The following is a 72,089-nucleotide window of genomic DNA, read 5'->3' on the forward strand; positions in this document are numbered from 1 at the left end:
ATGGTTTAGACTTATCTTTCAGAGAACATATGAGGCCCTAAGATACTAAAACCTAAATCCCATGACAAAACTTATAAAAGGAAGAGAAAAACAGCAAATCATAAATCTGGCCTTCTGCTAGACAGCAGGAGGAACCATACCAACTTAATCTGTTTGAGCTACAAAAAATCAAGAATGTAATGTCTAACTCACAGTTCTGTAATGTAGATTGAGTTTAGTTCCGTTCAAATAAAGAATTTTATATGGATTTTTTTCAATAAGTTTTGTAGTGATTATAGGTCATTGTTTTAAAGGTTAATATTTTAAAAATAATCTCTGAGCTTTACTATATTTTAAAATATATTAAATTTGCCTCAGAAACATAGCTGATTTCTTACATAAACCACCATCCATTAGTATCCTTTATAGCATTTTCTTCTGGCCACACATTGCATTTAGTTATCTTGATTCTTTAATCTCTTATAAACTTGGATAATTCCTGAGGGGTCATTTGTCTTTCAGGACACTGATATTTTTGAAGATTTCAAGCCAGTATTTTTCTGTAGAATGCTCCTAAACTTATGTTTTCTGATGTCTCCCCATTAATAAATTTTGATTATACATTTTTGGCATTAGTATTGTGTAAGTAACATTGTTTTCTTTTTCAGCAGAGCATGTTGGGAGGGATGTGTTGTCAGTGAAATCAAATCTTGTTGATATTAAGTATACTTATATTTTTTTCCCATTCTAGAACTTCAAATAAATTGAACCAAGCAATGTATCTTTTGTGCTTGGCTTCTTTTGACCAACTTAATGTTTATTCGGTATATTGACATTGCTTCATGTTTCATTAAATTATGGTTATTGATGAGTAATTATCCTCTAATTCAAAGATCATTGATGTTTTGTTCTGTAAAAAGCCATATAGTAAATATGTTAGGTTTTGCTGGCCACTCACTGGTCTCTGCTACATAATCATTTTAAACATTTTATACTATGCAAAATTATGAAGACCATTAATGCTCTCGTGTTGCATCAGCACAATCAAGGCTCTGGCCAGACTTGCCCATTTGGCAATAACTTGACAAATCTTACTCTAAATGAATTCATGTCAATGTCTTCTGTCTTTCACCTTTTAGAGGACATTCTGATTGTTTCTAATTTTGAGACATTAGGAACAAAATTGATACAGTAGGCAGCCACTTGTTCTATAACCTGCCCAGACTTACTATGGCAGCCCAGAAAAGCTGGAAAAACACAGGAATGCTGGTAGGTATAGCCGATTGTGGGAGGAATCAGAAATGGGGATGCAGAAGAAGATTTGCGTGGGAATTTATACCCAGGCCCAGTAGCCACTCAGGTCAGAACCACAGGGTTTTGGTGAGGGTTGCAACAACGCAGCTTTGGGTGCTCCTTTTGCTACATGGCTTAAGAAGTGGGAGAGACCTTGTAGGGAAGGAAACAGGTGAAAGGACTCTTGCTGGTGGGCTATGAAAAGGTACCATGTGGTTTTGGATTAAGACCTGGAGAGTATGTTGGTGACACAGCTGATGGTGCTGGGAACCATGGGGGGCCTGCCAGCTGAGCACGGATTGCTAGGAAGAACTAGGGGCTACCTGAGCCACAGACTTCTATTTCTTTTCCTGACATATTAGACCCCGGACTGGGCAAAAGGGGGAAGGAGGAACTGTGTGCATTTGTGGGTGTTTTAAGGGAGTTTGTGATTTTAATGAAGACATTAAGTTATTACTCTAAGTCTGTATAACTTTTGAATAAATAGTTCCTTTCCTTTTCACTAATCTCTGGCATTGAGAGCTATAATTCCCTGGCAGCAGGCAAAGTGAACCTAGTACAGAGGGACCCCGGGAGAAGGGGGAATCCATTCAGTAATAGTATATCTTCCCCCACTCCCCAGGTCCGTTCTATAACAGTACTATTCATTTAAAAGCAAAAAAGAATGAATGATTTGATATATTTTATACATTTGCATAATCCAAGATGATACTATCTCCTTACAATCTAAAAATATTGAACAACAAAAAAATAAATAATAAAAAAAGAAAAGAGAAAGAAAAGAAAAATTAACTCTGTGTTATTTTTGAATAATAAAAAAGTAGTGCTAGCGGGGAACTTCAGCCAGACTCCAGCAGGTAATAATTATCTTCTCCACGAGGTTCTGAAATGGGCAATTATATTCTTTTCCTTGGACATTTTTGAGTATCTGGAACCAAATTTCTTGTTTGGCAGCCATCCCACTTTTATGCAGCTCCAACTGACAGCAAGTGAATTTTTAAAATTGGGCCAAATATTTATAATAATTTCATATGTATTATTGTCAAATGAGATTTTTATTAACTTTTTTAGTTAATACTAATTTCTCATTTGCACTTTTGAAATGACTTAGAATTTGGTGAGTTGTTTTGTACTTTGTAAAAATTATCTTGGAGTATTTTCAATTTATAAAATTGTCATGTTGTTATCTTGATTTAAATGACACTAGCAAATAAAAATATTTACATTTGACAATAGTTTCCTAGGTGTTAGATTTTTCCATAATATATCCTATTATATAAACTATTATAGTGAAGTAAAGTTTAGTGAAAGTAATGGTTACTTAACCAAAATCAAATGCACAATATTTTCCTTTAAAGTAAATCACATTTGAATGCTGCATTAAACATTTCAGGTATCTGGGATAATATTCGATCAATAAATGTATCGTTGAAAGTCTCTGCATAAGACCTTAGAAGATTAAATGTGGTAAACTAATTACTTAATTTACAAACAGTATAAAACTTATACATTCCATTGAGGCCTTTGTTAGATTTGAGGGTGTATGTAAATTTTTGATTCCAACAAAAAAATCTTTCATTCCCTCCATAATACACAGCCTGCTTTGGTGAACTACTTTAACGACATTGCCAAGTTGGTTAAAATAGAACACAGTTCATAGGTCTAGAAACTTGCTTCCAGAATTCCAGGAGTTTTTAGAAAAACGTGTGCAGGGCCCACATTGTTCTCTGTTGAGTTTGTTATATATTTTAGTAATCAGAGGTTAGTTTCTGTATAATAAAATGTGGATTTAATCATGTGTATTACTACCAAAAATAATTTTGTTCTGTGTTTTATAGTATTTGGTACTCTAGAAATAATCTCCCCATATTCTCCATATTACAGGATTGTGAGTTACCTGAGGACCCACTGCTCGCAATTGGCACTGAATTTCATGGGACTGAGTTCTTAACCTGTGGGTTCCGTGTTTACTGCAGTTAGTGTTAGAATTGAATGAAATTGTAGAACTCAGCTGGTGTTGTAGAGTTGCTTAGTGTGGAAGAACCTGCACATCTGGTGTCAGAATCTTGTGAGTGTGGTGATAGCGTGAGGGGAACGGAGAAACACACAGAAGTGAGTTTTTCCAACATACCACCTTAGTCAACAAATGCTTACGAAGGATCAACTTTAGCATGCTTACTTGTGCTATGCTAGCAACTCTTCTACACCATATTCTTTTATTTTATCTCCTTAATCATATTAATAATCATTAGCCCCTTAATCAGTGCATTGCTTATTAGCTCTTCTGCAGAATGACTCTGGAAATATCTCAATGTCTATCAGAATACTGTGCGTAACAGGACTTCAAATAAATATGACATGACTGAATGAAATTTAACAGTAGATAGAAAAAATATAACAAAGTATACATATACACATACAGATTTTAAAAATGTGCTTATTTATCAACCCCCAAGTGGATTGTAGATGGAAGTTGACCAGTTCTTCAGTGCTCACCTCTTTCCGATTATATTCTTCTGAGCCTTCCTAAGGATTGCTGGACACATTTCTGTATTTACTGAAGTCTCTCAGATTCCTTGAGTTGTCTGAAAATATATTAATAATTATTTTTATTACAAATAATTATTAACTGTAAATGCTAACACATATGTCTATAGTTAGAAGAATTGGAGTAAAACTGTATTTTATCCAATTCACCTTTATTGTGTTGCTTTTCTCTGGATAAAGTGGCAAATTATACATTGAATTTTCCAATCTCAGTTTCAAGAGAATATTTTCCTAATTTAAAATGTTTCAACTGTAAGCAGAATATTACATTATGCTTCTCAATTTATTTAGAAAATTATATTCAAATTCTTAATTGTTTTATTAACCTATTAGTACAGAGATGATCCTGGTAACAAAAAATAACAGAAGGCAGAAAGTTTTAACTGTGGGGGACATTTATCAAGTCAGTGTGGAAAGGGCCTGTGCATGTAAATTATTATCATTGTCAAGTAAGTCAGATCATGTGAACAAAAGATGGTGTAATGAAAGTAAACTTCCTTTCAGCTGGTGAAATGTTTTCTTTCATCTGTAGGGCTAAGGTAGCCACTCTTTTGCTTTTTGTTATTTTTTGTTATTTAGGGGCTGCACTGAGATACTCAGGCTTGCTCTTAGTCCTTTACTTCAATATGGCAATTTGCTTTCAAGACTAGCAGATAAATTTATCAGCTTTCCACCTGTCTTTTCAAGAATGATCCAGTCCATTTCAAGGATTCATCTCAAGTCAAGCCCACCCTGGATAATCACACTTCAGTTAACTTAAATAAAACTGATTTGAAATTTTGATTATGTCTGCACACCATTTTAGCTTTGTCATATAATGTGACCTAATCACAGGAGTGAAATCCATCATATTCTCAGTCCTGCCCATGTCCAACGCAGGTTATACAAGGCACATACACCAGAGGGTGGAAATCTTGGGGATGCCCAGAAATTAAATACAGAGTCCATGAAATATCTTTAGATTTTTATTTTCGTACAGACTCAGAACCTTACTAAAGTGCATAGAGTCACAGTAATTTAAGTATATTTACCAATGTTGCCCTTTTTAAAAGCAGAATTATTAAATGCTAGAATTATTCCATGGAACTCTTAATTGAAAACTTCTTGTTCAGAACAATCCGGAGCATCAAAAAGCAATTATAAATTTAGTTTCTGTAAAATTTTCTATTAATAATTTTTATATGGCTGAAGTGTTTTTTCATCACATTGCTTTAACAGTTTTAAGTTTTTAACTAGTTGACAGTCAGTATTATGTTTTAGTTGTACAGCATAATGGTTGGACATTTATATAACTTATGAGTGATGCCCCTGATACGTTCAGCACCCACCTTGTTACAGAACCCCAGCCTATGCTGTTCTGGAACAGCCGTGTGGTCCAATTGCCTGCCACCAAGAAGTGTGACTCCTAAGGCCAGAGTTTGGGGGAAAGGAAAGGCATTGTTTATTTAAAAGTCATACAGATTAAGAATAATGGTGGAATTCTGCCGGTAAGTCCCACTCTCTTTAAAACACCCACAAACACACAGTCCTGCCTCCCTTGCCAAATCAGGCCAGTTTCAGAGTATGCCAGTCAGAGTATTGTCTTTTAGCAAAACAGAAGTTTGTGGGTCAGCACTGGTGGTCATAGTTGAGCATTCCAGGCATCTCCCACCAATCCATGCTTGCCCAGGCAGATCCTCGATTCCCAGCATCGGCAGCCCTGTTCTCCCGCTCTTAATCCAAAAGTGCATGGCAACGCCTTCCACCCCAGCCTTATGGCCTGCTGGTGAGGGGCCTCCTACACCCTTTCAAACTGCATGGCAAAAGGCCCCTCATGGCTACGGCACCTAGTTTAAATCTTGACCTGGAGCTTCCAGCCTGACCCGATTTCTGACTCTTCCCATGAGGGGCTACATCTGCCAGTTTTTTGTACAGCTCACACTCTCTCCCCTGCTATTATCAGTCTGGGGAGGTGTAGCCTGGTGACACAGGGCGAACCGCCTTCCTGCCTCGTACCCGGGCACTGTGTCAGGGGAACTGCCTCCCTGCTTTGCGGAGGTGCTGTAAGCTCCCAGGATGCATCCAGAAAGTCACACCCATCTCTCTTGCCCCTGGTGCAAGCACAGCTTGTAACATAACTGTTAAACTAGCCAAGTTGCCATAAATATGCAAAGTACCTCTCAATCACTGTCCTCTGTTTCCGCCATCCTCCAAACCATGGCTGTGGAGGTTTTGGGGGGACTTTTACCTTAATACCCCATTATAATCTGACATCATACATAATACATAGTTATTACAATATTATTACTATGTTCCTCATGCTGCACTTTACATTCCTGTGACTGTTTTGTAATGGCTAATTGATACTTTTTTAATCCTTTTTTACTCACCCCTCCAACATCCCTCCTATTGGCAAGCATCAGTTTGTTCTGTGTATCTGTGAGTTTGTTTATACTTTGTTCATTTATTTTGTTTTTTAGATTCCATAATAAGTGAAATCATATGGTGTTTCCCACTTCTGGGTATTTATCCAAAGAAATCCAAAACAGTAATTCTAAACTATGTCATTGCAGCATTATCTAAGTGCCCATCAAGACATGATAGGATAAAAAAACTTTAGTACATAACTTTAGTACATATATTTAATGGAATAGTATAGGCCATAAAAAGAATGAAATCTTACCATTTATACCAGCATGGATGGACCTAGAGGGTATTATGCTAAGTGAAAGAAGTCATACAAACAAATATTTTTGTCATATAGTTTAATTGTAGTTTTCTGAGTCAGATTTTTTCTGCCATTTTAGTATCCTTAAGAGTATATTTAGATGAAAATTTGCACCTAATTTAAAATAATGACAAGTCTCAAACCAATTAACTGACCTGTGTAAGGAAATCTAGCTTCATTCCTGTATCTAAAACATCATAAAATAAAGCAAAATGAATAAAATAGATTATGTCCCCCAAAATTCTACTAATTAAAAAAAAATCCAAATATGGCACAGCAGGAATATACTAAGTTAGACTAAATGAGAATGAAACCTGGAGCATTATATGATTATCAAATGAATAAAGTATTACTGAAAATATTCCTTAAAGTGATTACCTAAAATACTACCATTTTAGTTATTTGTTACAATTCTATTAAAAGTCCATTAGAGACCAGGAAACACTGCAGTTTGATGTGTTATTTTTGACAGGCCAAGGTAAAGTTTTGAAATATATAATAGTGTGTCTAGAAATTGGAAAAAGAAATATGAGGTCAAGAAAATTATTATGTCTAGCATCAGCCTTAATTATGATGCTCTAACTACAATGCCAAAATACACTAGATAACTTTTTATTGTCAATTCCTCATATAAGAATGCAATCTGATATTGCTTCTTCCTTTTAGAATGTTATTGCTGTAAGATTTCTAACCATGTGAATATATATAAATATATCTATATATTAAAACCATGCAACTATATATATTCATTTATTTGTTATATTAAAAATAAAGGGCAATATCAAAATTTTAATGTGTATTATATATAACACTTTACTTAATTACTGATGCTTAAAACTTATTTGAGATTTTCATTTTAATTCCACAAACCTTCATGGACCACCAAGTGTATCTGGTACAAGAGGGACAGTGATAAATTCATAGCCTTCATGTCAGTGTAGTTCTTAAATCTGTCTAATACATTGTTAGAGAGGACAGTAAAGCTGAGTTTTATAGTTACATGGTAGTCAAATTCCACTCTCATGTTCCTTGAAGCAAGTTACTGTAGTAAATGGTTATAAAACCATAGATGGGCAGTCCTAAATCATCAGTCTTTTACCTTAAAAGCAAAGTTCACAACAGTTATCCCTGACTTGTGTGGCTCAGTTGGTTGGGCATGGAAAAATGAAAGGTCTCTGCTTTGATTCTGCCTGGGCACATGCCTGGTTGTGAGTCGCGTCCCCAGTCCCGGCACACGCCAGGGGCTACTGATCTACGTTTCCGTATCACGCTGATGTTTCCCTCTCGTTCTCTCTCCCTTTCCCTCCCTCTGGAGTCAATAAAAGAAAAAAGAATTTGAAAAGCTAAGTTCACAATAACTAAATAAAGACTATTAATAAAGCTTAAGATTGAGGTTCTGGTAGATACCGCAAACAAACAAACAAAAAAGATCACCTGTTTTGTTTGATAGACTAGTTATTAGAAGGGAAAGGATTTATAAAGCAATTCCTTGCAAGCATGAAATACTGTTTTGCATAGTGTTAAATGTTGGCTTTATTTTTGCATATTTTAAGGTTCCATTAAAAAGGCCAGTTTTAGATTAATAAAACAATAGTAGTGTTATGTTATTCTTTCCTCCCTTTCTTGAAAATTAGGAAGTTTTGGACTGGCAAATGAGGCTCTAGATTAATCTAGATTTATTTTTATTTTTGTTTTTTCTAACATAATTATGTCATCTATATCATGAAAGAGATATCTGTCAAATAACTTACAAAATTTAGTTTTGTGGTTTTGTTTTAATAAATTAAAACAATTTACCTTTTAAAGAAAAATTTTATATTGATGTTAAAGGAAATGTGCATGAAATTACATGAGGAAGACACTAAGACATCTTATTTTGTTGTAAAACCTACTGTCACGGCTTGTTCATTTTACAGATATACTATTGTCAACATATGAAATGTCCAAACCTGTATAGAATTTCTATGAGTTTATTTGAGTCAAACTGACAATCACCAGGAAGCAAAATCTTAATGAACTGTGAAAATGCTCCAAAGAATGGTAGTTTCACAGTTTATTTTATACATTTTAATCAGAGGAGACATAAGAGGAGTTATGAAATGTGTTGGTAGATTAGAGAGGTGGGAGAAAGCAAAGCTGGGAAATGTCTGAGATTAGATAAGGAGAAAAATGAAGAGACAAATACCTCTTTTACTTGGGTGCGCTAGGATAGTTAATTAACATTTACAGCACATAGAGATGGTATTCAGGGAGCAAGATGACAATGAGGGGTTGTCCTCTCCTGCTGCTGTCGGAGACTGTGCCCTGAGGGTTCTCGGGGCAAAATGGGATTGCCCTGTCATTCCAAGCCTTTCTGTTATCTTAGATGCAAAAATACAACAGATAGACTCCACTAAGCTAAAGATGACCTTTTGCAAGGAAGTTCTGGCCTAGGACCTAACTATCCACCAGGACTAGCTTTTAGTTAGGAAGTTTAATTTCAGACCATCTGATGTGGTCACTTTAGGTCTCTGAGTTTGTATGGCCCACCATGCAGGACTCCCCTGAGCTTGGCAGGTTCAGTATTTGACCACTTTTACGTCCACCCTATCTTTCAAAGTGTGATTTTAACACATTCTTTGAGCAGCCAGGCAGAGAATTTTCATTCAGCCATGAAAACCTGCCATAACTGACACTTACTTTTTACTTTTAACTGAGTTTGGACTAAATATCTACATATGTATTTTGATGCAGGGTCTTTTGAATAGTATCTGTTTTTGACAACTTCCCTATAACGGAAAGTAGCTAGGAATTTTAAAATGTTATTTTTGTCAACAAAAACACCAATGATATGCTGTTGCCAAACATTTCTCCCAAGCTATGAACTACTATGTATTTCTGAGATGTTAATGCAATTGATGTGGATAGGCAAAAAATGCAGACCACCTCCGATCTCCTAATCTTGTTTACCAACACTTTCCTGTCCTTAAGATTCCTGCGGTTTAACATGAGTGCATTGCAACTGCTTCTGTGAGGCCACTGGGTTGCATAGAACAACTCAATCAGAAGCACTAAAGCGAAGATCCACAGGAGCCAAAGGACTTTTTGAGTTTACATAATGGCCTGGCAGTGACTTTTAGGTAGAGGTTCTTCCATAAGGAATACAAGTGACAGTGAAGCAGGGTGCAGCTAAGAGGAGGGCCCCAAGAAGGGATTTGTAATGGGATCCAGAACTCAAGGTATCCAGAAAATATTAGAAATATATATATATATATAGGATGTCCTCACCCCCACGAGCCTGAGCTGGGGGGTGGGGGGTGGTGTGTGATGGGACACATGGAACAGGGCCATTCAGAGCTGTTTTGGGTAGCAAGAGCTTTGCAGCTAACCCCTGGCATGGTCATTTAACATATCTATAACCTTTAACTGGATTTATGGATGTGTTAAATACCTGTGCCCATGCTTTGAGCCAGGGGGATGGGAGTGAATTCCACCCAAGATGGGACTGGGAAGCAACTCTCCCTGGTTACAGGGCCTGCGTGAGAGCTTGGAGATGATTGGCTCCATGCCATGGGGCCACACCTGCCAGGACTGACTATGGCAGCCCTGTCAAGCTGGAAGAATACCGGGATGCTGACAGGTGTAATTGATTGTAGGAGGAGTCGGAAATGAGACTGCAGAGGAAGATGGGCGCTGGGATTTAACCCCAGGCGCAGCAGCCATAGAGGGAGAGGGCCACGTGGTTCTGAAATGGGGAAGGGGACCAAGTGGTTGTGAAGGAGAGTAGAGAGGACCACGTGGTTTTGTGGTGCTTCTTTTTGCCACGTGGCTTAGGCAGCAGGAGAGACTTTGCCAGGGAGAAAAGGGGAGAAAGCACTCTTGCTGGTGGGCCATGAGAAGGTGCCGCATGGCTTTGGATTAACTGGAGATTGCAGCAGCCACACAGCTGATGGTGCCGGGAGCCTGAATCATGGACTTCTACTTCTTTTCCTGAGACACGGTACCCCGGACTGGGCACAGGGAGAGGGAAGGACTGTGCATCTGTGGGTGTTCTAGAGGACTTTAGTATCTTATTGAAGACATTAAGTCATTACTCTAAGTCTGTGTAACTTTTAAATAAATAATTCCTTTCCTTTTCACCAGTCTCTGGCATTGAGAGACGTCTTTCCTCTGGCGGCGGGCATTGCGAACCTAGCAGGTATGCGTGGGGTGGGGGGAACTTACAGAGACAGAAAAGGGGGATCCTTTCTGTAATAATTTATCATGAACCACCCCCCCTGACCTTGCTCTGTAACAGTAGTATTCTGGGCATATCCATGTGTGAAGTTTAAATTCAGTTGACCATTATTTATTTTAAAATGCAAGCACCAACTCTAAGAAATAACTCATAAAACCTCACTTCACTCCTCCATGGTAATGCCAATCAGAACTCGTGACCGGACATATGCATTTGAAACATCTCAAAATATATTTCTCTGCTGTAGACTTTAAGACATAATTCTTTCAGACAGAAAGATAGATAAAAGACAGAAAGACAGAAACAGAAAGAAAGACAAGCTCAGACAACACCACGTGTGTATGACTAGGAGCACGTTTACTTCACTTCCTGTACTGACCGCTTTGGAAGGAACATCAATTTGCCATAAGCTCACTATCTATTACATAGTTCTTTTGTAACGAGAACAAATGTCACAACGAAAACAAGTTAAAAGAACACTGTCACCACTTTTATCAATAAAAAGAAAACTTTTAACTTGGTAGGATGGGAAGAGAAAAGATTAGAGGTGTGTTAATGAACTTAAAACATTGAGTAAACAACATATGTAATTATTCTGTGAGGAAATGCTGCTTAATTAAAACGCAGAGTCATTCTATTAGCATACACACCTGCTGTTTACAGAGCTCATTTCTTCCTAAACTAACTCGGTTCCTGAGCAAGGTCCTCCCTCTAGTTCACCTCCTTGAGGAATTTCCATCTCAATTCTCTGCCTTAGTCTGGTTTGTGATGACACCTCTCATAGTAATTATGATAGAATATTATAGGGTGAGTGGGATTTTATGAAAAAATGTCCATGTGGACTTTATAGTCCTGTGTTTCACTTTGGAAGATACAGGAATAAAAACTGTTGCTTTTCGAAATATTCTAAATCCTGTCACAGCAGGCCTGAGATCAGTGCTTTCGTTAGGAACTGAAAGCACATTCTCAGTGTTGTAGTCAGGCCTGGAGAACTATCATCCACGCGTGCTGATCCTTCTAGAATGATGCTGTCAGAGGATTTAATCCAGAGACTTTTTAAACTTTATTCTGGAAACTTCTGTTTTCTTAAGAAGTTATTTTTATTTATTTTGTTTTTATTTAAAGAGGTTATTTTCGTCAAACATAGCCAACAACATGTCTATTCGCTGTTTAAACACAAAACCTTTGATGTTGAAAGCTTTTCTGAAAGAAGAGGTTTTTTTGAGCTGTATGCTAACCAGAAAAAGGCCAAGGTCCTGGAATGTACATCCTCGCCCACCAGTAGCAGGGCTGGGTGGAGAAGAGGAATATGTCCACTGCCCTGGGGCTGACAGGGCTCTTTTATATAGTGAGTTTGGGGAGGAAAGATGAAAACCGTTTTGTAAGAATTTACCTTGGCTGTAGATAAGGGGGGCAGGACAAGGTAGAGTGGGGGCGAGGGGGGCAGTTCCAGAATAGGTGAATTGTCAGTAAGGAGAAATATTTACTTCTTGATTGGCTGTGGGTAACAGTCTGGAAAGTTCATACCTAAGGAAGATTGGTGGTGGGCTGGTTTTCAGACAGTGGCCAGGAAGGTGATTCAAAGTTTCAACAAATATTTACCAATGTCAGTAGTCTCTTGTCAGTTACAGCTCACGGTTGATTAGTTCAGTTATCGCTCTCCCACTCTCAGGCCCCTGTAATTTTAATTGAGGAATTCTCAGAATTTTTCTTCTCACCACTCCTATCCAAAAATAATCAAATGTTCAAATAAGTAGGTTAAAAATAATAAAGATAACTAATACAGTACTTATTACTTATAATAAAAAGTATTATAGACAGAGTATTTACTACATTCCAGATGATACAATGTTATGTGCATTTTGCTTTGATCTAATGCGCTGTATGCACACATGTGTGTGTCTTACGTATCTACCAATATGACCCAAATTATTCTGATTTTCCACAAGAAAGTCGTCTCTCACATTTAAAAATTTTTGCCTGGTTGTTCAGACATGGTAACTCATTTTCCTTTGATTTCACCAGTATTCTTTTGATGCTTTTAAAATGATTTTAAATGGTTACTTTGAAACATTTGTCTATTACATGTTTTTGATATTGACAGTTCCTAATAATTTTAGATAACATGGAATTGGTTGTTTATAATAATCCCTGCATTGTACTAGCCATACTTTAGATTAAATTAATTTAATCCTCAAAATCAATCTCAGACATAACTTTTATCCTTATTCCAATTTTACAGATGCAGCCATTGGGACATAGAGATTGAGTGACTTGCTTAAGTGCACACAAGTCTTCCATGGAGTTAGCACGGCGGTCTGACTACAGAGACCACGCTCTTAATCTCTGTTCAGTGGAGTGTCTTCCAGAAGGCAAGAATGATTCTAAACTGGTACATTTATTTTCCAGTAGGTAACTGCAAGATTAGTTCTCAAGATTGTCATAAAATCTAGTTTTCTTTCCAAATAAAATTATAGGTAATAAGCATATACCAATCATCAAATGTATACCATATTCTTTGATTGCTCAGAATAAGAAGATTGATAAGATAAAATCAGATGCATATTAAGAAATTTCATAAATGTAGTAAGTGTAGTTTATGTAGTTTATGATAAAGATATGTTCATGGAACACAAAAGATCATCATTTAATTTAGCTGTGAATTTCAGAGGAAACTTCCTGGAGGAGATGGTGTTTTTAGAAAAATCTGTGTGTATGAGTGGATCGTTAATGAAAGCCATGAAGTACCACAGAGTGAAGAAAATGGGTGTGGAATTTCATGGTGTACAGGTGACATGGTACAAGATTGGCATAAATAAGGAATATACTTGAAGATCAGAAATAAGGAGAGATGAACCTAGATAAACAAGGAGTTACCACATGGATCATGTGGCAGAGAATGTTACTGCTCGCTAATATTTAATGTGCTCCCCTGCATCCCAGCTCCTTTTCCAGGCCAAGGCATGTAACATTCTATTCCTATTCCGTTTTTCTCCTTTCCTGCTCTGGCCGCGTCACGCCAGGGCTGCAGCGGTGCAGGCCACGTGGTGCACAATGATCTCTAGCCGGTGTACATGTTGTCGTTGCCTCGTTCTCTCCTCAAGTTCATGAATGTCCCAAGTCTTTTATTTACTGTGGATTACTTTATTCTGAGTTAGAGTTTCAACCGTTTCTCCTAGTTTTCCATATATCTGACTTTACCTAATGTCCACACAGCTCAAAGAGCTCACCAAGATAGCTCTGTATAAAATGGCTTCTCTTGCTTATCATTCTCTTGCTTATTTAGGCTCTTATTTCCTTCCAAGCAAATATTGCAATATAACATATAGTTTTAATATATTTATTTGATATCACCAAAAGTCATTTTCAATAAAGCCCAACTGTTGCCCAGAATAGTCCTGATACAGATAACTTGCTCAATCAATATTTGTTAAATGAATGAATTAGTGCATTAAACTTCAAAACAACCTGATGAGGAAGGCATTAATATTAATCATGTTTGATGAATAAAATAAGACTTAGAGTAATTATTTTCAAACAGATATATTGAGGTGTAGTTGATACACAAAAACTGAATATATTTAATACATACAATACGATGAGTTTGGACATATGCATAAACATATAGAACCATCACTATAATCAAGATAACAGGCATATTCATCACCTCCAAAAGCATCTCTGTGAACCTCCTTTCTAGTGGTAAGAACACTTAGCAATGCATCTACCATATTCACAAAATTTAAGAGTACAATACATGTTGATAACTATAGATACTATGATGTATAGCAATCTCTAGATTTATTAATCTTACATAACTGAAACTTTACATTAAATGAACGAGAACTCCTTATTTCCCTCTCTTTCAACCCATGGAGGCCCCTCTTTTATTCTCTGCTTAAATAGATGAAATGATAAATAAAATGTCAAAAATAAATAGAATGAATATTATTAAGCCTAAAAAGGAAGGAAACTCTGGCATTTGTAACAAAACGAATGACCCTGGAGTGAAATAAGGCAGTCACAGAAGGACAAATATCACAGTATCTGAAATAGTCAAATTAGCATATTTCTTTTTTTATTATTTTTAGAGTATATTTTATTGGTTATGCTATTACAGTTGTCCCATTATTTTTCTCCTTTTTTTCCCCCCTCCACCTTTCACCCCACGTCCCACCAGCATTCCTCCCATCTCTTAGTTCATGTCCATGGGTAGTCCATATAAATTCCTTGACTCCTCCCTTTCCTATGCTGTTCTTAACCTCTCCCTGTCTACTCTGTACCTACTACCATTTATGCTTCTTATTCCCTGTACCTTTTCCCCCATCCTCCACACTCTCCTTCCCCACTGATAACCCTCCATGTGAACTCCATTTCTGTGATTCTGTTCCTGTTCTATTTCTCTGCTTTGTTTTTGTTTTTGTTTTCAGGTTCAGTTGTTGATAGTTGTGAGTTTATTGTCATTTTACTGTTCATAGTTTTGATCTTCTTTTTCTTGGATAAGTCCCTGAAACATTTCATATCATAAGGGCTTCGTGATGATGAATTCCTTTAACTTTACCTTGTCTGGGAAGCACTTTGTCTGCCCTTACATTCTAAATGATAGCTTTGCTGGGTAGAGTAATCTTTGAATGGAGGTCCTTGCCTTTCATGACTTCAAATACATCTTTCCATCCCTTTCTTGCCTGTAATGTTTCTTTTGAGAAATCAACTGATAGTCTTATGGGAACTCCTTTGTAATTACTTTTGTAGGTAACTGTCTCCTCTTGCTGCTTTTAAGATTCTCCCCTTATCTTTAATCTCAGGTAATATAATTATGATGTGCCTTGGTGTGTGCTTCCTTGGTTCCAATTTCCTTGGGACTCTGAGCTTCCTGGACTTCCTGGAAGTCTATTTCCTTCACCAGATTGGGGAAGTTCTCCTTCATTATTTTTTCAAATAAGTTTTCAATTTTGTGCTCTTCCTCTTCTCCTTTTGGCACCCCTATGATTCGGGTGTTGAAACGTTTAAAGTTGTACTGGAGGTTCCTAAGCCTCTCTTCATTTTTTGAATTATTGTGTCTTCATCTTGTTCTGGTTGAATGTTTATTTCTTCCTTCTTCTCCAAATCATTGATTTGAGCCCCAGTTTCCTTCCCTTCACTGTTGGTCCCCTGTGCATTTTCCTTTATTTAACTTTTCATAGCCTTTACTTTTTCTTCTATTTTGTGACCATACACAACCATCTCTGTAGTCATCCTGATCACCAGTGTTTTGAACTCTGCATGTTATAGGTTGGCCATCTCTTCATCACTTAGTTGTATTTTTTCTGGAATTTTGATTTGTTCTTTCATTTAGGCCGTATTTCTGTGTCTTGGTGCTTCTATTGTAAGGGGTGGAGCCTTAGGTATTTGCCAAGGTGGGCATCCCACATTGCTGTGCTGTGGTGCTATATGTGGGGGAGGAGTCAGAGAGGGAACAGTGCTACTTGTTGGGCTCTCAGCCAGCTTTCGGTCACTTTCCTGACTAACCACATGCAAATTGGGCCCTTCTGGTGCTGATTCCCAGGTGGGTGGATTTCTGTATGTTGTAGGACCCTGTGGGTTTCTCCAATGAACTCTCCTGTGACTCTGAGAGTTTCTTTCACCACCACAACCACCACAGGTTTTTACAGTCAGAGGTTTTTAGGCTTTATTTCCCTGGGTTGGAACCTTGACTTGCATGGTCTTTCTTGCCCCCCAGTTGTTCCTACCAGTTTATCCGCATGCAAATGTGGGACCACCCAGTCTTCCAGCTGCCCCCACCCCTGGTCCTCCAGCTGCCACTTTGCCATGTCCTCTCCTCCCTGGCTGCCCATCTCCACCCCTTCTACCAGTCCTGATTAGTGTTTCTTCTTTAACTCCTTGGTTGTCAGACTTGTATACAGTTCAATTTTCTCACAGTTCTGGTTGTTTTTTGTGTTTAAATTTGTTGTTTCCATCTTTTGGTTGTGTGAGGAGGCAGAGTGTATTTACCTTCCCTTCCATCTTGGTCAGAAGTACAGAATATTTCTATAACTTACTCAAGTTCCAGAACCAAGTGACTGGCAAAAGTATAATTTAAACACAGATTTGTGATTCAAGATCCCAAGTGTTAATCATATTAACTTTGTGTTTTGTATAAAATCAGCCTTCTCTAGTAACAAAGACTGAAATGACATTTATTAGACACTTCTAACTTGGGCACACACCTAACCTGGGGCTTAGTTCTTTAGGGAAGGAGATTATGCCTATTTAGCTAAGTAAGTTCATGAAATTCAGTACCTATTTTCCTGAATGCCAGTTTGAAATAAGAATGTGCTGTGATACACCACTTTTGCTGCTGAGCACTGAATTCCAAGCGACCAATTTATTTTCCTGGTCATTATTAACCTGGGTCACCTGAATCTGCAGGGAGCTCTCATAGATAGACTTGTCACAATAATGAGCCACCTTCTTCAGCAACACAGATTGGAAGAAAAAGTATTTTTCCACTAAAACGCTGGTGAATTATTTTTTAGAATATACAATAATATCATTTCAGGTTGTAAATCATAATGCCACAAAACCTGACAAAGTGCATTTAAATACCATAATAGTAGAGTCATTTTGGTAGGAACAAAGCATATTTCTTCTTATGCTTGCAAAGAGCAGAATGAATTGTCAAATACACACCCCAGATAGCTTCCATTAGCATGTGTACATCTAAGATCAACAGACAATTTTATGAATCTTACATGAAAGTATTCATTCTTTGTAAGTCATCCATTTGATTAATTTTTCTATTTGTTTCTTTAAATGTTTTTGGATAAATATTGATATTATGAAAATAAAACATTCATAAGGGGAAATGAGTGAGAATAGTTGATCTCAATATTTTCAATTTCAAATAATACTGCTTCAAAAAATGTGTCCCTAGAAGCAGTATTACTAATGAATAGCACACTAGACTGAGTCAAAAGTCCTGAATTTTGTTCTGAACTCCAATGGAAATTATTTTTCTAATATTGGGCAGTTAAGGACCATTGTGTGTCTCATATTCTTCAGACATAAAGTGAGTGTATATAAATGTATTGACTTTTTGAAAAATTACATGATATTTGAGTCAAATATCATGTATTTTTTTCTATCATTGACAACCACTTATGTGTCCCTACATGGGTACATCCTGTACTCATATACTTAATGTAGGTCTTATTATACTGCATATTGAATATTTATTTTCTCATCTGTGTTCTTCATTAGAAGCTATTGTTCTTAAAAGGCGTGTCTTGTTCAGTAGTTTACTGCCTTAGTTTACTCTCTGGTTTAAGGTACTTGCTAATGAAATAACACATTTTTATCTCATACCATGCTGCAGTAAGCTGATGCAATCCTGATGTAAAAGATCAGCAAAGTAAAAGTGGAACAAGTTTTACTTACAGAATCAAATAATTTGTTGCTGTCTTTTCTTCTTATTGTTAATAAAATAGGTAAAATTGAGTTTCCTGACTGGTTCCAACTAATGGTGATCGTTAGCCCAGACACATACCAGTCAATGATTTATAAAGTTGCTTCTAATCACCTCTCATCAATACCTTTCTTCCTCCATTTATTCACTAGATACCAAAACAATTCTCTCAAAGCAAGTATCCAATGGATTAGAATTTTTTTCATATGTGCTATCTTCCAAATGTTATGCAAGCACTTTTAGAAGAGCTTATGTAAAAGTATGTACTTACTGTCATATGGAGCCAGTGAAACAAAGAGAATGAGGCTGTGGGAATGTCAGACAACACAACAGCAGTAAGTCTGCATTAATTTACTACCGCTACTGTAACAAACAGTGGCTTAAATCATCGCAAATGTGTTATTTTACATTTCTGGAGGTAAGAAGTCCAATATGGGCTAAAATTAAGGTGTCAGCATGCTGCGTTCCTTCTGAATATAATAGGGAATAATCTGTATTCTTGCTGAATAATCTGAATACTGCTGTGTTCTTGCAAGTTTCTAGATGCTACTTGCAATTCCTGGCTAGTAGTTGTTTCCTCCCACCTCCAAAGTCTGCAGTTCAATCTTTCTCCCTTAACATCACTCTGGCACTGACTCTTGTCCCTTCTCTTCCACATTTAATGACCTGTGTGAATGCATCAGGCCTACGTGGTTAGGCCAGGATAATTTCCTTCCTTTAAATTCAGATGATTAGCACCCTTTATTCCACCTGCAATGTTAACTTTTTTTTTGCCATGTGACATACCACATTCATAGGTTCTGGAGATGAGGAAGTGGACATCTTTGAAAGGCCATTATCTTGCCTTCCCAAGAGCCACACCACATTTTGTTATGAATGGGTATTTTTTCATCATTAAAATAAATATTTTCCAGAATGCCAGTTTTTTAAAGATTTTATTTATGTATTTGTAGAAAGAGGGGAAGAGAAGGAGAAAGAGAGGGAGAGAAACATCAGTGTGTGGTTGCCTCTCACGCTCCCCCAAGTCATGTACTGGGTACCTGGCCCCAACCCAAGCATGTGCCCTGACTGGGAATCTAACCGCCAACTTTCGGTTTGCAGGCCAGCACTCCATCCACTGAGCCACACCAGCCAGGGCCGGAATGCCGTTTTTTATGAGTGAATCAACATGACAAGTTCATGCAGTCAGTGAAACTTTTAGAAGAATGTTAAAACATCTGGGCAATTGACTGTAAAATCAGCTTCCTATGAATATCAGATGTTGAAGACCTGGGTGTTTTAAAGGAAGTTAGCTCAAACATAAAAAAGGTAGCTAAACTATACAAAACAATAATGAAATATTTTAAAACCCAAGAACATTTTATAACCACATTTATAATAAGAAGGACCATTTTATATAGTAGAAATACATGGCACAAAGTTCAAATGTTTGATTTACTAATGCGGAGAGGTACTAAAATCTGTTTTGTTTTATACATCAAAGGGAGAAGATATTTAAAAATAGCAAAATGTAGCATAATTAAAAAGCAAACTATCCATCAAAATGGTACTTCAAAATATTACATTTAAAAATATATATATTTTTGCAAAATGGTGGGATAACCTGATGTTTTTTGCCTGTGGGGAATGCACATTAAAACTAAATTAGGGATATAGATGCATAGTAAGGGAAACTTCAACATGTGAATTGATAGTGATTACTCTAGAATTCCCATTATTGATGTTCTTCACTAAACACTCCAAAGCATCTTCCTGCTTGCGAGAAAAGAGAGCAGATGTATGTGATAAAAGTCTCCTTCCTAGAGAATATCATATTGCTAAAGGGGCCATGTGTAAAAATTAAGCTGACTGGCATTCTGGCTGGTGCTGACATAACAGAAAAATCAGTAGCGTCAGACTGGCATCTGCACAACTGCTAATTAGCCTTCAATAGTCATAGGAAATTACTGAGTTTTCACCTGAGAGATCTTAAAGATTTTTTTTTTTGAGATACCAATTCAGTGGCACAAGATTCCATCATTGGAATCCCTGAAACATTTTACATTTATGAAATTAAAATTAGTTTATTACCCCAGATTGGAAATGAGTTAATTAAATGCCAGAAAGAGAAAGGAGGCAACATTACACAGAGGCAGAGCCCAAAATTCATACCTAAGTTCATTCAGAATCTCTGTCTCTTAATTCAAACTATACTAATAATGAGACCATTATCCCGACAATGACACTAATGGAGGTCCGGGCAACCGAAAGTCAGCAAACAGTTGTAGGCAAGTTCATAGTTGTCTCCCTTTGAACTACATTTATCCAATTTAAAGTAACCAGCATATATAGTAGTAAAAAAAAAAAAAGCAAAGCAAATAAACTGATTAAAAACCATTAAGCTAACAAAAGTATAATTTTGCATCCTGTAGAATAACATCTGCAGTGTTTTATCCAGGATGTCTGCCATGCACAAAATTATCCAAATTCTATGAGCACAAAATCTATTCCCACAATGTCCATTTTTAATTAGGTCTGAGTACAGCTATAAATTAGGCCAACACTCAGAAGATCTGGGACATGCTGTTAATGGAGGAATTATTTCTGACTAGAAGGACATCTGATATAGAAACATTTGTGTCTTTGCTACAGAAAGTTTTGCATTTAGCTGCACAGAATAGCATTGCTAAAGAATGCCTAATGCTGGAACTATATTCAATCTTTAATAGTAATATTTAAATGAGTCCAACCTGTAAAAGTAATTTCTTCTGCTTAATTACTTTTCTAGAACTGCAAGACAATTAGACATTCTCACTCTAAATACAATGGAGTGCATTTATTTTCAGTATTTCTGTTGAAGGCTTGCTCAAATATCTTTTTCCAGTATCTTAAGGGATACAAGTGATGGCATCATTTTATTGTCCATTTGAATAAGTTTTATATAGGCTTTATGATTCTCAAATATACAGACAGATTCCTCTTCTGGCTTTTGATCCAATATCATTTTATTATTTATTTTTAAATTTATTGGGATGACATTGGTTAATTAGATTATATAGGTTTCCAGTGTACATTTCCATGATACACGACCTGTATATTGCACTGTGTGCCTGCCACCCAAAGTCAAGTCATCTTCTGTCACCACATATTTGGCCTCATTTACCCCTTACTCCCCTACCCCGCTTCTGACTGGTGTCTATGAGTTTCAGTTCTGTATCCCATATATGGGTGAAATCATAGGATTCTTAGATTTTTTCTGACTGACTTATTTTGCTTAGCATGGTATTCTCAAAGTCTATTCATGTCACAAATGGGATTATTTCTTTTTTTTTGTATGGCTGAGTAGTATTCCATGGCATATGCATATATATATATATATCACATCTTCTTTATCCAACCATTTATCAAGCACTTGGGTTATTTCCATGTCTTGGCCAACGTGAATAACACTTCAGTGAACATAGGGGTGAATATATCTTTGGGCATAAATGTTTTCAAACTTTTCAGGTAGATACCCAGAAAATAGATTGCTGGATCATATGGCAGCCCTATTCTTAATTTTTTTATGCAACTCCATACTGTTGTCCATAGTGACTGTACCAGTTTACATTACCACCAGAAATTAATGAGGGTTCCTTTTTCTCTACAACCTGCCCAACACATTATTTTGTCTTCTTGATGAAAACCATGGTAACAGGTGTGAGTTGGTATCTCACTGTAATTTTGATTTGCATTTCCCTAGTGGCCAGTGACATTGATCATCTTTTCATATATATGTTGGCCATTTGTATATTTTCTTGAGAGAAGTGTCTGTTCAGTCCTCTGCTAATTTTTTAATTGGATTTCTTGTTTGGTATTGAGTTGTATGAGTTCTTTATATATTTGGAAATTAATCTTTTGTCAGAGCTTTTGTTTGCAAATATCTTCTCCCATTTAGTTGGTTGCTTTTTTGTTTTATTGGTGGGTTCTTTTGCTGTGCAGAAACTTTTTATGACACAGTTCCATTCATTTATTTTACCTTTATGTCCCTTGCATTTGAAGTCAAATTCATAAAATCTTCTCTGAGACCAAGGTCCATAAGTTTAGCACATATCTTTTCTTCTATGTAACTTATTGTTTCAGATCTTATATTTATGTCTTTGATCCATTTTGAATTAATTTTTTAGATGGGAACAAACTGTAGTCTGGTTTCCTTGTTTTGCATGTGATTTTCCAGTTTTCTCAGCACCATTTATTGAAGAGGATTTCTTTTCTCCATTGTATATTTTTGGTTCCTTTGTCAAGAATTTTTTGCTTATATACATGGGGTTTTACTTCTGGGACCTCAATTCTGTTCCATTGATGTATGTGTGTTTCTGCCAATACCATGCTGTTTTGATTATTGTTGCTCCGTAGTATAATTTGAAGTCAAGTAGTGTGATAGCTCTGGCTCTGTTCATTTTTCTTAGGATTGATTTGGCTATTCAGGACCTTGTGGTTCCATTAAAAGTCTGATGACTTTTCTGTTCTGTTTCTTTAAAAATTATAATTGGAATTTTGATGGAGATTACATTAAATGTCTATATTGCTTTGGGTAATGTAGCCATTTTAATCATGTAGATTCGTCCAGTTCATGAACACAGAAACTCTTCCCATTTCATTTTGTATTTTTCAATCTCTTTTAATAATAACTTATGATTTTCAATATATAGAGCCTTTATGCTCTTTGTTAAGTTTATTCCTAGGAATTTTTGTTGTTGTTGTTGCAATTGCAAAAGGAATTTTTTTGTTGTTGTTATTTCTTTTTCTGAAATTTCATTGTTAGTATATAGGAAAGCAGTGGATTTTTGTACATTGGGTTTGTATCCTGCAATTTCACTGTATTTGTTTATTGTTTCTTAATAGTTTTTGGTAGAGTCTTTAGGGTTTTCTATATACAGAATCATGTCATCTTCAAAAAGTGACACTTTCACTTCTTCATTCTCAATTTGAATGCCTCTTATTTCTTTCCCTTGACTTGATTGCTCTGGTTAGGACTTCCAGAACTATATTGAGTAAGAGTGGCGAAAGTGGACACCCCTATCTTGTTCCTGATCTTAGAGGGAGAAGCTCTTTTTCACAATTAAGTATTGTATTAGCTGAGGGTTTGTCATATATAGCCTTTATTATGTTGAGGTATTTTCTTTCTATACCCATTTTATTGAGTGTTTTAATCATAAATGAATGTTGTACCTTATCAAATGCTTTTTCTGCATCTATTAATAAGATCATATGACTTTTTTGCTTTGTTTTGTTAATGTGGTGTATCACATTGATTGATTTGTATATGTTGAACCATCCTTGTGCCCTAGTGATGCCTAACATGCACAAGTTCATATTAAACTATAGTTATCTGTGATGCTATGTCCCTTCCTGGAGCAGCAGTTCCTCCATCTACATTCTTTTAGGCAGTTAGGGGGAAAGTCAAATATTTTTTCTGAGTCTTTTGCTTCTTGAAAATAACCAACTTAAAATAATCAATATCCCAAAAGGCATATCTTGGGATGGCAAACTCTGCTTCCCCCTCTGAATAGAATCAAAAGCCTAGTGACAATCTCATGCATGTACGATCAACTGATGTTTGACAAGGGAGAAAAGAATAGTCAATGCGGAAAGGATAGTCTCTTCAATAAATGGAGTTGGTAAAAATGAATAATTCTATGAAGAAAAATGGAAAAAAAACAGAGTTGAAGTTTCCTTAAAAAGTAAAAAAATTGAACTACTGTATTATCCAGCAATACCACTCAGCATATATGTCTGAAGAAAATTAAATCATTCTCTTGAGGCAATACCCGCACCGCCATATTTATCACAGCATTGTTATTTACCAAAACCAAGAGAGTGAGACAACTTAAGTATCCATCAAAAGATAAATGCACAAAAAAGATGTGGTATATATTTACAATAAAATTTTATTCAGCTATAAAAAGAAAAAAATCCTGTCATTTGAGAATAGCATCAATATATTGATGAATCTTGAGAGAATTATGTTTAACAAAAGGTTTTACAGAGACGGAGAAATATTGCATGATATAATTTATATGTGGAATCTAAAAAAACACTCAGAAACATATAGCAGGATGGTGGTAACCAGGGGCAAGGGTGGAGAGGGTGGGGAAAATAGGTAAAGGTGATCAGAAAATACAAACATCCAATTATATGATTAATAAATTCAGAAGGTCCAATGTATAGCATGGTGACTATATTCATCAATACTGAATTGTACACTTGAAAGTTGCTTGAGAGTTAAATCTTAAATGTTCTCATTACAAAAAGAGATAAGTATCTAAAGTTATGGATGTGTTAACTAATTTGATTGTGGTAATCATTTTGCAATATATACATATCAAATCATCATGACATAAACCTTGAACTTGCACAATGAGACGATTATATAGCAATTACATATCAATAAAACTGGAAAATTTGTTCTAATTTTTCTCATAATGAGTCACTTGCTCAGTTTTAAAATATATAGTAGTGTGAGTTTTGCTAATTTATATCAAAGAAAAATAACTAGAATTCAGTAATTGTGAATTTTTTTTGTATTTAAGTGGAAGATATTTATGTAAAATATAATATATAAAATATAACACTGAAGATCAAGATTTCATTTTTAAAATGAAATCTATAATTACTGGTTAAATGCAATTTCATCACAAATGGTATTTTGCCTAATTGAAGGCGAAACCTAGAAAAAGCTTATAAAATAAATAAAAGAAAGGCTTATTAAGAAAAGAGAATCTTTAATTCTCTGCTCAGCATGTTAAGAGAGGCAAGCAGCAACTTTGGTTTATTAGTGACTAAACTAATCTGTCCATTCCTATAGGAGACCATTCTGCGTGGTGTGGGCCCAGCTCCCACTCAGAAAGGCCAGTGGGGAGCGAGGTCTAGCACACAGGACCCACACCCACAGATAGGTTCTCCCGAGGGGCAATCAGGCCTGCATTGTACCTAGGCCGCTTTGAGACTTGCTTTTTGCTAAAACTCCCTCACCCTGAATTGCAGCAGCAAAGTTAACTGCATAGCTTTAAAGTAACTTCCTAAAATCTATGCTAAACCTTCCAAGGAGGTGTGTAACCAGTTCAACCACTTGTCCCTTAACATTTGCAAATATCCTTCCTCTTTTATGTAATTAGCAACACCCTCTCCTTTGTTTTCTGTAAAAGGTAACCACCTAAAGCAAACCTGTGCATAATAACTGAGGACCATCCTCAATGTAATGTGCCCAGAAAAGCAATAAAAGCCTGTCAAGGCAAGACGCTCTCCTCTTGAGAGAGTGGCCGTGTTGTCCCTTTTTTTCCACAGGACTCGGTAGTCCATGTGACTTTGTTCATTGCAGCCACAACACACGGATTCCACTGGCCGAGATCTGCATCACATTCCAAGTTCAATAACTCCAGTGAATTGTGTATGCCCAAGACTCAAGGTATCATTCCATAGGATCTGTAGCTCTCTTATCTAATTGTAGAAATAAACCGAGTCATGAACTTTGGGGTCAATGAAAGCCCACTGAGAACAATCTTTTCCCTCACTCTGCAACAGGGCAGCTGTAGCGACAACTAAGCGCTCTATAGGCCGTATTTTGGTCCTTCTGATGAACTTTTTAGATGACTGGTTGCTTTCACAAGAACTTCTATTTTCATCTTCTAAATAGCAAGTATTGAGATCTAGAGGAAGTTCCACAGTGGCCTCGCCAGTTACTCTGGGCTTGACAGTCTTCTGACAGAAATTCCCGAATAGAAAACAGGTGCTCGCTCTCCAACAATATTTCATCCTGTACCCTCAGTATCTTGCAGTTTTCGTGGGTGGTTGTATAAGTGGCATGCTGAGTTTAAGCTAATGCGTTTTCCATCCCAAATGGCACAGCTGCTTTCTTCCTCCTGCATTAAGCACCGAGCAGGTGGTGTTTTCTAATCATTTATGTTCATTTCGTCTGCCATCATGAGCAAGAAAGATCATAGATGTGCTCAGTGGCTCTTGTAGTTAAATGATGATGAATACAACAGTGAGAGTCTGTTTTGACCATGGAAGCATCTAATTTGAAAACCATGGCAACAGAAGTGTGGAGGTGGGGCTGTGCTCTGTCCTCTGTCATCCAGAAATAATGCAACATCATCTAGCAGACATTTGTCTGGACTCTGGCTATTGTTGGGGAATGATGAATTGAAGCAGAGAATTTGTAGAAGTGACAGGATAATTTTCTTTGGTTAAAATACAAAGTTTGTCAATAATAATTTATACATACTTTGCTTTTTTACATTTATTAGAACAGTGAGAAAGGTGGAAGTAATGACAATAATACTTTCATGCGCACAATGCCACACTGAAGTGTCTCAATTTGTAGTCAGAGCTATATTTATAAACAAGATACTGGCTTTCTCACCCAATCATAACAACCAGCAGATGCTTTTTTATTCCTTCTTTACTATTTCAAAGGCAAATTAAGATACGAATAGAAATCACACTTAATGAAAAGGGTATCGAGTTTCAGATTTTGGGGGTCTATTTAAAATGTAATTATGGAGAATATAAGCTAATATCAGTTTCATTTTTGACTCTTCATCGTAGGCTGGTGTCTATGTACAAAGAAAAATGTGGGTGAGAATCACTCTGAATGAAATCATTCTTGAGAAATAAATTTATAAAAATGCAAAAAGATGATCACCTTTTTGATCTTCTTTATTTTCTGTCTTATACTTTGCCATACCTAATGTAAAATTTTAAATCAGTCTTGAGGGAGTCAGTCAGGCTCCCTCCCCGAGATGTCCAGGCGACTGTGACCCAGCAGCGTTCATATAACCTTGAGCAAGGGCCTGCATGAGCAGAACCAAGCTCTGTTATGTGACATGTTGGCACCTTCCGGCTTTGCGTTCACTTAGTGTATAAGGGAGTCAGGACTTTCCGCCTGCGTGCGGATTGCCCACCCTGGAGTAAAGGCATGTCAAACATCCCGAGGGCTCGTGTATTTTCTTCCCGCTGCCTGAGGCCTGCGTTAACCTGCCTGGCCTCAATACTTGCAGGACACCCTCCCTTTGGGAAGGTGTGGGCTGCTGTTGTATTCTGCCTTTGTTAAGCAATGGGCCTTAAATGCTGAGCTTTCTATTCCACGGGCCCCTTTTTCAGCCCTCTTGCCTTTTTGCTTTGGGGGTTCCCATTTTCCTGGGGTCTCCCCCGCTTTCCGGGGACCTCTGGTCTGACCCTACCCTGGTTACATCACCATATTTGACCCCTTCAACCCCTTACTACACACCCTCCCCTCTTCCTTCTGGTAACTACCATACTGTTGTCTGTGTGTATGAGCTTTTGTTTGTTTGTCTTGTTTGTTCAAAACAGACACAGATGAAGCTCTGTAAAGTGAGCAGAAGTTGCCCCTTTGTAAGAAACATTTACATTAGTCTGAGAACTCTTCATCTGTAAGAATATTCTGCCTCTGTCCCAGGAAAAGAAGGATGATTTTAAATCTGTAGAAGCTGTTATCAATAGAGAAGGCAAGAATATAAATCTGCATCCAACCTTACCCTCGTTTACTATGTATTTCTGGTAACCTCCCATAAATGGCCTTACCCACAACATCCGCATCTTTTATCTTTAGCTTAAGTTAGTGGTTAGGGATATTTCGGAGAGTTACTCAGTTTTCCTGTGTATCTCCCATGTATACAGGAGGTACACATGTTCCGAACCTTCTGTTTGTTTTTCTCCTGTTATTCTGTCTTTTGCAACAGTGGGGTCTCAGCCAAGATCTTACAAGAGTAGAAGGAAAAGTATTTTTCCTTCCTTAAGCTATCACTAAAGACTGTGCTAAAGGTGAACTCTTACAAGTAAGACCGTCTGAAGACTGTCTGGCCCAGGGAGGCTAAAGACAGCATAATCCAAATTCGAGTTCAATCGTGGGTCAGGGAAGAGGCAAAGACACAAACTCCACAAGCAGTATGGAAATAAGGGAATGGATACACCCCCAAATGGAAAGGTGAGTGGGAAAATGTAAGGGAACCTCTTTCAAGAGAAGCTAGACGAAGAATTTGAGGGAGCCAGATGTGTGTGGCACTGGCCAGAGCAGGTTCTAAAAGAATGAAAGGACGCGAAGAATTGGGGAGCAGTGACATTTCGTGTGACTCAGGTTTCGTTCATTCGGTCATTATTCATTCATTCTGTAAAAGGATACGTTTCCTGATGTTTCGAAGTCCTAAATTCATACATGCTAATTGTAAATCTATTGAGATCTACTATTAAAATGAAATTGGAATGAACTCAGAGAGGGAAGAATTTTAAGTTTATGTATTTCTCTATTTTTTTCAATACTTGGCAGGAATCCACACAGAGCTACATTTTCCTGAATGCTAGGAGTCAGTCTTCTCTACAAAATCATTCATTTAAATAGTCCTATTTAAATGCTTTTTATTGGTAGAGTACCTTAATCCTAAAGCCACAGAACAGAAAAGGAATAGGTTAAGAGTGAATGTATCTCAGGTGTCCTATGTAAATCATGGCGAGTTTAAGATTTTTGATGAAAGTACAGGCTATAAAGCCTGGTTTTTAAGACCTGGATCTCAAACCGGAGTCACTTACGGGCTGGTTTATATCAGACAAGTCAGTACACAGATTTTTTAACCTAAAATTGGTCTAATAATACCACATGCTTCAGAGAATTGTAAAGGAGAAATGATTTCTGGTAGAGCATGCCTGAACCATAGGACTCTTCAAACAAGCAGGTATTAACATTACATTATTACTCTCAATGCTGGAAATTGAAGGGCATTTAGGAAATTAAAGGAAATCTAAGGGGCTTGAGAAATAACAGATTTTATATTCTAAACTGGTATTATCTCACATCTTTTTGAGTTAAAAAAAATGAGACCGACCTGTATGATTTATTTATTTGCAAATTTTTCACTAATGCCATTGTACTAATATACTTCTGTATATGAACAACAAAATAGTGATTTGAAAGGATGAGGTGCAAAAAATTATAGGCAAAGATTTACAAGTAAAATCATTTTGAAAGTCCTTCTAGAACACAAATGGACACCTATAATGATTTATTTGGTTGAATTCGATTGCTTCTCTTGGTTTCCTAACAGCTACTGTGGTAAAGAGAGGGTACTGACAGCAATGCATGTTGGGTAAATATTAATTAACCAAAAGTTCATATAATCTTTGACATTTAGAATTGAGAAACCCTGTGAAGGGAAGAGACATTTTCATAAATATAGTTTAGGTAATTTGCCTTCTAAATTAAGCTAATCTTTGAGAAATATTTCCTCAGCTTCCTGACTGCAATTTATTTTTCCTGTTTTAACTGTGGCCTGATGATTCTAACAGCACTTACTTCTAGTCATTGAGCTCAATTCTAGACTAGCAGCTCTTTGAAGGAATAATCATTTCCCTTTGTTTTTTCAGGACCTGGTATAGCACTGGCAGATAGTAGTAAAAAAAAGGTGCTGTTGAATACAATATATGAGAACACAAAGGTCCAGCCACTACACTGTCATAATTTGCTGAGAAATGTCAAACTTCCCAAAACCTTTGAATGTGATATGCCCCATCATTTCAATTATTTTTTATGTCTGTCTACCTTTATTGGAGGAGATGGATAAATAAAACTCACTAACATTATTGTAATTTTATATTCATTACATCAACAAGGTAAGGCTGATGACCTTATCAAAATATTATATGATTAACTTATTTTCAATAGATGAACTGATAGGTAAAATAGACAACTTTCTATTTGGGAGTGCAGACACTTTACCCTCTCATAAACATTTCTGATGCAACATTGTCCATGTTAGAAATAAGCCTGATTACAGGCATGCAACTGTGTTAAGAATGAGAATGAGGTATTAAGGGAATTAGGTATCAACTGGAAAGCCATTCAGGCTTTACAAGGGGGCAATTTATTGAGAAGCATCCTGAAATGTAAATGATGTTTTCTAGCAATCTGAAGGACATATGAAACCCATTATAAGCAGTTCACTGAGCCTTATTTAGTTTACTTTAATCTCTGACAGGATGTCTATTTATTTGTACAGTATAAATTGATTGGTGATAGAGAAAATAGACCTGAAAATGATAAAAACAAAATTCATTTTATAGTTCTGAGATGAACTCTGAATGATAAATCACCAGATTCTTAGGACAAAGGACTCTTTGTGGTTTCTAATCCTAACTATAACATCAAATATGTAACATTTCTGCATGCTTTTAAAACTTTAATGATGTATTGGTCCTATTACTAGAAAAGATCATTTGAAAATATTAATGGAAAATATACCATTTTCAAAAGGCAATTGTCGTGTCAGTAAAAGAAATGTAAACATGATGGGCAGCAATTTTAATACATGTGATGCTAAGGTATCTTTTATGAGAAATGAATAAGTTCCCATCATGCATTTCTATGCACTTACCATCTGTAAGAGATGCTTAAAAGGATGGAGTAATATAAAATAAATAAATCTGTTCTTTCAATGACAAAACTTTTATTTAAGAAACCAAGCAAACTATACATATACAAAGTTCAAATGTGGAGAGGACCTGTGTCAGAGGGAATGAACTGGGAAAGGCTTCTTGAAAAGGAGGTTATTTTAAAAGACTAATAAGAGCGCAGCATACAATGGCAGAGAAAAGGGGTTTTTAGAACAAAGTCAGTGGAATTTGCAAAGGTAAGAGAGCACAATGAGTCAGTTTTGTTGAGGTGGATTAGTTTCACTGGTTGGCATGAGCCATTTGAAGGTGTGAAAAGTTAATAGAGTGGAGCTATTTTAAAACGGAGCCAAAGTGGTTATTCCAGAGGAGCTGGCTTGAGCAGCTTACTCCTTGAAACTCTGGAATGTTGGAACAAGGCAAAGCAACTTTTGGGCTGGGCTACACCAATGCTCTTACAGACAACTGTCCGTAAATCCAGGAGAAACCAGGTGTGCTGACACACGGATGGATGACTGCAGAAATTCTTCAGACTCAATAACCAGCGTGTGTAACTATCAGCTTGCTGGCCGCAGAGGGGATGCATTCTATTTACGTAGTTATTTCCATTCTTTTTTTCTCATAAAAACTCCAAGTTTTCACCGTGAAATCAGGACACAATTGGGTTTCTGCCTAAAATTTTGTGTTCCTGTTGGCAAATCTTTGATCTCAAATAAATGCTTGTTGTATTTCCTTTGGCTTTTTATTTTTAGGCTAATAAGGATGAAAGTTAGTTGATAATTATGGGATGTAGCTCCTAAAGAGGGTTGGATCAAACTTGAGCCACGTTTTAGAAAGATGATTGAAATAAAGGAGGAAATCTTCTGAAATAATATTAATAGCTCTTATTGAATGAATGTCATATGAACTTTATGTCTACAATTTCATTTAATCCTCACAACAAACATATAATATAGATGCTTTTATTATCTCCACTTTGTGTAAAAGAATAACTTTTACTCAGTGTTATACAAATACATTGAGTGAAGATCTGTGATATGTTCTTATAATAATTAAGTCATGCTGCCTCTCGAGAGTTATTTTAGAAGTATGCTTTGCTTTTAAAAGGGATAGGTCATATCCCAATAAAGTCAAATCAACTTAAAGCTAAAAACAAGACATTTTCAATGAAAACAACCTCTGGCAGGAAGAAATGCTATCTCCTTCAGCCTTGATGTTCCCAAATCACCACCGTTAAATTGTTCTGCTTATTGGCAGAGTGGTAGAACATCCACTCAGATGAAGAGTTCAGAAATTGAAAATAAACCTCAGTATAGTTCAAGTAAAATGAAAAGTAGAGTATATGTCTCACCCAGAAGTTTTCTTTCATGTTCACTCCCAATATTAGATATATAATATAAGAAATAAAGAACTGCTGATGAAATATATGCTAAAAGGGGTAGCTCTCTTGAAGAAAGCCTGGATGTATAAAAGAATGGGAATGAGAGGTTCCAAGTGGAAGAACATTAAGTAAAGAGAATCTTTGCTTTTCCATGCCATAAAATATAATCTGTTAAACAAGTGAGGACTTCCTGACATCTGTGTTCAGGTATACAAAGTAATCAGAAGGCAAATGCTTCCATTTCTGTGCTAGTGAATTCTCTGACTTCACTGGACTCAATGGAGCTTTGTAGCTACATGTGATCATTTGAAGATGTCAGGAAATATTAAGCTCTGTTACTTAAAGGATTGTGTCAAAGAAGATTAGAGTCTTTTCAGAGCCTGCTATTATGTACTATGTACCTACTGAATAACAGTTTTTTAAAAGTCTTTATGTCATTTAATCATCATTACCATGTAGCCATTATAATTCCATTGCATGGGTGAAGCAAGTGAGATTTGTCCATATTCTCACAGTTGGCAAGTGGTATGTGGTTGGAGCTGATATCCAGGAATTATCATTCTATGTCTAATGTTTTTCTCTTATAACATTTCACTGCTCCATAAAGACTGATTTCTTTACTTTTTATATAACCTTTTTCATATAGCCTCAAATTTTTAGTCTTCATAACTGTTTGAGCATTATTCATTTTTTGGGGGGGAGAGCAGAAAGGAGTACACAAATTTACAGTATATACATTCATTGAACAAATATTTGTTGTAAGTCAGTTATGTGCCAGGTATGTTATACTCACTGAGGATGTGGCAGTAAATAAACAACAAAAATCAAGGACATCACATACTTTTGCAGAAGGTAGATTATATGCAAATAAGATGAATAAACAACATAATTTATATTTACTTATGTGTAAATATGTTATATATTGTTTATTATATAAACACATATGTTTTTATAATGTGTGATGTGAATGTGTTCAAAAGAGACATACAGACAGTCACAGAAAGAGAAAAGTCTGTAAAGATAAAGAAAGCAAGACTGAGTCACAGGAGTGCTTTGTTCGATAAGCCACTTGTCAGGAAATCCCACTCTGAGGATTTGACAGTTGAGTACAAACCTGCCTGGTATCCAGCAAATGCACCTGCAGAAGACCTTTCCATGTGGAAGACATGGAACCTGAAAAAGGCCTGACGTTCAAAGCAGCTCCTTAGTTTGAGCAGTTCCAGTGCCATCCTGGAGCCAGCGCCATCACCAGCCTCTGGGCACCTGCTTGGTAGGCAAATTTTTGGCCTCTACATCAAACCTACTAAATCAGAAACTCTGGAATTGGGGCCCAGCTCTTCTCACCTCAACTAATGTTTATGGAATACTGAATTTGAAGAACAGGAAACCAATGGGATGAAGTATGATGGATGAGTGGGAAAGTTTAAAGAAATGAAGGCAGAGCTCAATAATGGGGAACTTTGCAAGGCCCTCATAAGGACTCTGGATTTTAAATCACAGTGCATTTTCCAATCATGTTACAATAGTGTATCCATTTTGTAAAAATAACATAAGCACATTCATACATGGCTGCACACATAGTTTCTATGTGTATTTGTTATACAAAATGAAACATTTTAGCTCTGCATAATTTGCAAGTAAGTTATACTGCTGACTTTATGATAAATGCTGATGATAAAGACTCAGTGTAACAGGGTTTATTCTAAAAGAACTATTGGCTCTGTTCCCTGATTGCAGCGTTAAAAAGGGTTAACGTGCAATATAGAAACTTATGTTATGGAAACAAGCCAAGTGGCCATAAATACTTGTGCCGGTGTTCACCCTAAGAAAGTAAGTTACAACGCTGGTCTGGCAAGAGATTTGTGTAGTTTAATAAGCACATTAAACAGATTTAATGAGCATATGAGCCCTGGGGACCTTAGCTTACAACCCACAACTTTAATTGGAACTTAAGTAAATTATACAGCGTCGAGACAACCATACTCCTTATATGGTAGCAAGAGCTGGCTGCCTTCGAAAGCAACTGATATTTTCCTTAGCTTATAAGCAAGAGCTAGTACCCTATAATTCTTCCATTGAGGTAAAATTGATATACAGCATTATATAAGTTTTAGGAGTACTACATTGTAATTTAACATCAGTTAAATTATAATGCACTACAAAGTGACTGCCACCAAAAGTCTAGTTGCCATCTTTTACTATACAATTGACCCCATTCATCCATTTCCTCCCTCCCCAACTTCCGCCACATCTGGTAAACACCACTTTATTTTGTGTATATGTGAGTTCGTTTTTGCTTTAATTTGTTTGTTTGTTTTGCTTTAGATTCCACATACAGTGAAATAATATGGTAATTTGTCTTTTTCCATCTTACTTATTTTACTTCATATAAATACCCTCAAGGTTCATTCATGTTGTCACAAATGACAAGATTGCATTCTTTTTTATTCCTTAGTATTTCATCATATGTTACTACTGTATCTTCTTTATTTACTCATCCATCGATGGTATTCAATCGATGTCAATATTTTGGGTATGACCAATGAACATAGGGGTGCATATATTACATATATCTCTTCAAATTAGTGTTTTAATATCTGTTACAACACTTGTTAATATCTGAAACAACACTTGTTGTTTCCTGTCTTTTTGATAATAGACACTTTAACAGACATGAGATAATATTTCATGTGGTTTTTATCTGCATTTCTCTGATAATTTTGATGAACATTTTTTATGTGCCTATGGCCAACTGCATGTCTTCATTGAAAAACTGTCTATTTAGATTCTCTATTTTCTTTTTCATTATTAAGTTCTGTGAGTTCTTCAATATATTTTTGATATTAAGTCCTCATCAGATGTAAAATTTGCAAATATCCTCTCCCACTGAATAGATTACCTTTTTGTTTTTATGATGGTTTCCTTCACTGTGTAGTACCCTATAATTTTATAACACAGGTTTATTTCCTAAACTGTGCCAACAGTGAGGACCTTCAGGGAAAGAGGAAAAGAACACCCAAAACACTTTGGTAGTATTAGTCAGAAATGATTAAACCAAGCCCCATGACAATAAAATATATGTTTTTTGGTTTTGTTGTTTTTGAACCAAATGCCAGAGATTCCTAAAAGAATAACATGGCAGCTCTTCAAATCATGCCTCGACTTCTAGCCTGTCATAGCCTGCATTCTTACAAGCATACAGATGTCCTGTTCTGCAAAGAGAAGTCATGCCCAGTAACGACACTCTTGTGATCCTCTTCACAGCAGCTTGAACTACTTCTTTTCAAATCATTTTTCCTGAATAGCCTCAATCATCTTTTCTAACATTAGTTGATTTGCATTGTGGGGGTCTAGAATGAGCCACCCTAAGATGTTACTCAGGGGTACACATATTACATTTAGCTAAAGGTAACTTTAGCCACAGGTTCAAGACATACTTCTGCCCCTCCCTTAACTACCTAGAAGAACTTGAATTAGGGGCCTTGCTCATAATAAGCTATTATCTGACATAACTTCTTTTGACCAATCTATAGGGCAGGGAAAACTTTTATTTACTAAACACTTGCTGTTCTTACCATCCTCTAATGCCCTTTGAAGCCCTCAGGGTACCTTACCTCATTCTTGGCTCAGGATATCTTATGTACCGCAGTCCCTGTTTCTATTCTGAACTTCTTCTGCATGTAGGGACCTCTGACTCTCCCATGAATGCAGGGTCCTCATACGTATGTATAAGGTTCCATACATATGTTATATTAAATTTGGTTATTTTCCCTTGTGACTTGATTACTAGACCAGCCAGAGGAACATTGAGAGTAGAGGAAAGTTTGTTTCTCTTTCAACAGTATTTATATTATATAACAGTTTGCTAAAAAATTTTTTTTGTAAAATAAATCTACTGTGGAGATGTTTACAAGGAAAAGTATTTAATGCTTAATAGCAGTATTTAATTGATATCTTGGGGTATCAGTGACCCCATCTCTGTACTAACAAAGTAATACCAATTAAACTGCTGTAGCAAGACTGGGTAATTCCCTTTCAATAATAACCAAAAAGGAAAAAAAGGAAACAAACAAGAAACTTTTCTTCCAATCAATGGAAAGGGAATAGAAAGCAGTGTACATATTTTTTAATCAGTACAGGAAGACATTACATTCTGTATCAATTTTGTTTTAAACATGTTCCTTGAGAAGTTACTTTCTATTGTATTTCATTTTTAAATAAACAGTTCCTGATATGCTAATAAAAGCTTTTATCGTGCAAATGTACCTCTTAAATAGGGACCTTTAATCAACCAGAATCTCTTTTCAAGGAAAAAGAGGAATGACAATGGAAGAAGGAATTACATATACTAACAGAGTAACTACAGTAATAGGTACAGTGAAGCAAAACATTTAAAAAAGTACAAAACAGCTGAATAAGGACTGAAGAAGTTATAATAGGGGAAGGCAAGGAAATCTTCATGAAATGAGAATAATTAAATGTTCTAAATAATATAAATTTTAATAGGCAAGGGAAAAAAGGCTATTCTTTGGCCACCTTTTGTCAAAATGTCAAATTTCAGCCATTGCTTTGGCACTCATTTTCATACAGGTTTTGCCAGTACTAAGTAGATATGGTCTAATTGTCCTTTGCCTGTGCCTGTCTTCTCAGGCTCTAGTACTTCCCGATGTTTCACCATGGGCACCATAGGAACTTACTTAGCACTGATATATAAGCAACCTGGAAATACGGAGAATTGATGTCTCATGGAGAAATCCTTGGTCAGGAAGACAACAAAAAACTCACTTTAAATATAAATACACATAAAGATGAAAAGTAAACATGGGGAGAAAAATATACCATCCTAAAACTAATCAAAAGAAAGCAGGAGTAGCTTTATTAATTTTAGACAGAATAGACTATAAATTAAAGAAAGTTATCAGGGATCGATAAGTACATTTAAGTAATAAAGGGGTCAATTCTCCAAGAAGATATAACAGTTCTTACCATGCAGGCACCTAAAACCAGAGAGTCAAACTACATGAGAAAAAAAAAGTATAGAAATGCAAGAAGAAATAGGAGAATCCATTATCATGAATGGAGACTTCGGCACTCCTGTCTCAGAAGTGGACACATCTACCAGACAGAAAACCATTTAGGACACAGTTGAACTCAACAGCATCATCAGTCAATTGGGTGTTATAAGTACCTACAGACTACTTTATCCAGCAACAGCAGAACACACATTCTTCTCAAGCTCACATGCAACATTCACCAAGATATACCACATTTGGGTATACCTTAATAAATTTAAAATAATAGAAAGCACACAACATCTGCTCTCAGACTACGGTGGAATTAAACTAGTAATAAATAACAGAGATAACTAGAAAATCCCAAAATACATGACTTTAAACAACATGCCTCTATGTGACACATGGGACAAATAAGATGTTGAGAGAAAGTGAAGCATAGTTTGAACTAGATGAAAATGAAAAATAAACTTATCATAACTCATGGAATGCAGCAAAAGCAATTCTTAGAGGGAATTGCTTTAATTCAATGTTTTCTCCTAATAAATTATTTATTACATTTCCTTTATAGTTTTTCATGGGCAAAATTTAACACACCCATATCATATTTGAGTATAATCTTTCCCTTGTGAACAGCAAGTCTAATTATTTGTTATTTGCATTAAAATAATTATTATAATATGAGTTTTTGCCCAAGCACTTTGAAAAGAAAAGTCCTCTAGAGACTGGTTTACATAAGGTTCTCTCCTGTGTTTTGGATAAATGTTTTTATGTAGTATTATGAGTTAAGGGGGGAATATGCAATTAACTCATATTCCTTATTATTAAAAACAGGCACTACAAGATAAATTTTACTCTTGTGCCAGCTGAATGGGGTATAGAGAATTGCAATGAACTGACACTTTCAATTTCTATTTTTTCCTCAAGGCAACAGGAAGAGTAAGATTTTTCAGATCTTTACATTTATGAAGACATCTTTTATCAATGCACGGAGTTGTGCCTTGATGACATAAAACTTTGTTCCTGACTCTTCTTTGCTCTGTTATTCTGGCTCATCAGATTCTCTTCTGGTTTCTGTCATCAGGGAAGGACCTACTATGGGGTGAAGTTCTTTCTTTCTCTCCCTCTTTTCTCTCTCTCCCTCTTTCTCCATGTCTCTTTGTTTATAAGCAAAAGGTCAAGTTGGCTTCCACTGCAAGTTCTGCCCCAGCACGAGATGGAAGAATAAAAGGTTCAGTTTTGGTTTTACAATCTGACCTAGGTTCTCCAATGCAGGTTTTTTCTAGAAAAAAAAATCCTAAATTTATAGGCACTTTATAGTTCTTTATAAGCCAAACAGTTATTTTCTCATTTGACTTCAGTCCTTGGTATCTGTAAATTCAGTTGAAACTATCTATCTCAAAAGGAACAGGGCAGAATACTAAATCTTAAGAAATGTTAAATCAGATAAAATTATTAGTATGGACAAATGATGATCAGCTTAAATTTAGGGGAAAAAAGTGTATATTTTCTGCTATGATTTACACTGTGCCATACATTGTACACATGCTGGATTTTTACTTCATCAACTTTGCTAAGCAGGTAAGTAAGTTTTTCAGAGTGTTATTCCAGACAAGAGCTATCCAAAAGGGAGGAACTTGTACAAGATTTTAAAGAGGAAATTATGCAGCAATTATTATGTGAATGCCTTCATAGTCAGACAGTGGAGGACTGAGGCAAATGTTCTAATAGGTTTCAGTTTATACTAGCTTTCTTTCCACATCCACCTCTTCCTGACAGCTTGCCTCTGAGGCCTACCACCAGCTGCTTGACTGAGGATCCTCAGAGATGCTGAAGCAATCACTGCATAGAAGGAGTAGCTTCTGATAAACCTTGCTACCACCTCCTCATTCAGGGTCCTACCTCAGCAGCTAGTAGCACATGGCTCTAAGATTTTCTTGCAAACACCAACTTGTGTCCATCCAAATCACAGTTCAGTGCTTGTTAGTGTCTCCTCTCATCCTCCAACTCCCCTTTTCTAGACCTTTACTTGGTCTAGAAACACCATCTTTCATAGTTGTTTAAAGTTTAAGCCCTATAACAAAATCTCTTATCCCATATTCCAGGTATCAGTTACTTACTGCATGCAGATACGAAGACTCAGTGTTTTGAAACAGAGACAATTATTTCTTTGTTTTAAAATTGGAAATTTAAACAGCTTTTACTGGGATAATGCATTTTGCCCCGCAAAAATATGTGGATCCTAATTAAAATAACTCAAAGGTCTAGGGCTTGGAAGAGTTGGGGCCTGGTCATGCACCTCTCTCTTTCTGTGTAAACTTAGGTTCCGTCTAGGTGATATCTCCAACTGCTACTCCAGTTGCCAAGAATGAGTATTCCAAGTCAGAGGAGATGGAAGTCACAGATTTCTTAAGGCCTGGGCCTAAAAACTAGAAAAACATCACCCCTTTCTTGTACTGGCAATCCAAGCAATTAAAGCAGATCCACACTCAGGAGGAGGGACATGAATCCAGTAAGATCTGTGTCAAAGAATTGTGGCTCTTTTTAATCTGTCACATCTCATAACAGTAGCCCAGTTTTGGCAGAGTTTACAGGAGAGTTTATTAGAGTCAAAATTCAAACCAATTCTGCACAGTTCGAGAGCCTAAGGTGAAAAAAAACCATGCTAAATGCGTGCCTGCAAAATGCTGTCTTTGTTTACATATGTCCTCATTTCATGCAAATCGTTGAAATATACACATAAACATTTTTTAGAGATGGAAATATTAAGGCTCAGAAAAGTTAGCTTGCTCACAGCCATGCAATAATCAATAGAAGAGCTGGAGTTCAAATGCAACCCCATCAGATAGCAAAACTCTGCCTTCAGTCATTCCGTACTGACTTTCCCATCTACAGTATCTGCTGCCTGGCGCCAGCACATTATTTCCTAAATAATCAGAGAGTCTTATGCTTTATAGAGAAGGAGGGTGTTTTATATGTGCGTAGGATATTCTCTGAAAGTACAGGTTGGGGCAAAAGTAGGTTTACAGTTGTTTGTACGGAAAATAATACAATTATTCATAAATAATAGTGCAAGAATAAACTCTGTGTTTCACATACGCACAACTGGAAATCCACTTTGTACCGATTCTGTAAATGTGCATCACTTGCTCCCACTGGAGAAGGTTAGGCGGAGACCATTTATCTCAGTCTCAGCCGCAGCTGTTCCCTGCCTCGGGGAAGTGGAGACTGCCTTCCGTCTCCCAAGCCCTCTGGCACCAGCGGCCTCCTCACTGCCTTTCCATCCACGTGAGAGAGCTGGCTTCCCAGGTGGGGAAGCTGAGGGTCTGTGAATGAGGTACTGCAAAAAGTCATTCAAAACATGAAGTTCAATAAATTTGATATCTGCCTCCATCATTTAGTAACAAAAACTATATTAATCTTATAAGCTTCCCTCGGTAAGAGAAAAATCATGATGGAACTAAATAGCATTGTTGTAGTAGTGATTTTATCAGTTAAGATTTTTATCGACTTTTTTGAATTCAAGGGCAGAGAGTTAGAGTTCCTGACCTTTTCTTAACACTCGCTGGTAAGGCGGGATATATTACTATGATTGACTTATTCTAATGTCCGGAATGGACATTGGGGAACACATCTACAGTGAAGTTCTACCACTTTTTTCAGTGTACTAAGCTGAATGCAAGGTGCCGGTGTATTATAGGGTCTTTGATTAAAGCACCAAATGTCATTAAGCAGCAGCCACTATAGAAATGTGTCTTATTGATGGAATAGAGATCAAGGAAATACAACACCCTCTTTTTAAAGAATGGATACATTGAGTACGGTAGAACTCACTTTTTTATAATTTTACCACTTTGTCTGGATAGAGATCTATTCCAGTCTCAGGGCAGAGAATGTTTAAGTTTATGCTAGGTGAGTATTAAAGGTTATTTAACTGTTTATTTTTCTGTCATGTATCTAGTATTAAGTATTAAGATAACATCTTGTCCTTTTTTTTCAAACTTTTTAAAAAACCATTTGAAGTTTGCCAAAAAAAATTTTAATTGAAAACAAAAGCCATCAAAGAGAAAAATTCTATTTATAAAAAATTCTTCATCAAGTAAATTACAATTAAGGCTAATATCCAAGGGGTTGATGTTTGCCCCTGAGTAAGCAGAGGCTGAAACATTAAATCATGTGTAAAAATAGCTTACTACAAATGATTACAAAGGAAGTTCTGCCAAATGATTTATTTGGAATTGGAATCTTCCTGACAGTGTTGGAATTAAATTCTGACAGGAAGATACTGTCTAATGTTGGCCTTCCTTTTCCATATCTTGAAATTAATTCTATGAAAAATGACATTCACAGCAAGAATTGATAGGACTGAGAGAGCACCCTGTATAATGCATGCCAAGGTAATTGTACGCAATGTATAATTGCACTTTAGCAAAGGAAGGTTTTATTTCATAATTTTTTCATTTTTTATCTCTTAAATATTTTATTTACTTATTTTTGAAGGGAGAGGGAGGGAGGGAGAAAGAGGAGGAAACATCAGTGTGTGGTTGCCTCTCAAGCGCCCCCTACTGCGGAACTGGCCTGCAACCCAGGCACTTGGCCTGACTGAGAATCGAACTGGTGATCCTTCGGTTTGCAGGCTGGAACTCAATCCACTGAACCGCACTAGTCAGGGTCATAATTTTTTTCTTAATTTCATCAGCATAAAACAACCATGTGCTACCATATCACTAAACAGCAAATACTGAGTATGAAACTTTTATGGCAGGTTGGTTTTAGCTTATTATTAATGAGGGGAGGGAAACAAGTTTGTAAATTCCTATAATTTCAGTGAGTTTGCTTCACTTGTTGAAATTGAGATCCATGAGCTCATATTACTTGGTCCCAAACCTTCACCCTCTCTCTCATTGGCTATAAGGCAACCAAGAGACTGAATCAGCAAACGCCATTAATCTTGGCTGCATAGAAATGCCTCAATGTTTAGGACAAACTGTATACAAATCTATGTTTCACTAATTTCTGTATTTGCATATAGTTCCCTCCAGATGATATTTAGCAACCTGATAATATATGGTAATTACATAATTATTAGATTTAGGTCATGTGCTCCTGAATTAGAAGGTGATATTTAAATTCCTTGTATTTACTGTTAAATTTAAAACTTTGTTTATGTGTAAAACTGGCAAAAGCAGCTTTCTTTTGTTTCTTTAATCTATAGCATTACCTTTTGCACAAGGAGATAGCACATCGGAGAAAATACCTGAAGAGAAGCTAAAATATACTTTCTTCTTCTTTAATAGTAATTTGGAGGAAAAGATGAGACAAAAAGTTAGTCTGGTAATTTACAACTTCAGTAAAACATATGAGAAATGACACTATATTCTCCAAAAACATGTTTTGTGTGACTGAAGTAATTCTGTTAAGTTTAAAGTTTAAAGGATACATTTCCGGTAAAACTGTAGATGTTTAACGATAAACAAATTCTTTATGTTTTGTATTAGACATCTTTTGCAATTAAAGAAAAAAGCCACTGAAGAAATTTGCTACATCTAGAAGAATCAAATTAATTTTGTCTATTCTTTGCCTATTCTGATTATTTAGCAGGTAGGTTTATTGTTTAAAAACCTCAGTCATAAATACTAGGTATCATTAACTTACCAGCAGGGAGAAGTGCTTTTTACAATATAGTCTGAACAATCATGTATTTTAGGTCCTAGTGACTTGTTTTATATTTTCATTATAAATACAGAATCCCTGCTTAAAAGGAGACTCATAATTCTTTCCTTGAACAAAGAGAGAAGTTATACACTTTTTGTTTTCTATAGAGAAAAGGAAGACATTTTTCAAATAGAAATCCCACAACTCCTAACTCTGCACTGGAAAAATCTTTAATCACTACAATTCTCTTGATGAATAACTATAAATTGGAGATAATAACAGCATATTCCTATATGATTTATTGGGTGAATAAATGAAATATGCCTAAAGTACTTAGAATGGTTCCTGGAACAAAGTAAGCAACAAATAATGGTTAACAATTATTACTTGTATTATATATTATCCTCTTAAAGATTTTCAGAAGAATTTCCACTGTTTTAGTACCATGCACAGAAATTGTTCTCCTGAGCAATCTGTCTTTTTATTACAAAGCCTGTGAATTTTGTAACCATGCATTTGCCTGACTACCAGAAATATGAGTGAGGTTGATGCTCTACCCTCAAAATATATTTGTACCTATCAAGATAGGTAAGGTTATTTTACAATAAAAAATAATTTTGGTCATTTAATGAGACAACAGTTTATTCCTTGCTTCTGCAATGAACACTTCAGACTCTATAAAAGCTGTAAGTCATAAGTTGTTCCAACATTTCAAGCTGCACTGATGTTACAGGTCTCTTTTGTACTGGAGGTAATTCACACTGTATCTCCAACCAACTGTTAGCATCTCTTCCCAACCTGACATCGTGTTAGTCATAATGTTTAGCAACATAATGTTAGTAGCTTGAAATCAGGAGTCGCTTACACCTTGGAAATCAGCAAATGCTACTAGAATTGCAGTCCTTGTTTCAGAAAGTCAGTTGCTAAATATTTACTGGCACACTATGTTAATAGGCACTATCATGAGCATCCTTACAAAATAAGAACATGGAGATTCACACACTGACTTTTAAGTACTTCCAGCTAGAATTTGAATGATTCCTAGTAAGTAGAGAAAGTTATTGCTTTAGATAGGGTGGATAAGGAAGCCTCTCTGAAAGGGACGTAATTTAAATAAATTAAGGAAGTAAGGCATGTGGCCAAAGGGAAAACAAATGAAAAGGCTCTATGAATGTGTGAGGAATAGCAAGGAGGCAGCGTGGAGAGACTGGGGAGAGTGACTCTGAGAATGATAAGAGGTGAGGTCAGAGAAGGAGACAGGAGCCAGTTCATACAGGACTTTGTGTGTCCAAGGAAGACATCTGGTTTATTTTAAGTGAATTGAAGATTTGTTTGACAGTGTTGGGAAGGAGAATAACATTACATGACTTCAAATTTTGCCTGTCACTTATAGCTCTACTTTCAAAGGATGATATCTGTGTTTCTGAATCCAGCAATGGGGGAATAAATATAATTTCCTGAGCAACAAACATGGAGGAAGAGCAGGGTTTGAAGGGAAGATGTGTAGGAAATTCACAAGCTCAGATCTTTGTCACGGTCAGACTAGGCGCTGACAGTTGTGCAGACATAGGAAACTAGACACGTTGATATATTTTATTCATATATTGGTCTATTTTGCTTTGAGCCATATACTGTGATGAGAATAGGAACTAGAAAGATGTTGAACATTTGTGCAGTGGGAATATTTGTATGCAGTATATTTAAGACAATTTCCTACAATGACCTTCACAAAAAAAGGAAAAAAAATTGAAGTCAATAAACCTAGAAATTCAGTGGTTCTGAGGCCATTCAATCAGGAAAATAGACTATTTCAAATTTAAATATGCCCCTGAATAAGTGTGCAGAATGAGTCACCCTGTTAAAGGGTGCAGCCAAGCCTGAAATCCAGTTTTGGCTGCAACTAGTATGCTTTCCACGATTCTCCTCGAAGAACTTCTTTCGCTTAATTTTTTTTCCAAGTGCCATGGTATATTTAATTCATTTACCTGAATTTTATTTATGAAATTCTTTTAAAACTTTATCTGGGGACCATTTTATTAATTCAGTGTCTTACCTAAAATTCTCGTTCTTGTCAAAACAATATACTATTTTCTCCCTCACCAAATTGCCAAGAATTGTTGACGCTTTCATAATCAAACAGCTTACTTGACTATTACAAATTGTCTGCTTATTTTCCAAGACCTTCCTGGGTATATTCTCAGTCTTTGTTTTAGTTGGTTACATTTGGATATGATAGAGGCAAGATTAAAATCTATAGTTATACACTTTGAGTACAACTTTGAATGATTATTTCAGTTTTAAGATTTCCCCAAAACCTCAAGTTATCCTTCTCTTTGTGGGGAGGGACAATAACACACTGCCCTCACTTGCACGTGGGCCAGCTGCAGGCTCCGCCCATGGATGGAATCCAAGGGGCTGTCTGAAGAGGCTGCCGCCCACACTGTCGTTTCCCATCGAGGGAAAACTTGTCAGTGTGACAATCATTTGGATGTTGTTGGAGGTTTATGTTAGCTTTTCCGGTTTGCTTTTCATTCTTGGTTTTTGATTCAAATACTGTCTTTCTCTCTATAATTCTTTGTTTTGAAGTATAAGTTAAAAGGAAAAATGGATATTGAAGTTGCTTTTTTATTAGTAAATGTGAACATAAAGAAATAATAATATAAGCTGGCATTGATTAATTTTAAGTACCTTTAATGACATATTATTCCTGAAGTCAGTCTTATGAAGTGGTGAGTATTGATATTACCATATATAAATATATAACAAGGGCATAAAATTAAACTTGTTATAGATTACACAGATAGCATGTTGGAGAGTCATAATTTGAACCCAGGAAATCTGACACTAAAATTCGTTTCTTAGACATTAGCACATGTTACTTTATTCTGCTCTACAATGAGATGCACATCAGAGACAGATATAAAATCAACTGTCATTAATATGAAGGAATCCGGCAAAAAAAAAAAACAAATAAGTCATGTTTTCCCAAGTTCCTTAGTCCATTAGGGTCATCCCAGCATTTTGGTGGTCAAGCATATTTTCTGACCTCAAAACCAGTTAAATGTGTGATTCTTCTATAAAAGTACTCTTCTTGACTTTCTTTTTTTAAAAATATTTTATTGTCATCCAAGTAGTTTTCTGCCTTTTACCCCCTCCTTTCCCCACCACCCCAGTTCTCACCAGTCCCCCCCACCCCCATTTCCACACCTCCCCTTCTTGTTATTGTCCACATGTCATTTATAATTGTTACTGTAAACCCTTCACCCTTTTCCCCCGTAATCCCTTCCCCTCTCCCCTCTGGCCACTGCCAGCCTGTTCTCAATTTCAGTGTCTTTGGTTATATTTTGCTTGCTTGTTCATTTTGTTCATTAGGTTCCTGTTAAAGGTGAGATCATATGGTATTTGTCTTTCAGCGTCTGGCTTATTTCACTTAGCATAATGCTCTCCAGTTCCATCCATGTTTGACTTTCAGTAACACCTAGCAATCACATATATTACTATACCCTTATCCATGGTGAGCTTCACTCAATGCCATTCATGTTGTCCTTTTATACACTTGCTACATTTCTTTAGTTTGAGGAACAGAACAACAGTCCTGATAGCCTGTAACGTCTTGGCATTATCAGTTATATCTTGGTGTTGCCAGGAGCTGGCCTCACTGCTGGGCCTTTGTAGTCTATTGAACACAAAGCTATTCACAGTAAGCAATTGAACATAAGCAATTTCACAGAACACCAGCTCAGCAAAGGCCACTCTGTGACTGTGATAGATTAAGAAAACATAAAAGCACACTTTAATCATAAAATTAATAACAGTGTTCAAAGCATAAATATGAGCAGAAATTTCTGTATAATGGCTCCTTTACCTATTGCAGCTTTAGCCTTAGCTTCATTTCCTTAACGATTTAAATGGAATTTAGTCAAGAACCAATCATGGGCTCACTTCTACATCCTGACAGCTTTCAATCGAAATCAAAGACCTTCTTCCCTGATCCTCACCTAGAAACTACTTAACATAAATTCAAATCTTAAAATAAGTACTTTCTAATAGCCTTAATGATACATCCTGGGGCTTCTTGTATTGAATATTCTCCATCATTAAAATGAGTGAATAAACTCAACTTTGGTCAGTTACAAGTGTGTTACTAATGATTTTCAACTTGGGGACATGAATGCATTAATGGGCTTCTAATATATGCTTGTAATCTCTACCTGAAGCAGCATCTGGAATATTTACCATATTTTTCGGACCATAAGACACACATAGATTTTAGAGGAGGAAAATAGGAAAAAAAATTTTGAAGCAGAAAATGTGGCAAAATATTTAATTACATAAATAACATAATATCCCCCCCCCAACCCAGCAAGCCAGGTAAGCTATGTTCGGACTATAAGATGCACCCCCATTTCCTCCCAAATTTGGGGGGAAAGTGTGTCTTATAGTCTGAAAAATATGGTAAACCTCCTTGAAATTTACAGTCTCCATAAGGGATATAAAATCTTGCAGAGCAAGACACCACACATTCATTCAAATAGATACACTCAGGTCCTTGCACAATATCTTTGTACAGTTATCCAGTTTCTACCAAAACCATTTCTCAACTCGGCTGAGTGTTTGCCTCATTTTCTTTGTAAGGTCCAGCCTGATTTGAACTTCCCCAGCTTCCCTTTCCCTCCCTGTATGGCTGAAGCCTTTAGAAATATATGAAAACTCTGTTGACAATGACTTCCAATTAAATCAAGCTCTGCTAATTTCTGCCTTGTTTTACAATTTTACTTTCTCCTGTTATGACATTCCCTCCAAGTCCTAATTACTCCTGTATTTAAGCACACGGCCTAAAGATGAATCGAAATAAAATGTACTTGTTTGGGTGACCTTTAATCACTCTGATACACATTGACCAATGATAGTACAACTCATTTTTTAAAAAAATTATTTTGGTTACTGTTTGCCAACAAATAGAATAATCCTTCTGAAACCATTACTGTTATCCTGAACTCAAATTTTTGTTAAATATGTTATCATTAAACATTAAGTAATACCTTTTATGTTAAAACAAAGCAAAATTAGCAATGTTAATCATTAAAATTATAGGACTCTTTAAATGTTATTAAATTTAACAAATAGCTCTTTTGTTAACATTTTAGTGCAATTTTGTGAAACATTATTACATATATAATAATTACATTTAGCTTTTATTTGAATTTATTAATAATAACATCTTCACCAAATTTAATACTGATTCTTACGGGATTAACTGTTGAGCTCTTGGAGTATATATATAGGCTATTAAGGAATAAACATTACATTTCAAAACATAGATAATTAAATTTTGGTCATGCAACTATTCCAAGAAAAAGAATGAGGAAAACTTATTCTGCTAAATCTAATCAAATTTGGATAATGTTAGGGGTAGAATTTCAGATATAGAACTTGGATACATTTTTTTATATCTATAAAATAAAGTCATTGTTTTTAATTGTTATTTATTTATAGAAAAATTATTCCTAAAGTTTATAAATTATGTTATAATTTTTTATTTATGCTTTTTGAGAGCCTTTTACTTAGAAACATTTTTTCCCAAAGGGTTTCAATGTAATCCTAATACTAACTACCCAAGGTCAGCACAGACTTCACTTCACAGGTTAGAGACACAGTGCACACCAGTCTGCCATCCCTCCAGCTGCCAGCTGCAAACACCGGGACCCCCAGACAACCTCACTTCTGACCAACATGGTGTAAATTCCCAAGGGTCCCACTGGCTCCTTCAAGTTTGATTCACTAGAATGATGCACAGAACTAAGGAAAGTTTATGCTTATGATGATAGTTCTATTTTAAAGGACACAAATCAGGACCAGCCAAATTAAGAGAAACTTTGGGTTAAGTGTGGAAGGGTGAAGCTTCCATGCCCTGAGGACACATCATCCTCCTGCCATATCTATATATGTATATGTATATGTATATGTATATGTATATGTATATGTGTGGCAACATTAATGAATTATATGTTTGTCTATATCTATGTCTATGTCTAAATCTATCCGCATCTATATTTCTGTCTATCTCGGCAACCTTGAAGGTCACTAAATTTCAGTGTCCGGAGTTTTTATCATTTAGGCAAGATTAGTTGCATCATTGGCCACACTAATGAATGTAATTTCCAGAGTCCCTCCCAACACAGAGGTCAGGCTGGTATCACCTGGATGAATGCTCCAACACTGTAAACACATGGTTGGTTCTTCTGGTATGACCAGAAACATGAGTCATTTCCTTCGCATAAATCAGGTATAGTCCAAGGGACCCACTATAAGTCACAAAATGCTCCTACCACCCAGGAAAATCCAAGGATTTTGAGGTTACATCCCAGTAGCCAGGAACAAAAGTGAGCCACGGGTGTTATTACACAATAGTGGAATTACACAAGTATACAGAACACTCATTTCCAAGTGTTTGCTATTCTTCTTTTACCTGTCTTGACAGATGCTGTCAGAGAGTGTTCCAAGTTAGCTGAGCATCATTTGCAATACTGTTTCTATTTTTTTCCTCCATCAGCTCCTCAGCCCAGCAGCAATATGGTTGCCAGCATTTCTTAACTGATTTTTGAACTTAAATAACAAAAGTGAATGTTTGCCATGTAACTCGATCCAAGGACAATAAGGAACAACTCATAAAAGTCATCTATGTCTAGTGAAAGCTTTTCTAGTCTATTCTGTACACACTGAACATACTTCTGGCTTCCTTGTGGTATCTTAGGATTCTCTGTGCACTGCGAATATAACTGAAGGATTTATAGCGTTTTTCTATAATAGTTGTATATATTAACTTCAGTATTTACTTGTGAGACACCAGATACAGTGTTAAAGTTTTCATGTATAATTCATCTGCTTCTTGTAACATATCAGATAGTCATATTAGATTTTATTAGCAGATAATTAAATTACAACTAAAAATTTCTGTGCAAAATGAAAACACACACATATGCACACAAGGAAGTGACAAATCAAGGATTAGAATACAAATTTCTGGTTGCAAAGCAGATTTTTTTGGATCTCTGCATAGAAGAGGAAGATTGTAAGTACACAAAACCATTTGAAGCAAAAATGTGCAAATCAAACTTTTTCCCGAACTCAAGATGTTTCCACTTCATTGTTTTTTATTTCCACTAGCTTCTACAGCTGTAATTTCATTGAGAGTAGAGAGTAGGACAGCGGCATAAGAAAAGGAAGAAGCAGTAAAATCCCATTTTCTTCATACTTTAGTCAACATAAAATCTGTGAGGTCTAAACCAGTTTCAGGCCAGTCTTTAAGCATATCCTTTTAACTAGCCATATCTGGGCTAATTAACTAAAGGTATAAATATTTTCATCAGTGAAGTACCCAGGCTATAGCAATAGATGTAGAGCTACCGGGTAGAGTCCATATTGGGAGGAAGGCATTGCTGCTGATAAATCAGGGCAGGGCAGGCTCTCAAAGGATAGGGAAACAGATTTTGCTAGATCAGTGCCTTTCTTTTTTTTATGCTGCACAACTTATAAAATTTCTATTTCTAATTAAATCAGTGCCTTTCTTACTCAGCACTTGAATTATTCAAGAATACTTTAACAGATTGGTACCTATGGTCCAACATTTAATTGGAATATTTATAACCATCAGATTCTCCAGATTCTTCAACCACACTCAGTATTAGTGATGCCATGACCTAATCCAGGGGAAAAGAAGCAGAGTTTGTGCTCCCATGAGCTGAACCTTATCTATGCCCACAGCTTTGGAGCTTTACAGCAATCTCTTAAGTCTTCAATTCTACCCTCAGCTCTGGTTTAATCTTTTACCTGAGTTGTTCTGATACTGAGCTGGATCCCAGCATCATAATCACAGGTCTATTTCATTACAGGCATCTTTAACAGATCCATAAGAATATCTAGAGAGGGAAGTTCCCAATGATTTAACTGTTCTATTTTTGCAAGTATCCTGGGAAACATGGCTAATGGCCTTGATAGAGCATATTATTTTCATGTCAGCTCCATTGAGACCTTTGGTTGTGCTAATGGAAATCATCTCAAATTAATTTATATAAAGGTATTGTCTATTATTTGGATGGAGATGCCTTGAAATCCAAGAACAAGAAGTAAAACTGGATCTGAGAACTAGGAATCTGCCAGGAAACATGAAAGGCAGTTTTTACATTTATAAATTAGAACAGTATATTTTTCTCTCATCTCTGCTTTATTTATCTCTTCTTTTTTAATTGACATCTTCTGTTTATTATGGCCCATTAATGTTACTAGCCCTAGAGCTAAAAAACCTTTTATGTACGTAGTTTATTATTTGCTTCCTTTTGAGTCTGATATCCATTTTGGTCCAGTCAGCCATGACCAAGAGGTGTTAAATCACACAGTACAGGAATACCTAAAAGATGTTTGTGAGTTCTCTGCTTTCCAAAGCATCTTTAAAATTTAGTAGAGGAGAATAACAGTGCCTTCCATAGAGTGTTAGAGGTGGTATGGAAATTACTGAAGAGCCAATTGGGACTATCCGGTAGTATAAAGCACTTGTGTTCCCAGACACTCAACCTCATTTCAATCAAAGACATCTATCACTTTTATTTGTTTTGAAAAACTTCCTCATAATATTTCATTTAAGAGACGGTTTTGTTACAAAAATGAAAAATTAAAATCACCACTCTAAGGAGAATGTGATTTTTTCCCCTTTTATGCTTATTTTATCTTCTGGAATGTAAAAACCATGTTAATAGATTTAAGTACACTTGAAAACTATATATTAATAGAAATCTCTTGATTTAGATTTATAAAGTGAAGCCCTAATCACATAAGAATATAAAAGTCAATATCCTTACCGATGAAATTTGTCCAGAGAAACACATTTCCCGCCACAAATGGTCCATTCAGTGGGGCCCCATTTCATCTCTGGTGTTGTAAAGGCATGTGTTAAATTGAACAGGATGCAGTATGTATACACTCAATTATCTGAGTACAAAAATTAAAATGGATATATGATTTATAACACACGGCTATACTCTTATATCACTATAGATTTGTTTCCATATATTGCCAAAGTCAAATAAAATTTAATATGAAACAATAAGTCCCATGATATTTCAGTGTAAAATCATCTGATTGATTCTGATATAAAATCAGGAGGAATCAAATCAAGAAAACAGAAAAAGCAAATAAAATATAAACAAGGTTACCTTGAAAACAATTTCACTACTTTATTCTCTCCATTACCTGGAATATTAGTGGTCATGTAGAAAAACTCGAGGCCAACATGGAGACAAAAATAATGTGTACATCAGAGAGAAAGTATGTGGTAGCTTTTCCTGCTACAACCCAGAATAATGCAACATGCTTAAGAATCACATAAGAAATAGTTGTTGAAAGAATGAATAAATGTTAAAATATGTAACTTTACATTTTAAGAATTTATGTACAACACTTCTGGAAATGTGCTAGTACATGATTTAATAAGCTTCGAGAATTTATTCTGTTTCTCATGGCATACTCGAAAACTGGGGTGTAGAGAAGAAACATAGATGGATAGATAGCCGATAGATACAGAGAGTTGTTAGACAGCAATTTGCTTTCACATACATGTGCTTATAAGCATATGTAAAAATCTTTTTAAAATCTTCAGAATTCTTCAATGTGTGTATATATATTACATACTATATATTTTGTATAAATTATATACACTAAATAGCATATAAAATATTCCTAATAGCACCGTTCATAATAGTCCCAAATTTACAGTCCGAAACTTTATAATATTTATATTTAGAAAATGTAACATTTTATAGAAATGAGAATGAAATGTTAATATTGTACAGTAATATGAGTGATTCTTAGACATGTAATATTAAACAAAATAAAGAGAACATAGCCATACTAATACCACACATTTCCCTTTCTACAAAGGTCACAACCAGGCACACTGACTGATGCTGAGGCACATCAGCTTCATCACTACTTCGGGGGCAGCGACTGAAGGGCAAGAGGGTGAAAAGTTGCTCACAACTTTTATTTCTTGACTTTTGTTGTAGTTTCCTCTTCTGTGAAATGCATACAGCTGCGTTCTTAATCTGTACACTTGTCTGTATATATGTTGTTTCCAAAATTATTAAAATAAAGTAGTTTACATTTGTATTTCCCTAAGTGGACAAGGTGTCAAACTTCTGTTTATGTGTTTATTTGACTCTCATATATCTTTTTTGGTGAACTATGTTTTTTCCATGTTCAATTTGATTGTTTACTTTTATATATTTAGTATTGAGTGCTTTATATATTCTAGGTCCTCGACCTTTACCAAATATACAGTTGAAAAATATAGGGTGTGGCACAAATAGCGCCCCTGTTTAATACAAACACTTTTATTACAAAATCATAAGCATGTAAATCTGTAACATAACAATATCACACTCAAACACACTATATGACATTTTAGGTGAAATGTTCAAATTAAAACTATAAATTATTACATCCATATTGTTACCCTACCAACCATACTCAAGCAGGCCTTATTTCTACTGGGCCTTGTATTTTCTTATGCTCAGTGGCTTGTCTGTTTATATTCTTAATGGTGTCTTTCAGAGAGCAATATTTTACTTTTGATAAAGCCCAGTTTTCAATTTCTGTTTTTGTGGACTGTGCTTTTGGTGTTGAGTTTAAAGATTTTCTCCTAGGCTGTTATTTTGTGAAAGTGTTAGTTTTTGCATTTTACATTGATATCTGTGATTGATTTTGAGTTAAATTTTGCACAAATTGTGAGACTTTTTTTCTTGGCTATGGATGTCCACTAGCTCTAGCATAATTTGTTAAAAACACTATGTTTTCTCCATTAAGGTGGTTTTACACATTTGTCAAATATCGGTAGGCACGTTTGTACGGGTGGATTTCTAGGTTCTCTGTTCCACTTATCTTTGGGTTTATCATCTGAGAAAACACAGTCTTTTTTCTAACAGAAACATTTTTTAAATGATTTTATTTATTTATTTTTAGAGAGAGGAGAAGGGAGGGAGAAAGAGAGGGAGAGAACCATCAATGTGTGGTTGCCTCTCATGCACCCCCAACTGGGGACCTGGCCCACAACCCAGGCATGTGCCCTGTCTGGGAATCGAACTGGTGACCCTTTGGTTTGCAGGCTGGCACTCAGTCCACTGACCCACACCAGCCAGTGCACAGTCTTAATTAATATAGCTGTGTAGTCTCGAAATTTGGTAGACTAATTTTCCCTTTTTATTCTTATTTTCCAAAAGTTTTATGAATTCTAGTTGCTTTGTATTTTAATGTAAATTTTAGAATAATGTCTATAGTTATAAACAATTATGATGTTTTTTAATAGCAATTGCATTTAATTTGTATATCCATTTAGGGATAGTTGACATCTGTATATGTTCAGTCCTCTAATTCATGCACACCATATAATTTTCTATTTATTTAGACCTTGTATTTTTTTTCACTTCAGTGCTCTATAGTTTTCAGCATTCACTTCCTGTCCATGGTTTGTTGTATTTACATCTAAATATTTTACTGTACACTTGTACGGCTTAAATTTTAAAAGAAACGTGAAAAATATCCTGTGTGGACAAGATGCAGAGAAGCTGTATCACTGATATGATAAATTGCTGGTGAGAGGGTAGCATTGTGTAGCCACTTTGGAAAATCACTTACTGATTTCCTAAAAATATCGAAACATGCAACTACCATACAACCTACCAGTTGTATTCCCGAGCAATTATCAGCAAGACAAAAGATTTATGTTCCCCCAAGAACCTGTACAAGAGTGTTTATAGCAGCTTTATTCATAAAAGTAAAAATGTGGAATCGCCATTAAACAAATTATCGTAGACTACAACTGAGAAATTAAACATAAACAATCAAAATGTCCTATTGATGCACCTATAAAACTAGATGAATTTTCTGAGAATTAGAAATATACCAAAAGAAAAATCTAATTATAAAAGATCATATAATGCATTGTTTTATTTATATAATATTTTTGAAATAATGAAACTAGAGTGATGAAGCTTTTAGTCATTGCTAGAAGTTAAGGAGAATTTGAGGGTGGGAGATAAGTTAGTATGGCGCTAAAAGAAAACCATGAGGAATGTCTGTAGTAATAAAAACTCCTGTATCTTGAGTGTATCGATGTTAACGACCTGGTAGTGATACTGCACTTCAGTATCGCAAGGTATTATTACTATTGAGAGAAAATGGGTAAAGGGGACATGAGATGTCTCTTTCCTCTTCCTTAAAATAGCATGTGAATCTACAATTGCCTTTATTTTTTTGTTTTTGAAATATATTTATTTTTAGAGAAAGGGAAAAGGAGATAGAAAGAGAGGGCAAAGAACATTGACATGAGAGAGAACCACGGATCCACTGCCTCCTGTATGCACCCCGGCAGGGACTGAACCGCAACCCGGACACGTGCCCCTGCCGGAACTGAACGGCAATGATTTGCTCTGCCATCTGATGCCCTACCAATGGAGGTGGTCAGTGCTATGACTACCTTTATATAGTAGGTTTAATTAAACAATGTGCCAGTGCAAACCAGAGAAAGAGAGGGAGAGAGAGAGGGACCAACCAAAATTTAGGATGTGAATAGAGAATATGTTACAAGATACAAGAAAAAAAATAATACGGAATGATCAGTAGTGTCAGACTGCAAAATCAATGAAGACACTGACTGTTTCCATGGTATTTACTATTGTATTACCAGCTGATTACCAACAACCAACACCAAATACATGCTAAAGACATATTAGTTTTATTCATTTTCTTTGGTAGTCATGTACCTCTTTCCTTAATTGTAGTTAATTATACATTAAAGATCATAATTTAGATGATCATTATATTTCTATGACCATTCTTCTTTGGCTGCATCTTAAGACTGGCCCCTATGGAGGCAGGTTTGCGAGTGTCCTGAAGTGACAAATATGTACCACACACAGTGAGCCAACAGCTCTCTTCAACTATAAAAACCTGACATCATTTTCTTCCTGGCTGTCAGATATGCCATCCTGTGCAATAATTATGACAGTTCCCCACACACTTTTGACCATGGACTGTAGTCTTATAATCCCTTTATGTAACAACATATTATCTTAACAAATGCCTAACAGCACTAAAACCTTCATAATTTGTCAGCCTCTGACCGACTATTTACCTCTGTGAGAGGGGTTTTCTTGAGCATACACAGAATTATTCATTCTGGGATGCACATTGAAAGCTATTGCTCACAAAAAGTGAAGTGTCAACTAATAAACCCGGTAATGAAATTTAGAAATAGTGTTTATACTTTTTATAATAATTTGAATTAAATGATTTTGATGATGCTAATATGATTTAGGCATATTTATTCTCAACATGATTTATAAGCTGCATGATTGGCTTATTTTACCAGCTAAGCAGTTATATTAGAATGTGCATAACTTATTAATTGTGATAATTATAATTCAACAACAAGCTCTTAAAATAAGAAAAAACAGATTTATTTCTAAAACTAAAATGCATCAGTATAACTATAGACCTAAGTCTCTTTATTATTTTCCTTTATTCCTTTGCCTATTTACTAAAGAGGTTACATCATACATTATTGTAATTGCTTTTTTTTTTAATGTTTCTCTTTCTTGTCTTAGAGTATGAGTTACTTGAGGGCAACTTATTTATACTATTCTTCTTTGACACTCCAGGTTCTTTCTCATTGTCTGGGGCTAATTCTGGTGGTCCATAAACATTTTCTTAATGAATACACAGATCAATATAAGAATGGAATATAAAATGTAAATCTAACTGAAGTCTCTCTCTTCTTTGCCTCACTCATCATCTTGGATATAAAAAAGACACAATAGTTACCGTCTCTTAGTCAATAATATAATTTCCTTTTTAAGAATCAAAGAAAAGGCTGATGTAAAACATCAAAGCATCCTAGAACATATGCTGTTAACTCCAATTACTGATAAATTGTAAGATAATTTTAAGGGATTCTCAAAAATATAATCCTAGACTTTGAAAGAACAAAAACTGGTTTGTTTTATGCACAAGTTTAGACTGCAGTCTATAAGAAGTATTTTATTCATTAATTTAAAGCAATTATGAAGTCTTGGAATGTATTAACAGCAGAGAATATTTCAAAACTTTAAAATTTTTGGTTGAAATACAATTGGGACTACACTGCCCATTAATAAAATTCAGTTGGTAATTGCTCAACTTGCGCTTGGTTTGGTAGTGGGTAGTATGAGGACCAGGACTCGAAGGAACTTAGAATTCATTTATTTCAAGATTTGGAAAGATGGTCAAGAGAGATAAAGGGGCTTTATGAAGATCAGAGTCATCTAAAAAAAAAGAGACATCACACATGACTAGTCCTATTCCTTATTGTCTCTCTTCCGCACCATTCTCCACTATTTTATCACCACATTTTCTCCAACCACAAGGTTATTGTTTAAACAACATTTTACATGTTTCTGAGGTATAAAATACATAGTGTAATGGGCTAATCTTAAGTGTACAACACAAACAATTTTACACATGTATATGCCTGTGTAACTACGAGATATGAAACTATTGAATGATTCGGATTCCAGCACTTACGCTTCTTCAAGCAAATCAAATACAACTCTGACAGAATGGGATAGTGGAACTGAAATTCCAATAGTATAAAATGGAAGGTTTCGTTATCTTTAGAGTAATGAAACGAGGGATGGTCTGTGTTTACAGCTAACAGGCCCAGAATGCGGGGACGCAGTTCCAGGGTTGTATTCTGCCCTGAACCGTATTGCAAATTGTCAGGACTTGATGATGGTCATCTAGTGACCTTTAACTATCAATGGGCATAATTCTGGATCCTGTGGCTGGTTGGGACTTCCAGGAGAGTGGCTAAGATTTCAAGAGATTTCCACTTAGTTGAATCTCATGGTACTATTCTGAAGAGATTAAGCCAGAAGAACAAAGCAATGTGAAGATCCATCTTCAGCCCCTTTGTTTCAGTGTAGGAGTTGCTTTTTGCCATGGCCTGCTGTCTCCCTTCTGTTCTTCCTCTACTTTTACATCCTTCAATCCAACCTCACAGAACAAGTCCCCGCTGGTGGAAAGAAGGACTGGCCCTAGTGCTAATCACAGTATAAATTATTACGCATCAAAGAGGTAATGTTATTATTGCAATGTTTTTATTTTCTACCTTAGAATGTTTAGAAGCTCGAACTATTCTGGTTTTATCATCAATCATCTTTAACGAGAATATTTGCTTTTGTTTTTTCCCCTAAAAAGATTTTTTTCATAACATAAGGATTATTATTCCAACCTTCTATTACATACATGCACACACAGTACTCATGTTCTTTTTTCTCTTAATATATAAATCTACATCTCTTTCTATCTATTGACACATATACATGTGTATATATGTATATGTATGTATATAAAATATCATGTATGTAATATTAATTGCTAGCATGATAAAGGAATTTAATTGCATCTGGTTAATAACAGTAGGGACTAAAAGTCAGTTCTTGGCCACTTATATCTTTGTCCCTACCACTGCCACTCTTCTAATGTATAGGTATTGGCATATTATACTAATATAATTAGTATAATATGTTTTCTGTGACACAGGTGAATAGGCCAGCCTGCTTTGTGCTTTACAACTTCTCATCTCCATAGCATGGTATGGTATGCCTTTGATGCAACCTTCTTATTGTGGTTAGTTTGACTTCGATCCATAGTTTTGCATCAATTGTAAGGATGCATTTTCATAGGTTTGCCGATGCAGAGAGTGTGGTAATACAAGTTTGATGCATGACATGTAGTGATAGACTGTCTTCTGCCCAAACCTCTTCTCTGTTCTGGGGAGCAGGGGGGTGGATAAAAGGAGCCTTTAACAAGTGATTGCCACCCAGAGACCTGAAACTCTTATTGAATTATATGGTTAGTTGATTCCCTACCTTCAATTTTGTGCTTTTTAGTGACAGCATATTCTGATAGTAAATTCATGGTTTGGTTAAGCTCATATTATTGTGCCCCCGAGGTGATGGGGTTGTTTTTCAAAACCTACTTATTGGGATATATTTTCCAAGTGGACAAAGACATCAAACAAAGCTGATCTTACCTTATTGTTGGTCTGTCAATCAATCAACCACTGAAAGAGAAAAGGATTAGGATAATCCAAACAAGATACAAAATTAATAAATATCAGTATTATATAGACAGGTAGACGGGAACAATATGCACAGACCAGGAAAATATTAAAGCCTGACATGGGGCTGAGGACATCTGGGAAATGGTAGTAAGTAAAGACAGCAAAAGAGTACCTGAGGGAGAGAGGGCCCTCTAAAAGTGCACATTTTCAAGAATTTTTAATTTCCAAGATTGAAGACCTGGGGTTTTTTGTACAGTGTGATTCATTGACAATGAACCAGAAATAAATCCATATCTTTACATCTATTGACTTCATTTTCTAAAAAGTGTTGTTACTTTGTATATTCCCCTACATATCAATTTAAGCACATATTTAAATAATCCCTGGGATAATGAAAATATAATGTCATCTTCAGTCAAGCAGGGATTTTAGTGGCTGGAATTTTATTCCGTTTACTTCTTTAGCATTTAAAGTCATGAGAAAGAACACAGATAAACAGCAACACCCTCAGTTATTCTAAATGTCAAATTGACAGCTATTATTAAAATCCGTAGCTAGTTTTGTATTGCCCTTTCCAAGTAATTTGTGATTTCCACTCAAGAACACACTCATGTATATCGTAGTAGGAGAGAAGTAGAGGCCACAAATCAGTCTGTCTATTACTATCCAAATTACTGCACAGGAAAAAGAAGCAGTGAATGTAACCACCGTCTATTCAGAGTGTTGACAAATGCTTTACAGATATAACTGCTAAAATATGGACAGTTATATATTCAGTGATTATATTTTATACACAGCTGATGGGTAGTCCTTGACACTCTTTTTTGCCCAAATGAATTCATGTCAAAATTCCTGCATCCATTTCATTTTTGTTCTTTTGCAAAGTTAGCTAAGAATATGCAACATCTTAACCTATTTATATGTGTAGAAAAGAGTCTGCAGCCTGCTTGGTTATTATTGGGATAAGGTGGTAAAGATTGAAATCTTCAACCAGTATTTCCATCTCGGCCATTAACTCACTAGTACATACACATATGTCATAATGAAGTAAAGTGCAGCATAAAATGGAAGAATTAAATTAAAGTACCTCATATTCAAGCCTTAAAAATATGTGCCCGTGTTATATCCATTTGATCCCCTCAATAACTCCTAAGAGATGAGAGGGGTTGGTTGTATTATTATTTTGTCAAAGGGATCTAAATTCTACTCTCTTTTCTCAAAATGACAAGGCATACAACACAAGGGACAAGAGTTTGACTATTTGCCATTCAGAGCCTTAATTTCTTTTGATATCATTGAAATTACCAGGCTTTTCAGTCTACTTCCATACAAATCTAACATAATGCTTAAGGATTCCAAGTCTAAAATAAAAAGTAGGAGTTTAAATCTCTTGTATGAGGAAAACTGGATATAGGAGAAATAGCCTAGAGCAATTCAGTGCAGCAACAATGAAAACACAATGCTTTTATGTAAGCACAGAGCTATTTAATTTTGAAATAGACTATTCAGTCTTAGGAAAAATAGAGAGGAGGAATTTTCAAAAGTTTTTACCCTTTAACTGCCAGTTCACTCTAGTTCTGCTCAAGTATCTTTCAGAAGTTTCTTTAAAATATTTTCTACCTCCCCTGTTCTTTTTCTTATTATTTAATGAGCCATGTGAATGTTTCTGTAGAAACCCCCCCCACACACACACACTCACACACACACAAAAGAGTGGGCAAAAGTAGGTTTACAGTTGTGCATATTGAAAAAGACATGCAGGTTATGATTATTACTATAGCTTTATTAACTAAAAATAATGGGTAGCATTAAGTGGCTCAAGAAAAATTTTAAAATAGCATTCATCAAGCGGTCTTTATTTAAATTTTTACATACAATCAAAAATAAAGTTATCTGGAATTACAGACACCACATTTCAATAATAATTGTTCCCGTTGCAGGCCAGTCAATGTGCGTGTCCATCACATCAGTTTCTCTTCCTGGGCACACCGATGACCCATTTCTCAGACGCACCCTTAGTTATATTGGGGCCACATAGCTCAGCTCTGACCACTGGGCTAGGGCAGAAATTATACAGGAAAATGCTGGCCCTATGCACCTATCCAGAAATAATTCTGGAGGTTACGTGTTCTGATAGCACAGCTACAAAATGGAGAAGGGCTGCCTGGTCCGTATGAGATTTTATGCAATCTCAGAGTGAAATTTTATTTTTCTGAGATGCTGAAGCATAACAGATCCTCTCTTGATTAATATTTTAAATAAGTGAAATGATGGGGGAAGATATCCACTTATTAATTTAAATGTTACCAAATTGCATGTGGTCAAAAAAAAATAGGTACACATTCTGGAATGTGTCATTTGACTTTCTTCTGGAGGTTTGCTTATCAAAGTCCCTAGTCAATTATAAAGTCAACGTGCACTTGAACATATCTTCACTTTCAGCATATTCATTTGGCTTATTCCTTATCTTTATACCACTACCATTCACTTGAGACGGAAAGCTGCAGACCATCATTTGATTCTCTAGCCTATGAAATCTCCACAAAGCACTTAAAAAATTATCTAGATTTTATCTCCAGTATTTTTCTTTTTCTCTGGCTTGTATTCACTGTTTTTTTTTTTTTTTTCAGAGATCTTGGTAGTCTCTAGCCTAGACTTGTGTAGTCACATTGTAACTAGCCTCTTCGCTTCCTAAGCAAATACTGTATTTATGACTGATGCTAAAGAGCTCACAATACAATGGAAATATGATTATATCATTTACTCTCTAGGGAAAGTTAATTGATACTCGATATTTTACACCATGGGCAAAAAGACATTTATAATAAAATCTCAATCTAGATTTCTATCATTATTATAGCTTCAATCACAGATTCTTAGTAATATCCTAATAGGGAAAGACAATTTAATTCTAATAGTGTATAAGACATCTATATCATAGCTCTTATCATATTGTTTGTAGTTATTTGCCTAAGTGCCCTTGCACTAAGTGGAAGAACTAGTATGTGATTTATCTTTGTACTAGCTACAGTCTGAGAAGTCTATAACTGGTTAAGTACTTAATAATTGTGTTGAATTAGTTAATGAATTATTCATTCACTCTTAGATGCTGCTTGCTGTCCTTGGACTATCTGAAGGCAATTCCAAGTTTTTATCAACCCAGTGATATTATAAATAAGCATTATCATGACTGCTATGGTATATTATTTATCTGGTTCGATTAAGTCATTCAATTAGAAATCTCTAATGTATTGAAGCATTATACTGGATATTTCAATGATACTGTACAAAGACATTCAAACCCATGACAATATCTCTTCAAGAATTGCATAATTTAAAGAACAAATATGATTATAGTTTCTTAACAAAAAATAATCTTGAACTGTCCAATACAGTAACCTCAGGCCACCTGTGGCTATTTAGATTTTAATTAATTAAAATTAAATACAATTAAAATTAATTTTCTAAAATTAAAATTCATAAACAATATTTCAAGTGCTCAGTAATTTCATAAGGTTAGTGGCAGATATAGATCATTCTCATTATTGCAGAAAGCTCTATTGAGCAATACTAACCTAGAATGGAAAACAGTATGTAAGGATAACATACAGCTGCTAGAGCAAATTTGAGAAATCAAGATTTTATGTTTACTATAATAAATGAAAAAATGTGTCTCATTTTACCCATTTCTTTACCTCACAACTTTTTATTTCATAACCTCCTATGCCATTTGCCTGCCTGTACTTTCTTTACCTGTCTTTATAATGATAATTGTGATAAAGATCAAAGTCTCTTTCTACATAAAACTACAATTCCTGCTTTTCTTGTTCTGTGTAATCCCTTGGTAAAGGTCAATTTGAATGATCACTTCCTGACTGTTGCTTATTGATGACTGTTACATAACAAAAATCTTCCTTCGTAAAGGTCACAATAATTATTTGTATCACAAGATTCTGCTCAGATTTACAATAAAAGAGCTATTCCATTGCACTAAAGCAAAAATTTGATAACCTAGAAACTGGATGTATCTTGAGCCCCTAGATTATACTCCTGACTCACTATTACGGGAATTTGAGAAGTATCTCTTTTAAATTAAAGACATCACAAGGAAATCTCATTATAATTACTCTTAACTTTGTCCCTTTAACAGCTGAGAAATTTTTATTAATTTTTGAAACAGGCACCTTCTATTTTTATTTAGCTGAAAATACTATACACATATACAAAAAATGTTCCAGAAAATAGGATTGCCACTATATGAAATGACACTAAATAGAAAAATTATAATGGTTAGAACACAAGCTAGTGAATCCTGTATGCTTCAATGAATTCCTCTTCATTTATAAATTTAGGGGTTAGCCAAGGTTTTTATGTTCCTTGGAGGTTCAGAGTCTTTTTTGATAATCCGATGATTACACTGTTCATCTTTTAAGAAGATGTACATTCTTTACCCCAAGATATAACATTTTGCATTAAATTTAAGGGGTTTTGTGATCAAGTGAAGCCTATCCATGGATCCTGTTTGAATTCTCAGGACCACAGGTTGACAACATTGGGTATGATTGTTGTCTTATGTCCCTTTCTTCCCCAATATTTATTTTTATTTTTACTTATTGAGGTGTATTTCATGAGGGGAGACCCCCCAAACTAGAATTTATTTATAAAAAATGTGTATTTATTCTTACATGTTTAAACTTTGACTCCGCATTTGATGCAACACACCTATCGAGACATTTTTGCTGCTGCTCTAAAGTTTTTAAACTCATTGATTTTGATGCCTTTTACTGTGTCTGCTGTTTTTTGTTTCACCTCTTCCACATAGGCAAAACTTTTCCCTTTGAGTACTTTCTTCATCTGGGACACTTACAAAAGTTGCTTGGAGTAAAGGGTGACATTGGGTGAATAGGAAGGGTGGGGCAGAGGGGTAATGCTGTTTTTGGTTAAAAAGTTCTGAACACTCTCCGCGGTGTGGGTAGGTGCACTCCTAAATCACCCATCTTAAAATCAGCAAGCACGTTGAAAAAGTCTTAAAAAAAAAAATCCCTGAAGCAGAACACAGCCTCTCACAACCCCAGCTGGTGCACTGATACACATGGGTATCACTCACCTAGAAGGAGAAGCCTGCACTACAAGGGGTCTGCCCTCCAGAAGATAGTTCGTTTTGAGGGGGCCTCTCTCTTGTAAACAAAGTAAAATGTGTAGATTTTCAAGCACACTGTATGAGCAATTTTGGCAAATGAGCAAAGTAGAAGATAAAGAACATTGCCAGAGAAGATAAAGAACATTTCCCTTACCCCAGAAACTTCCCAGGTGCTGGTTTCCAATGCATTTCCTCTTCCAGAGGCACCCACTGTTCTGTTTTTACCACCATTAACTAGTTTTGGAATCATACAATATATACTATTCTGTTCTGGGCTCCTTCCATGAAACCAATGTTATTGAAATCCACCAGTGTTGTTCTGCTCTCTATAGTTTGTCCTTTTCTATTCAATGATATGTTTGGTAAGAAGGATCTGGGATATGATCACAGGATTAAGTAACGTTGGGGCAGGAAGAGTAGAACCAGGTGCTTAAATGGTAATTCTGGAGGCAATGTATGTTTTAGAAGAGTACATACTTTTATTATAAAAAATAAAGTTGTACAAATGAAAATTCTATTTCAAAATTTCAAAAATGTTTATCCTTTAGTTTTTCCTTAAGAGCCAAATAATCTGAGCTAAAATATGATTATGTGTACATTTATATCACGCACACACGCACACACTGCTGGCTTGGTATTTATGCCCATTACTTAAGCCCATTATAACATCAGTTTACACGTACCCATAATCTCATTCCTTATTGTATAATTCTTATAAATATGTACCTCTGCATTCTTTATTTTAAATAACTAATTGTGTGTTCTGTATCATTAGGACTGTTAACATCTACCTAAAGCTAATTTACATTCTCCCTCTTTGAACTATTTTTGTATATTTTTGTTTGTGTTTTTACTGCATTTTTATCATTTTGGGGCAATTTTAGCTTTTTATTTTGTTTTAAAATGTTGTTACTTTTCACCTTGGCTAATGTGGCTCAGTTGGTTGGAGCATGTCCTGTAGATTGAAAGGTCTCCATTGTGATTCCTGGTCAGGGCACATACCCAGATTGTGGGTTCGATCCCTGGTTGGGGCATGTATGAGAAGGCAACCAATCCATGTTTCTCTTTCTTTCTGTCTTTCTGACACCAGTGAAAAAATGTCTTTGGGTGATAATTTTAAAAAAGTGTTATTACTTTTCCATTATGAGAAGGTGCAAGGGCTTGAACACATTTTATTTACATTTATAATTTTAATATTTTGAGAAATAAAAATTTAAATTATGTTAGTAAGAAATTTTAATGCATAATCTTCCATGTTTAATCAGATGGCTAACTTCATTTTCATCATGTGATTGAACCATACAAAATCCATAAAATAAATACTATGTGGTATTTAAGAATTTCATTTTAGAACTACTGTGCCTCTGGTCAAGCTTGGCATGGTAATTCTTAAGTGTGGTGGAAGGGCTTCACTCTATTTATTTAAGGTGGCTTCTAAACAAATTTTGTTTCACAGAAAGAGCTTAGGGAAAGGGAAAGGAGATCAATAAAAGATTTTCTATCAGTATCTCTGAATTACCAAGTTGGAAAAATAAGAATATGCTACTTCATTGTGTCCATGATAGTGTTATATGTTCCAACTTCCTCTGCAGTTATAATGGAGCCCTTGCAATGCCTGTGTCTCAAGCAGCATAGCTCTGAGACAGAAGCCGTGTGAATTCCTGAGCTCCATTTGAGGGTGGGTGGGTGGATGGAGGTATCCAGGGGCCTAATTTGTGTTCGTCTTTGACTTCTACCACATATAAAATTCTTGTAGTTGCTTTAATGGGAAGCCATTGAGATTTTCATGGAGTTTGTTAAAATAAAGCAATTGGTCACTTTTATAAATCTAAATGATGCTTTTTCTAAGAATGTCTTTGTAGATCATAGATTTTATGGCATAATTCATAAGCCTATAGACTTTTGTGGAAATTACCTAGAAAAAATTATTGTCAAATCCCTCTGTGTCTCCGCTTCATTAAATATACTTTCTAACTTTATACACATTCAGATATATCAGATGCCCTAGGTAACTGGGCAGCTTTATAAAAATATTTATTTCTATTGGCTTTTAATATTTCTTAGATATTTCCTGAGGTTAAAATATTTTAAAATACATGTTTCTCTTTGGTAACATAAGATTTTAGGAATTTGCTTAGAGGCTGTGTTTGGTGTAGGAGATGTAGCAAGTCCATCATATCGAAGCTTCCTGGATACATTACACCATATACACAGCCACCACTCCCTAGGGATTTTAGAACTGCTGCCATTGGTTTTTATGGTTAACACATAGGGTAAGACTAAAGTTTTGGGTACTTTAAGCTAAGTTGAAGGAATGAAATATGTGACTTCATTTTTCTGTAGATTCTTACCATTTTCTTTCCATGGATTCTTCCCGTTGCTGTTTTTTAATATTTGGTCCTATTTGTTTAGTATAGCTCTCTATTACCTCAAACTCTTGAATTTTCACTGCATCTTGGATGGTGAAAATTGCTTTTAATATTATTAAGATTGTTCTTCTCGTAAGTGTAATTTCCCATAGTAATACAGTCTTTGGCCAACTTCGGTTCCTCACTACGATTGTCTCTAAACTGTCCAGGTCATACATGTTAATGTACAGACATCTTATTTAAACTTCTCTTTTTGGATGCATTAATTTACATACGGTGGTGGACTACTCATTCATAAAAAATGGTCATTACCTTATATAACATCCCACATATTTTAATTATATATATAATAACAAATAATCAATATATGTTTATATATTTATATAAACTATTATATATTATATATTTTTATACATAGTGTGTATATATATAATCTCAAAAGCCTTTGAAAACTATTATTGTTATTAAGCAGTGCTTTAGATTTAGACTGGACTGGATATTTGCAGCAAATGATCTTACCGCCGTCAAACTACTTGTAAGTGCGTGCTTTGCAGGCCCCCCAGCCAGCGCTCTGAGCTACCTGAGCGGACAGCGTGACCTCTCTGTTTCCGATGCCTTTCTTATCGTTATACTTGTATGACAACAACTAGGACTGGCCCCATTTTCTGGTTACTTTACCTTTTCCTGTTTCAGAGGTTGGAGAACATTTTCATATGCTGACCTTAGGAATATATAAACGATTACAGTAACTGTAGATCTCAGAAAAGGATTTAGGCCATCTTCCATTCTCTGACTAGAAAATGCATAAAACCTCTCCTTCAGCCTAGCAAATACCCAACAGAATTTCTACTGCATCCTAATAGCAACGTTGACTCAATTTTATCGCTCATGTATTGAACAAGGGATTTGAGAAGTAGATACTCAATTTCAGGCACTGAGCTTTCCCCATTTAACTTATCAGTTTCAGGATTTTTCTTAGCAAATCCTTATAAATATGATTCTTTACATGTTTTTTCATACTGTTCGCTATAAAAAACTATTTTATGGTTTGCTCAATGATAGGATAATTAAAAATGTTATTAATTAATAAGGATTCAATTTCATTATGATTTAATAGTTACTCTTTATTTTAAAAAAATTCTAGACCTGCTTTGAAAAAGTATTAAAATTTGTATTCCAAAAGAATATAAATCATTATACTTACTTCAAGATTAAAATAATTAAAATTACCAAGGATATGTTTGTTCAACTATTTTTATATTTGTTTAATGCTTATTTCATATCAATTTGCTCATAGCCAGATAGATACAGTGGGTTGAACAGGCTATTTCCTTTTCAAAGGCCTATATGTTTTTGTTTGTATGTATATTTTACATATATGTATATTTTAAATCTCCCTTAATTCATTTGAATTCATGAAGGAAATGAGTATCTTAAAGATGTGCTTAAGTCAAAAATACTTAGACCAGGGTGTCCAACTCATTTTCACCTGGGGCCACATCAGCTTCACAGTTGCCTTCAAAGAGCTGAATGTGATTTTAGGACTGAATAAATGTAGCTACTCCTCAACTAGGGGCAAGGAGCTCAGCACTGCCGCCAGGTAGGAACAAGGTGCCGGGCTGGATAAAACAAGGTGGAGGGCCAGATTCGGCCCGCGGGCCTTGTGTTTGCCACCTGTGCCTTAGACTTTACTTTTTTCCTAAGATCTTGTTTCCCATTTTATGGTCTTTAGTATTGCCACTTTCAAATCCAAGCTTAATGAAGAGAAGGACTTTACCTTTCAACTGTTGATTTATTTAATTATCTGGTATAAAATGCCCAAATATATTTTACAGTTATATTGACTATAGTTAAAATAATGATAAAATGTTTCTATTTTGATCATTGCTTTTGAGGTTTCCAGTCAAGATGGTGGTATAGGTAAATGTGGCACTCAAATCCTCCCACAACCACATCAAAAGTACAACTAAACTTCAGGACAACCATCATTCTGAACCACCTGAAATGTAGCTGAATGCAAGCCCTATAACTCAGGCTTTACGGAAGCCACATCAAGACTGGTATAAAGGGGCAAAGATGCAGAACGGGCTGGCCCCACACCCACAGGTAAAAATTGGGAGGCATATCTTGGCTGTGGAAGACCCCCCTGAGGAGCAAGGAGACCAGGCCCCATAGCAGCCCAGGGTTCCAGAGCCAGGAAGAGAAGTCCCGTAACTTCTAGCTGTAAAGATCAGCAAGGATTGTGGCTGAGGGAGACTTAGGGCTTCTGGAGTCCCAGACAGTTCCTCTTAAAGGTCCCATGCATGGACTTACTTGGATTCACTACCTCTGAGCTCAGCTCTAAAGGAACCAGGGACATATAGGCAGGAACTGAATTTTCTGGCATCAGGGCAGGAGCTGCAAGCAGCATCAAGCTTTCTGCCAAGCAAGAGTTCCAGCAGTGACCTTTGTTCCTTTCCTGAGACTACTGCCCCACAAAACTGGCAGGTGGCGCCATCTCTGAGTCTGTCTCAACATGGCTCACACTGTCTTCTCTGGCCTGGTGATTCCCTGAGACCCTCCACCCCACTCAACTTATGAGCCTACCAAAGCCATTTCCAGAGGCTTTCCATATAAATGGCTTCTCTCACCTCATCCTTCGGACTTTCTTGAAGTCTCTTAAACAAGCAGCATCTGGCCTCTGCAAATTCTAAACCTCTTGCTAAGTGTCCCCAGTATCAGCCAGCCTTGGTTCATTGCTTGGCTTCTTTGGGGCACCACTAAGCCCAGCACAAGTAACAGCCATTGCAGATCTCTCTGTGGATTGTGTCAGGTGCTCTCTGGCAGGGCACAGGTGGTTGCTGACCTTGAATCTTCCAAGAGGCCCCAAAGCCAGTGCACCTGGTGGACAGCTTCCGACCAAGCTGGATGACAACCCTATCACCTCCATGAGTGACAGACTCAAGGGCTGGGCTCAGTGAGTACCAAAGCCCCACTAAAGCAAGACCTGTTCCTTGTGGTGGTCTCCTGCAGAACAAATCCACTGTAGTAGCAGCTGGTCCTTGCTGTGGATTGGCTGGGGGGTCAATCCCTCTCAGTGACACCAACAGCAATACTCCACTACAACAAGACAGTGCCCACAACTCACACAGGAGAGCTCCTGGAGTGCCAGGCATGGGTGACTGGGGAGTCTGCCATTGAGCCCTAGAGGACATCTACTACACAAGACCACTCTACCAAGTCCGGGAGATGTAGCAGCTCTACCTAATACACAGAAACAAACATGAGGAAGCAGCAAAAAGGTGGAGACAAGGAAACAGCTCCCAAATGAAAGAACAGGAGAAATCTCCAGAAAAAAACTAAATGAAATGGAGGCAAGCAAACTACCAGAGACAGAGTTCAAAATAATGGTTATAAGGATGTTCAAAGAACTTAGTGAGAATTTCAAAAGCATGAAAAAGTACATAGAAACCATAAAAAACAACCAGTCAAAAATGAAGGGTACACTAACTGAAATGAAGAATAATTTATGGGCAATCAACAGTAGGGTAGATGAAGCTGAGGATCAAATCAGTGATTTGGAATATATGGGAGCAAAAACACCCAATCAGAACAGAGAAAAAAACAAAAAACCCCAAATCAGGATAGTGTAAGGAGCCTCTGGGACAGCATCAAGTGTACCAACATTCATATAATGGGAATGGTGGAAGGCAAAGAGAGAGAGCAAGCATGTGAAAGCCTATTTGAAAACATAATGACAGAAAACTTCTTTAATCTGGTGAAGGAAATAGACATACAAGTCCAGGAAGCACAGAGAGTTCCAAACAAGATGAACCCAAAGAGGCCCACACCAAGACACATCATAATTAAAATGCAAAAGGTTAAAGACAAAGAGAGAATTTTAAAAGCAGCAAGAGAAAAGCAATTAGTTACCTACAAGGGAGATCCCATAAGATTCTCAACTTATTTTTCAACAAAAAATTTTGTAGGTCATAAGAGAGTGGCAAGAGATATTCAAAGCAATGAAAAGCTACAACCAAGTTTACTCTAACCAGCAAAGTTATTATTTACAATTGAAGGACATTTAAAGAGATTCCCAGGCAATATAAAGCTGAGGGAGCTCATTGCCACAAAAGCAGTGTTACATGAAATGTTAAGAAGTCTTCTTTAAGAAGAAGAAAAAAAGATTAATAAAATGGCAATAAATACATATGAACAATAAACAGTATGAATGGTAAAATGGCAGTAAATACACATCTATCAACAAACCCTAAACTTACTAAAAAATGAAATAAATGAACTAGCAGGACAGAAAGAGACTCATAGCAGGGTTGGAGGGACCAGTGGAAAGGGTGAAGAGATTAGGAAGCACAAATAAATTGGCGGTTACAGAACAGTCATGGGGATGTAAAGCACAGCACAGGGAATACAGTCAGTAACATTCTAATAACTGTGGATGGTGTTAGATGAGTATGAGATTTATTGCTATGATCACCTCGTAAGTTAGTTATATGATGTCTAACCACTGGGTGTGCACCTGAAACTAGTATAATATTGTATGTCAACTACAAATGAAAAATAAAAATGATAAAAAAAACTCCTAATAATATTTGTTGAAGCAAAAAATAATAATTGCTTTTGATAATATTTCTCTGCTATTCTACAAACTCTCCTCTTTTGAATTACCCTCCAGCTCTTCATAATGTGGCTAATTAAATAATCATACGAATGGTAATATTCAATTAAATCCCTATGTATTAAAGGAAATAATAGAAACTTTAAACTGGACAAATAACCAGTTTATTTTCTTCACAGTATTAGTATACCAATCGCTATTTCTGTTCATTTATTTCTGACTTTATATTAACCTAACTTTACACATCCACAGGTCTAGTTTGGTGCTTAGGGTTTAAGTTCCGATTCTCCAGGCAGCATATAGAGGGTAATTACTTAGCTATGCTTTGATACGCAGAGGCTTATCTTGAATTATTTGCCTTTATGAATACTACATCTGGTATATTTACTTTTGAGACCAAGTTTTTTTTTCCTAAATTTGGTGAAATCTTGTTTCATCTATGTAATAACTGACTAGGGGTATTACTATTTCAAATATTTGGCAAGAGTGACAATTTGACCCCACCTCCATTCAGTTGTGCCTCTTAAGTAATTTGTGATATATTTCTTTGTCTGCTGTATCAGCAGGTATAGAAGCCAGCATCTGTGCAATTTAAGCTGCTGAGTTGTCTCTGGAAATGGGGGGTAGACAGTGATGAAAATACTGTAGGATCAGTGATTGAATTAGCATGCTGGGGATTTTCCTCTTGCCAAGGGACCTCTGATCCATCGAGTGCAAACATGTGGGTCAACTGCAGGCCCTAGTGATACTCCTGGTCACAGCGATCTGACCACAGTACTCCACACTTCTACTCTGCAGGGGATTCACTGCGGGAGGGGGTCGCTCTGGTGACCCTCCTTCCCTCAGCCTCTCCCAGGCAACTGCAGAGCTATGTCTGGCTCCCCAAGAGGAAATTCTTCCCCCAAATCTGGGTTCTTAGTCCTTTCCAAGATAAAAATGCTCTGAATCTGCACCTCCCACCCTAAATCCTCTAGGTCTCAGGTGTGTATACCTATTCTTCTCCACAAATGGTGAGAAACATTTGAGGGGTTGGGTTGCAGCAGAAATCTGAGAAAAAGAAAGATTCTTTACTCAAGCTGTTATTTTCTCAGAAATCATATTATTTCAGAGATGAAGTTATATTTAGACATGATCACTACTTAAGTGCATTAAGCCCAT

This window comes from Desmodus rotundus, chromosome 4 (assembly GCF_022682495.2).
Source record: "Desmodus rotundus isolate HL8 chromosome 4, HLdesRot8A.1, whole genome shotgun sequence".
In the NCBI taxonomy this organism is placed as follows: Eukaryota; Metazoa; Chordata; class Mammalia; order Chiroptera; family Phyllostomidae; genus Desmodus; species Desmodus rotundus.